General features: G+C 45.3%; 2 protein-coding genes across 2 annotated transcripts; one reads left to right on the top strand and one right to left on the bottom strand.

Moving 5' to 3' along the window:
* Window positions 1-14760: 14760 nt before the first annotated feature.
* Window positions 14761-22111, top strand: T265_02134 (hypothetical protein; the record flags this gene model as incomplete). Its single annotated transcript, XM_009166308.1, has 6 exons — window positions 14761-15377; window positions 15680-15815; window positions 15855-15949; window positions 18862-19000; window positions 20704-20823; window positions 21695-22111. The coding sequence occupies 6 exons, from the start codon at window positions 14761-14763 to the stop codon at window positions 22109-22111; spliced, it is 1524 nt and encodes a 507-aa protein (XP_009164572.1).
* Window positions 22112-33837: 11726 nt separating this feature from the next.
* T265_02133 (hypothetical protein) lies at window positions 33838-54101 on the bottom strand (the record flags this gene model as incomplete). Its single annotated transcript, XM_009166307.1, has 11 exons — window positions 33838-34272; window positions 40298-40696; window positions 41137-41239; window positions 41292-41374; window positions 41767-42165; window positions 44152-44486; window positions 48019-48134; window positions 48173-48258; window positions 48301-48392; window positions 48430-48659; window positions 53893-54101. 11 exons carry the CDS (start codon window positions 54099-54101, stop codon window positions 33910-33912), a joined length of 2415 nt encoding a protein of 804 aa, XP_009164571.1.
* Window positions 54102-72089: the final 17988 nt, after the last annotated feature.

The raw sequence follows: 72089 nt of genomic DNA, 5'->3' as shown, positions 1-72089 counted from the left end.
AGGCAAATATAAACGTCTTCATCACTCTTCAAGTGTATCTGGGTCACCTTTGATACTACACGACCTTCCACATCAGTTAAAATAACATCACTGGTGTTTGCGCATCCTTTTCGGAATTTTCAAAACTCAAATTTTGCCGTACAGCTTTTCACTTTCCCGCAGACTCTCGAGACATGATGCCACCAACGCGCGATCATTCTGTGGAATTTTCCAAATGGTTCACTTCAGTTTCGGGCCTTTATGCCGCGTTGTCACCTTGAGAACCCTCCAGGCGGATGGTGGATTAAAGTGTGAAGATATCAAAGCTGACGATATTCATTTGCAAAAGTAGAGAGTGACGCCAAAACACAAAAAACAGCTGGAGGTATGGGCTGGTAATGCATTCCATTCGGCAAGAAGAGAGACAGCTTCCTAAGTGTAGATTATGGAACACCCTTGCCAAGTTTGCGAAATGAATGAAACGTAATGAAGTATTTTCATAAAGGAAACTACTCACAAGGTTGCTGAAAAGCCTTCGATAGCCCACGACCCGCTTCACCTTTCTTGGATCTCATCAGCTAGGCGCACTCCCCGAATTTTCGTCAACCTTATGTTCTACTTGAACCAAATTGGACTGGTTTAGAAAAATACACTCATTTGCAAATCAATTTGTTTTTTTTCACGGGAGACCCAAGTAGATCTCCCGTTTATGATGTGGAAGAGTTTTCATCAACTTTGTGAGTAGTTTCCTTCATGAAAATACACTGCAATTTCTTGAATATCGTACCAATTGATACATGAAGCGGCCTTCGTGCAGTACATTTGGTTGAAGAACATCGTAAACGAGAGGTTCACTTGAGTCTCCGGTGAAGAACCAAACTGATTTGAAAATGAGTGCAATTGTTGTAATGATGTTTTTATAACATCAGTATTGATAAATGTCATGGGAACTAGTATGATGTTACCTGGAAGTGTTGACTGAGGGTGACTCCGTATCCTCACTCTGCAGTATAACAGATTATTCGCCAGAAAATATACTGAGCAAAGTGCCAAAAAAACCATTCCACTTTTTAAAATATTGGAGTTTAGCGTGAAATCAGTGAATCTGAGCTGAACCTAAACGAATTGGTTGCGTGATAACCGTTTCGTTTATCAGTTAAGAACAAACGGACGCAAGTTGTGGTGCCGTTGATGGTGAGGTGGCGAAGAACTATTGGCTAACTAGGCAGTTACTCATTTTCTGTATAACAGGATATACGCAGTAACCTTGTCCGCATCCGATCAGCTTCCACCTCCAAGAGTATCGATATTTTATTTGTGTAGTAGAGCCACCACGACCTGATCAACGGGAGTCTTAATCTAGAACCAAGTGCTCTCAATGGGTTTGAAATGCGGCCTGTTAGTCCATCAAAAATTTATGTTGAGATAAACACCTCGAACAATTGAAATGGCCACTTGATTTGTGACACTATCCTGTCAGTGTGTTATCTGTCCAGTTCGGTTAATAGCAGTAACTAGAGTATCCTCTTTGCACAGAATTTCAGATTCAGTACTTAGCTGACCCTGAAGTCACTTAGAGGCTGCGCGTTGGAACCTTGTCTGCTGTCGCTTTAAGATAAATATCGAAGGGCCATTGCTTCGGATAATAGCACAACAGATTGCACAAAAAGCTTGAAGCGAATCCACTTGACTCAATCAAGTTCTCAGGAATTTTCTGTTTACTCTCCGTTAATTCAATTCCTTGTTTTAACGTGTGCAATCTGGGTAGTGATATGAACGATCTATGTACTCATACTCAGCTGATAATTACCGCTAACAAGCTAACCAAAAGTGGCCTGGAGTCGGTCAGGTATATAGCGTGGCTGGCATTTGGAAGATCGCCAGTAAGCTTAATATCGTACAACCGCCTGACGGCTTGACATTTTCCAATTCAAGGTCAAACGTTCTTTAAGAATTCATTTTCCGGCTACCTAGAAAACTATATCTAGTTACAGCTTCGTTTACGTGATACCCACGATTAGGCGCAACAGGCTGTTTAGAGGTAGGGCGTTCGTGGAATCGACTCTGATTCTCTTACTGAAACTGGAAAGTATATCTGGTTTGTCGTTTCCTTCGACTTAGTCATCGACTTGTCACACCAGACAAAATGTACCTTTGTCTGCTGGGCCATAAATCACAAGGCAAGCTAACTATAACTTAAAATTGACCGTTCCAATCCAGTACCTGATCGCACCTTGACGCATGACGGTCGCATACCAGTCCATTATACGGCTAGAAAATTCGTGCAACTATTCTACCCAGAGGGTGATAGCTAGGTGCACTGGCCATACATGCATCGCATATGGTAAGTCAATGGCTACTCATGTCGTAATGACGTAGTGCTTGCGGAAGGAAGTTGGCGATGTATTCGAAAACTTTAGACGCCTGAGGTCAAAGCCCTAAACGCACATAGGCCGACATGACGGAGATCCCAAGAATCTGAAAAATACTACTGGGTCGAATTGCAAATAGAGTGTCACATTGTCGCTAGTATCTCTCTGGAACTCAATTTAGTTAGATGTGTTGCTGCAACGCTTCTGGCCCAATTACTTGCCTTTCTTCCGCTTGATGGTCGGACTTCCCAGTACCAAAACAGAATATCGTGATGCAGAAACAGTGCGGCATTGAACTAGTTCCCCTCAACGTTCCCTTATGTCATGTCACATGCCGATATCCTAACGAAAGAGCTTTGATTGGTAAACCATATGAGATAACATTGTTTCAAATAAACTGTTTGGCTAGTAAGTATATTCGGATTGCTCCGTATAAGGTTATTTTTTCAACTAGCAGCCTCGTTTCTCAATGAGTAACGAGGAAGTGAGCGTGAACCGAGCGCTGCAAATTTGAAATGCACTGCTGCGCCTACATTCGCCTAAAGAGAAAGACAAATGTAAGCCTAACGGAAGATGACTCAGTTAAAGGTTGCGAAGATTTCCCGATAAGATCGGATAACTGATGCAATCGAGTTTCTCCTAATTGTGTCATGGAAGCGTATGTAAGTTCAGGCACCCACGCGCAACCTGCATTTGGAGTGCTTAACGCGATATCATTCGTTTTACACAATCGCACTACATTTTTCGGTCTTAAGGATGAGCGCAGCTACCTTCTACCAGAAAAATAACAGACCGCGGGGCTGCAGAGAATTATGTCCCATGTTCTGCAGTGAGATGCACTACCTTTGTTCATGTTCACTTCACATTTTTGGATACCGCACCAGCTGGTAGCATAATTTCCGTCTCTTTGTCATGTTGCACGAGAACTAATGAGTGTGTAAGTCATCAGTTTGAGTTTAACCAGCGACATTCCTTATACCTAAATAAACCATATATCGAAGCTACGTCCCCACTTTTGCGCATTTTCAGCCTGTTTTCTCACTATGAAATAAATTTTTTGTTCGCGCTATCTGCCACTGAGTCTCAGTGATAAAAGAGACGTCGCAAACGATCTTATTGCTTGGATTGAGGTCACAGTTAGGCTAGAGGATTGATCGCTTCATTCGTCACATTTAGGGAGCTTGCCGGTGTAGAACCCCAAAGGGCTTTGCAAAGAAAGAGCGACAGTTTGCCCCATTTAAATACGCTGTTGCAAAACAAAATACTGACTAATTTTGTTCAAATATGCATTTTAGCCACACACCATACTATACACACTACAGTGTCGTAACTCCCCCCCCAGTAACTTTTATGCTCTATTAAGGTGTTTTTATGACCCACTTCAATCTACACCGTACTAGTGACTGTTGTTCGGATCCTAGTTATTCCCTCCCTCACTTGTAGGAAATCGAGCCCGTAGTCGTCAGTTCAGGGAGGAAACTGAAAATGAGAACGCTGAACACACAATATTCAGTGATAAACAGCGTTGTGACCGGAGCTGGAACCTTAAAAATGAATGGGTGAAATACATTAATCTGAAAAAAGACTGCATGAAAAAGAGTAATTATTAAGCTCAGAGAAAATCAGCATATAGTCTGGAAAAACAAACCAGAGTCAACCAAATTTCTCGATAATTTCTTAAGTTCTATGTGCGGTTAAATTTATCCTTTTTGTAATTGTGCCCAAGCCGAGTGACACAAGACCAGCGGTATCTCATAGTGATTCATTTCTCAGTTTGACTGGCGAACTAACTGGCGAATTAACTGCTTCAGATAGCTTTTGACATATCGATCTGACCATTCGGTTTGTCACCAGCTTGCAGCATTGCAGTAAGTTCAGTTTTAGAATACCAGTTCACTCGAAAACTGGACTTTAGGCCATTCGGCCACCAACCTTGCAGGCAAATGCCATAAGTCACCACTGAAAATGCTGTATTTTGCACCTTAGCCGTGTGGGAATGATTGATACCATGAGATGTTTTGGTTACGTAGTATCTCAGCCTGATGGCCAAAGTACTGTTGACGTGGATAGCATCAGTAAACACCTCAGGTAATTAAGTTTATCTTGTACTAAAAACCTACGGTTATGCAGATTAACCTTAGTCCTACAAGGTTTAGTCTACCAGATTATATAAGAAAAGCGCTCATCAGATTTTCTGCGAAGCAGGATAGCAATAGTTTTAGAAGGTTAGTTGCTAGACTGAACGACCATATCAAAACATGACATTCAAGGTAGAAGAGTTGATCTCATCATTATTGGTTCCAAACATGCATGTGTAATGCAAAAAACTGGCCTGCTAAATTATTGTGCTTTTTGCAAGGTTATACAGTAGAAGGTACTTGAGCTGCTTTACATATACGTGACTTAATAAGAGACTCAACCTCGTACAATGTCCGACAGAGGAAACGGGAAACATTTACATGGTTGACAAATGAAAGACAGAACTAAGGTACAGCGAAACGAACAGCCTGATATGTTCATCATACAAACGTACAATCCATAACAAGTAATAAAAAGCTATTCTTGAGGCTTCCGTATATAGAATGCAATACTGTTGCGATTTTTTGCCCATCATTTAGCAGAAGCATCGCCTAATCTCTTCTTCACGCAGATTACCTTTTCATCTATTTTGGCGATTCGTTTGTAACTAAAGGACAAAAGTGTTTTGGACTCTCATCTGTTGGATACTCCATAGATTGCGTCTAAGGCCATATTGTCCGAAAGTATAAGTAGATACCCTCATGCTACCGTGATAAGTATTACCAATGTTACGTCCAAGGGCAGTGCTGTCTTGTTACACCTATGGGATAAAACCCCCAGGTAGACAAGGACAACAACTTCCTAACTATTCATCGTGCACCTGTCAAGAGTCCTCATGGAGCAAATTTAGCCACTAGATTCAGTGACCCAAGCCTGCTCAGTGGAAGAGATTTTGTGGGTTATGTCTAACTCAAATTTCCCCATCACGTTTACAGACAGCCGTTGTGCATACATGATGCACAGAGCTCTACCGACTGAGATGCATTGTTCACGACACCTTAGTGTAGTGAAAACTGGGCATAGTTCAATGAGGCGTTACGGTTAACAACTAAATATTCCTATTTTATTTTCGCTACAAAAGGGTGGAAAGATTTTAAAACTGCTGCGGAGATTTTCCCTGTAACTAAAGTCATTTTATATAGGAAAACCGAGGGGAACTGTACGGTTGTTTCATTCCTGTTGGGTAAGAGTGAATCTCATCACTCTCCTAAGCGATTCACGGCTTATCGGCATAGACTGCTCAGGACGGAATTTTCATCGTGTATAGCTATGTTACCCAAGGCACAGAATGTAACGAAATTGTCTGTCCATACATAATTTTCTAATGCTCAATCAAGTAACGTTTACTTTTCTTAGAAGGATCCAAAGCCAGTGTGAGATTATTTGGAGGGCTGGATTTGGGATGTTTATCTGCTTTCTGTAACAAATGATATGTCGATTTGGCACAAAGATTTGGGAAAATAGTGAGGGTGAAAGATTGACGCAACGCTATGTAAATCATGCAGTTACTCCCAAATAATTTGGTAGTGAATAACGGTGTTGAGAATCTATATAACGCAGACTATGAGGCACCTTGTTTCCGGTCGGAATCAACATAAAGAGGTCGCGATGTGAGGTGTACTCTGTGAATTCGAGGTTATAATAAAACCGTAGTCAATTAACGGTGAGCATATATGGTTTTTCCACCAAAACAGTCTCCTACAGGGTTTACACCATGTATACGGGCCCCACCAGGCCCATTGGAACAAGGACTACTCAACCACATGAACTACCCCAGACTTATTCTTTAAATGCTTTTTTAGACCAGTACTATCCCTGTGCTGCTCATAAGCATGGGCTCACACAATTTATAGCAGGATTTTCCGAGGCGGTCAGGAAGTAATTGTACAACCGCACTCCTTTAGACAGCTTGGAGCAGGACAGTCACGTAAATGCGAGCGAAAACAAGGAATATGTCTTGGAACCCCAGATACGAAATTACAGTGAGAGGAACAATAACAATCTGTTGAAAGCAAATCGCACTTGATGACACTCGCCCTTTATTGTCGTGTGTTAATGCTCTACTAGAACCCGAAAATCAGTTATATGAACGAGAAAACCGGGAGCACTAACAATGTTAGCTTGCTGGGTAAAATTATTACAACAGGTATATATGCGAACAAGAGACTTACCGTATTGCAGATACAGGTTGATAAATCCTGTTGCAAGTCCGGATGCAGGTTTCGTGTCTTCTTCGCTGTTGTGACAGCCACACGTAATTCCTGACTATCCGTGAGTGAAGCGCCACAAGGCCTTGGCGGCTCTGCTCCGAGTTGGGCGACGTGCGTAGCTCTGTTATGCTGTGTGCTATCCTATTATGTAGGAACGTTTGTGTGTGTGTGTGGACTTCAGCACATGACTTGTTGCTACCTTACCAGTCGGTAGACAGTCGCTGTCAGACGAGTCACCTTTGTGTGTCGTGATTTGTACGTGTAGGGCCAGAAGGCGGGTCTTGGGATCAAGGGCTTGACTGTGAGCTGTGTAGTCAAGTTAGTCACTATTCTGTGGCGTGAATTGTGAATGTAAAAAAAAGACAGATCTCGTGATCTAGCGAGTGTCGGTGACCTGTACAGTCATGNTATTGCAGATACAGGTTGATAAATCCTGTTGCAAGTCCGGATGCAGGTTTCGTGTCTTCTTCGCTGTTGTGACAGCCACACGTAATTCCTGACTATCCGTGAGTGAAGCGCCACAAGGCCTTGGCGGCTCTGCTCCGAGTTGGGCGACGTGCGTAGCTCTGTTATGCTGTGTTGCTATCCTATATGTAGGAACGTTTGTGTGTGTGTGTGGACTTCAGCACATGACTTGTTGCTACCTTACCAGTCGGTAGACAGTCGCTGTCAGACGAGTCACCTTTGTGTGTCGTGATTTGTACGTGTAGGGACAGAAGGCGGGTCTTGGGATCAAGGGCTTGACTGTGAGCTGTGTAGTCAAGTTAGTCACTATTCTGTGGCGTGAATTGTGAATGTAAAAAAAAGACAGATCTCGTGATCTAGCGAGTGTCGGTGACCTGTACAGTCATGTATGTGGCTAGGTGGCCACACGTGTTCCGAGAACTCGGGCGGCACATGAGGATATACACAACAGATACTAAACTTTCCTCTTCTAATGAAACTTGTTTTTTCTTCAGAATGCAAAACAGGTTTAGAAGCATGCACTCGAAATTTTCCCCAGCATTCTCAAACTAGCTTCGTAAAAGTCCAATAATTAGGGCTTGAGTGTTTGTGCTAGCGGTACTTCAAACGACATATCGATGTAATTGTTAGGCCAGGGTACGGATATGAGACAACAGAGAAATGGAATCCGAAGGCCAGCATACGTCCGGTAATGGTCTGGCGTGAGTTACTGATGGGCTAGCTACCAGTGATGACTTTGGAGCCGAGTTCTGCGTGAAATCGCAAAACTGATGGGACCAAGATATTCCTCATTTTACACACTTCGATAAACGAGAATCTGGATGTCCCTGGCTCTCGCAGGGTTTTGTTATACAGCCCGGGTACTCGACTTTGTGGCAGGTTGACTGTTACTTGATCACATTTTAACCATGGGTTCCGAACCTAAATTACACATTCCTCGTGAGGAAAGAACACAAGTAATTTCGCGATGAGGGAGAATGTTCTGCTCATACTTACCAGATGCTCCACAGACGGATCCTTCACCTGACTGAAGAGCCTAAATTTGTCTGTCAGTTACGCCCACAACGCATTGTTTGGAAACATTGTAAAAGGGGACATCGTTGGGAGCAGGTATGATATGCGAACAGCAGTTTGTATTTGCAGTCCTTTAGGTGGTTGTTATTCTTTTTTAACCTTCAGTATCTGTCTGAATGTCTTCAGATGCCGTCAAAAACGAGTGATGTTTTTTCCAGTGACAAAAAACATAACATGACTTTATGTGTTGTGCATTTTGTTACTCTTCTGATACCCACGCGCACACAGTGGTTGAAACAGTGTTATACAAAGAAATGCGTGATAAAGACTGTAAGTTCGCTGTGGTAATCCACAAGCTCAAAGTATCTTGCCTTATTATCCAACCCACTGGTTTCAGATGCTTGCTTGTCAATAGACAGGTTAAATTACGATTTATTTTTTGCCAGTGTGCTTTGATAGCGACTTGGTAGTATCAGAAGTTTTAAGATCCTGTCGCTGAATCTATGGATAGATGCAAAACGGCTGCTCCTTTGACGCAGCGAACGGGACTGGTAGTTCCAAATAATTCGGAGAACGTGATCAACTGACTTGTGTACTAGGGGCTGTTCAGTCTCCAACACTGGAGACGCTAACACTTTGAATGGATAACGCAATGACTGGCAGATCGGCGGGCTCCGGATCAGAGATTCAGTCTATTGGAAAGCCACTTACTCAATGAGAAGAAACAGGTTGTTGACAGGACTCCGCACAAAAAAAGAGGCAGCATGTTTATATACGATGAGATCCATAGAATCTGCTTGATTATACACCATAAGAAGGGTGATATCATCAGATTCATCCCAGTGATACTTGTTTAGTGTCAGTGTTGCGTACCGACTGAGAACAGAGTTCTTGGTGCCGCATGATGAAAATGTATTACGAGTGAATGTTTTTAACCACCCAGTCAAAGAGAAATAGATTTCACAAAGGTCCATCGCATGAGACCAAAACTGAGGGAATACTGCTAAACCTGAAGGCACAAATTCTGTGGATATTTAAATGGTGTCTTTACCTCAACTGATAACGTTCAACAGATAAGGCGGCTTCTTGGTGTCTAACGATTGTCATGACAATATGCCATTTTTTACATATGTTTCGAAACAAATTAGCTGACGTAGTGCAAAGCTTGACATACAAAACGTTCATATCAAACTACAGCACACTTGACGTGATGGTTCTGTGTCTGACGTGCGCAGATAAGCTTGAGTGACAATCTCACATTGTAGAGAAGGAAGTTTATCTCTCGAAAACACTTAGACAGGAATAAGATATCGATTACCATGTGACAGTAAAACGGCTATCCAGGTTGGCTTGTCCCAAATTTCAGTAACAAATGAGGACTAAGAGGGTTGAGCTCAAACATGTCAGGCTATCACCTACATGATAGCCACAGTGAAATTTTGTTCAGTGAGTGATTAATTAATTGTGCTTACTTCCTGCAGGTAGATTTCACAAACTATCCGTCCGCATGTGCTCTCATCAGGGATGGCCATATAACTGCCACTATTTTTATAAATTAAAAGATCTTGCCACCATATTGAAGCCCCCATCGAAAACGGAAGCGCGCTCATATACTTAACCCAGCAACTGAATTCGGTTGATGCTCACGAAAATGCACAGAGGATCGTAGAAAAGATGTGACTCCCAATGATTATGGCTTTGTTGTGATCTGAAACAGTGTACAGTTCCGATTAATAGTCGAATGAAATTTCGATATATGACGCATTCACTTTGGTGTGTCCGTGACCACTCCAGGATTGCGTTGAGCAGCTCGACGAGTCAAGGCCGGGTGTTCAGACCCGCACCAGTCACATGCTACTGATATACAATGTAGTAGTGTAAGCATATTGACGTCCGCAGGAACGAAGCTGTGAGGTTCAGTTTAATGAAGATCGACATATGTTGAGGCATCAGTAGCTTTCAACATTCACCGGTGATACACCATAGGAAATGGATTCGAAATCTTGTTCGTACCAAATACTTTGTATACCCTTTGGCGCCATTTTAGGAAACTTATTACCCTCCAGTGGAAATAAACACTGCAAAGCAAGTTTTATTTTCGGGTGCACAATTGATAATATACGAGACGCTGTGGTTAACTGATGATCCTCAAAAGGCCCAAACCAGTATTTCCTTTTTGAAGAATTTTTATTGATTTGTGAGTAATGTCGTCCCAAATATAAAGTTGCCGTATCTTCAGCACCCTCCCAGCCGAAAAATCAAGCGGTGTGTGCAACAAATACTTTTGAAAAAATCAAGCATGAGGCTCCGTCGGGTTTCTGTTACCGCCAGCTTCACTGGAATTTCATTTGTAGTGCTGCGTTCTCTTCCATGGAAACTGGAGTTTCTGAAACTTAAAATTTTTGTAGTTTTCACTTGCTCAACTTATCAGATTTTCATAACAAATATTGAACTCGTTACGCATATGCTTTAGATATCCGACAGGTTCTCTGTTTCTCAGCGCTGACAGTTTTAGCTAAACAGAATTTCGAGTAGATCAAATGCATCTTGTAAAAGACGTTCACACATAAATGTTCTCGGTACATGTTGCCCCAGAGAGTACACTTCCTACAAGTTCAAACTAAAGGAAGATCCGCACCGTAATACACATCATGTTAGTGATAAGATCAAGAGAACGCCCACTTAGCACCACATTTACCCTGTACGTAAACGGACATCCGTGGCGATGTGACAGCCAATCAGTCCAAATTGGACGTGATTTTAGTTTATTTCTATGTATCAGATTCTCTCGTGGGTAGAATGTAGTGCAACCGGGTCAAATATCTGAGTATTTGAGCGCAGCACTGAACACCCCGGTTGACTGGCTTACTTGCGTTCTTCTAATCACCTTGTGAAGTGAGCGCCACGCTCAAGAAGAACTCACAAATTGTCGGATTAAAACAAATCATTGGTTCTGGGGCACCTGTCAATGTATTAGGGCATAAATTAACAATGGAAGTAACGGAATGTCATTGTGGGGGAGTGGTCAGATGCTGTTTGGAGGGCAATTGGCCGAGCAACTTGGTTGATAAAAGGTGGACGGTGTAGAAAGCGTTTTGAATTCCTGTTTTGTACAATAGGAGAACACAGGTTCTACGATGAAGGGACGAAAAATACTGATTAACTCGTTGTCAGTACCACAAAATCACCAATTGTATGAAAATCAACCGTGATTTTGTTACACCTGTTATTTTTCATCTGCTTTACTGGTAATCACACTGGAAGAAAAGAAGCCACATACACTTCAGCATACATTACCCCCTTCCCGCTCTTTGCATGTATACAATTTACATGGGACTATTTATACAATCTGTTCCAGGTTTGTTGTGCCTTATGTGACCTGGGTGTTGTCTTTGAAATTCGGTGCATACACTTTGGTGAGCAACCTATACGAAAAAGGATTTCAGCTCTTCTGACTGTGCATCCCTTGGTCGTTTCAGCGGTACATGTATAATTTGGCTCCTTTATCTACTGCAGTAATTCTCACCGAAATATCCGTTGTTTCGGTTTGTAGCTCTGCCATGCTCTTCTTGGTATGCACTACTATAGTAAGGTATATTTCTGAAGTGTTATGATAAATGTTTCAGTGGAAAAGTGGTGGGATCGCAGAACGGAAAATGCTAAATTCATGTAATAGCATGGATGAATTCTTTCTTACTACTTTCAAACGTGAATTGCGTGGAAAGTGCATAAGTTTGCAATACATTGTGTGGAATCCCGCGGGTTTTTTTGTAATACGCTGGTTTCCGGACCAGGTCAAGCCATGCTTATCTTGGAGTGTGGTCTTGGGGGCGCGTAATCAAACACTGTGCCAAAGTTCAAAACCATATCGATGTCTTAACACTGGATTCTTGAATAACTCCACTTCCAACTGAACTGTCGGCAGGTTTGCAGCAGTTTATATACTACGTAGGGAGCTCACTAGATATCTTAGTATTGATCGCTGGTTGCGTTACTGAAGTAGGTATATTTTTTCTCATGTTGTGAGGAATCTTTCGGGCGCAGATTTCACATCACCAGAGGGAGACGGTATATACTGAAAGTATGGAAGCTCTGTAGAGTTGTTTCATCTGTTTACACTAATATTAGCTCACTCTGGTTTGGACACTCCTCATTCTCTGGCCAATTTTTCTGGTGATTTCGTACTAAAAAGAGAGGAACTGGAGTCGAATTGAGGTTTTATTAGAGCTGGTCATTAATACATATCCTCGATCGTTCCGGGATACGAACTTCAGATAATTAACTCACAGGTGTGGGTGCCACGGATGACCCAGATACCGCACGCTTGATGCATCAAAATCACCACTTTTCACCTTTGTTGTCTTGAAATTCGAGGGACCCGCGTCCTCCACGAAATGTGCCATCTGTCTGGATTCTACAGTTAGACACCGATGGAGCAACAGTCCATCAGTGAAGTTTTCCTGGGGAAAACACCGGTTGCCCAAGACTTTTCAGATGATGATTAGGATGATTTGGTCACAAGACAGCTAGATGTGACAGTAAGCCGTTGACTGCCATGAAAAAAACTTGGACAGGACGACAGTAAGGGGTCCGGAGCTTCCTTCGGGCATAATAATCTACAGAAGAACCAGCATCCCAGAGGCCCTGGAGCTTAAATTACGGATCACAATGAAGACTTCAAGAACGGAAAACGTAGTTTCACACCGATATTAAGACTCGTTCTCCTACTAAGGTGAAATCAAGAGAAATGTGTTGTTCTTCAACTACTTTCTTAACGAAATATGGGCGGAAATTCGTGAACGCCACACCGGGGGAAAACATCACGCCCCACAATTAAGATTAGGCCTGCAAACGAGGAAAATGTTTTGGCTCCCGATCATAACACTCCGGGAATTACGCTCAGAATCATAGTGTATTTATTCAGTCACCTTTGTTTGAAATCCTATTTATGTTTAAGGGACTGGAAATGGGCTTAAATCATGTGCAAAGAACGCGTGCCTCATTTATCTTGAGAATAGAGAGGCAGGCATACCGGGACAGGTGTCCCATAATAAACGCAACATTTGATTAAGTAAACGTAGTCAGTTAAAGAAGGGATAACGAAATTTTTTATCATTAGTATCCACATGACGGAAGTTTTGTGTACAAGTGTCAACGTTTTTTGTTTACGATAAATGTCAGTACGCGCACTGAGATTGTAAAAATCTATTATTCCCTTTGTGAAACCGCCACCGCTGCACTTCGTGCTTACACAACCAAACATGGTCTCATCAAAGTTTCTTTCACTGTATCGACCATTACATGCTTGATTGCGAATTTGGGTCCACTTTATCTGTATTAGATTTCCCTGGCAAAGGGAGAAAGTCTCTGAGTGACGAAAGAGTACTCACTGTACAGAATGCCGTCGAGCAATTTCAGTCCCAGAGCACCATGACATCTTCGTCAATAACTCAGGTGTCTCAGTTGACCAGCATTCCCCGCGCCAGCGTGCCTCGTATTGTGAGATGCCAAGCCTTGGGTATATCACGAAAGTGAACCGAGGAATTTGGTGAAGTTAAGAGCAAGAATTGAAGAGGAGAGGCCACGAGTGATGCTTGAAGAAGTTAAACATGCTGTCTCACATGTCATACCATTTCCAACTTGTTATAAAAGAAAAAGGCGGCTTTTTTCAAAATTTTTGTAAAGCTGGTTTGTTTACAAAAAATTTTCATAATGCAGGTACGGGCAAATAAAAATAAATATGTTTAAATTGGTGTTAAAGTTTTAGTGGTATTATTTTTTGCGTCTTTTATGAGACACCCTGTATATTCAATTGCTGTGTTTAATTCAAATTCGTCATTCTCTAAGCAACTAATTAACTCTGGTTTCGGTAATGCTTATAAAACTTCCGTTTCAATTTTGAAATACTGTTTGCTGCATACTGTACACTGCCCATATTACACACGTCCAAATTCCGCAGTTGATCAGACCGTGAGAAATTTTGTCATGCCTTAAAATTTGTTTGCCGATAAAATAAATCTGTTCCTACCAGTTGTGGAGTAAGTGATTGCGATGCTGTCTTGCTCTAACTATCCCATGGGATTAATCCTCCTAGTTCTTCATTTAGTATGTGAAATATCTATTTTCATAAAGGAAGCTACTCACAAGGTTGCTGAAAACTCTTTGACAGTCCACAACCAAATGGATTTGTAATCGAGGTGACATCATCAGTGCGTTATTGTGGAGCGTAGTAGTGCGTAGCGGTGGGTTGGTGGTTGTGCCACAACCACCATCATCAGGACGAAACTGGTCGTGGACTGTCGAAGAGTTTTCAGCAACCTTGTTTGTAGTTTCCTTTATGAAAATATACTTCGATATCTCGAATATCGTGCGAACTGAATCATGAGACGGCCTGTGTGCAGCCCATCCAGTTGTAGAATAGCATAAGTGGAAGTTTCAATTGAGCATCCAGGGAAAACCGAATTGATTTGCAAATGAGTGTATTTATCAATAACCTATCTATTATTTCCAATGTCTATCGCTATCGATGGTGCCAGGTAGCACAGACAAATCCGATTGGTCGAACCGTGTTGGCACCCTTTGGTTGGTTTGAAAAGCTGGACTTTTCTCTGGTGAGAGCAATCGTAAGATAGTTGGGCCTGATGAGGTTCGGCATTATCAATGTAGTTTTGTCTGTTTTGGCGTTATGTGCATTCTGGATCTATCACGGTACAAACCATTGGGATGAAAAAACAGTGACACATCACACGTACGGTTTCGTCTACCACGCTCAGGAAACAGACGGGGAATTTCGACTACATTCTAACGATCTGACAAAATGGATAGCTGAAATGAACGACGAGAGACTCAAGAACAGTTCAGTTCGGCTAAGTCTACTGACAATTTTTGCAGCTTTGTGTAACCTTACTAAGTATGATTCACCTAACCCCGCCCTCGAACTATGTTGTGGTCATACTCAAAGATACCTGAACAAACTCGACCTGATTTGGTGTCTACAGAATATGGGTCACATCGGGACCGTTCCTACAGTTCGAGAAGTCTGGAATAGCACGAGATCGCTTCCTGTTTATCCGCCCACGTACAATAATTCGATGGTATACAGGAAAGATGTCCAGCTATCTGACGGCGTGACTGGTTGTCAGGTGGATCTTCTGAGACGAGAGAACATGTATCAACTTTTTCTCAAATGGATCCAAATGGCCGAAAAACACAAAATAGTTTGGTGGCTAACTTACGGGTCATTGTTAGGGTCAGTACGGTAAGTAACTGAAACTTTTATGTCTACTACTCACAAATGGAATTAAGTCTATTTTGGCAGACCAAATATTTAAACACCAAGGGATGAAGACACTCTTCTTCACCTGAAGGCAGTCGTGCGGTAGAACGAATTCTTTTGTTGACGTGGCTACATCTTCCCATTTTTTATCGAAGACTTGGTTCTACCGCTAGGACTAAAATGGTCTGCTAAGATATATTTCTTTATTGTTATCCTAGCTTTAAGTAAGTGAAAATTTAACAGCGACGCTCGTTCACTCATAAGACACTGATGGTGTTGAACAGTTGCAGTCAAAATGTCCATCTCGGAAAACAACCCAGTGACCATAAAGGAAACTACTCACAGGTTGCTGAAAACTCTTCGACGACCCACGACCGGTTTCGCCCTTCTTGGGGCTCACCAGGAAGGCGCAGTTTCCAAGTTATCGTCAATTTTATGTTCCACTTGAACCCAAATTAGACTGTTTTCGAGAAATACACTCATCTGTGCCTACCCTATGAGTCCCAAGAAGGGAGAAACCTGTCGTGGGCTGTCGAAGAGTTTTCAGCAACCTTGTGAGTAGTTTCATTTATGAAAATATACTGCGATAACTCGAGTATCGTGCCAACTGAAACATGAGGCGGCCTGTGTGCAGCACATTCAGTTGTAGAATACCATAAATGTGAGATTCAGTTGAGTCTCTCGTGAGAACCAAATTGATTTTCAGGGAGTGTATTTCTCGAACCCGGTGACCACTTTATACGTTTTTTACGCTGGATCTTATAATCGTCGCAATGACCTTGCCCTCAAATCCTTCCAGATAAATCATGATGAATTGCCGTTAAAGCCTATCCGAGAAATTGGTCGCGCACCTCTTTTTACAGCCAGTGTGATTTATCATCAAAGTATCCCCGTCACATAGTGCATCTTGTTCATTTTATCAGTAGGAGAAATTTCGTCAAACCAGGAAGTGTAGCTAGTAGTGAATAATCAGAAAAAGAACCTATAGGTAGAGAACGAACTCATTTTTGTAAAACACCTGTGTTTTAACACCGTTCGTCAATCCTGGCCTCAAAATCGGCCTACATTGTTCTTCAGCTGCAAAACTTCACTCAAATTGGGAGAGATCGGCTTGTTAAGTGTTGGTTTACAGTTCACTTTGTTTTGTATAAGCCTTCAGAAGGCAGCACAGCGGAGTTGAAACTAGCGCACATATACCGATTGTAAAATGAAATTAGGCGATTCTATTAAGATTAGGAAAGTCGGAATCGCTCGTAAACTTAGGAAGCAAGTGTAACATTGGAGGATGTTGTGCGCAGCATTCAATCTTTTTGCACGTTTTCGCCAATCAGTTCTAGAATATGAAACTCCTAAAAACAAAGTTAATTTAAAGCTGTCAAACCCCAGTGGATTTATTCTCAAATCTGTTGGTCCTGAACACATTTGCAAATTCTTGAGAACTAGCTATATATGTTCCCAGTATTGCGGAAGTTTTCTCTAAGTTTTGATCTTCATCGTGGTTATGAAATATCACACATGCACCGGTTCCATTCGTTTATAGCTGAATCTAACTGCAACAAAACGAAGGAAAGGGAACAGGTTGTATTGTATGGCATTCATTCACATTCCAAGTAAATAGCGAATAAAATGCAACCACGGATCGCACATAGACGCTATGTCACCGTTATTTTCGGTTGAGTCACGTCACCAGTATTCGACGGGAGAAGCGAATTTTCACCACGTCACTGTACAGCGATTATTAAATCAGCTTGAGGACCACAATCGACGGGTTCACTTTTAAGGAACCTGATCCTCGTCACTTTCTGTCTTAGTTTGAACAACCCAGTGAATTTCGTAGGCGGTTCTATGTTGAATTTTGACCCGCTCCGACAAGTAAAGAATGATTCATGTACCTTTTCGAATTTCATTCTGTTTTCGTTAGTTATGAATCCCAGCCGCCCGGTCGTCAACTCGTCCCACGAGTTCAGCTTTTCCATACTGAATCATTGGACGGTTTACGGTATTCGATACAAAGATAATGGCTATTAACCTTAATTCGCATCACATATTGGGTGCTTTGGCCAAAATGCCACATATCGTCGTGATGACTATGTGAAACGAAAACCGGTTCATACAACGCTTTCTTTAGGGTTAAAAGTCCGAGGCTAAAGCTGTGTAGCTTGTACACATTCCACTCGAATCGTAGCATTTAGCAAACTTTACGACATTTTTCCAGCATAACTGTCTGGTATATGTAATGCGCACTCTACTATACCGAAAATAGTCAGCATCGCAAGTAACACATCAATTATTTACTCATCTGCTTGATTTAAAAAACTGACCAAAGTGTCTGCTGATGTACTTCACTCTGACGGCTTGTGACGACGCGAAACTTGTAATTCCAGACGGTCTACGTCCATATCGCAAGCTTATGTAAATATGCAGGTTTGTAAAGTACTGAATGAACAGAGCTTCATTAGATAACAAAACTAAGTGTTTGCGTTAACAGAACAAAGCCAAACTCGCCGTTAGGCCTTTGTTCATTCCGACACTTCTTAGGACATTCATCATTTAATCAGTGAGACTGAAGTTTCTCACCGAAATATTCCCTTAAATTCAGACATCCCGACCGTTACCTGGATTCGCGAAATTCGAACCAAAAAGAATATTGCTCGACTCACTTGTGTCTTTAGCCGTGTTCGTTTGCTATACGTAAAAGGCTTTCTGGGCTTTCACACATTATGAAATAGGACAAGTTTATCAGTCATCCGCCTTTGGGCGAATATACACTCTCTGTAGGTTCAAAATACCATGTTAGATTCGAAGAGTTTTCAGCAACCTTGTGAGTAGTTGCCTTTAAGTTAGATTCCAGTTTTTCAGGGTTGAACTTCTACAATGGCACAAAATTTAGTCGTGACAGCAACTTTAAAAATGCTACGATTAAAAAGGGTTACTTTCACCATTCCCGACTGATTTGGTCTCGCTGCTATTTTACACTGATTCGCTCTCACAATTTTTCGCTCCCGTAACTGCTGTTTTCGCAGTTTAAGGGTCATGAATCACAGTGAGTTCTTTAAGTGAACCAGGACCCACAAATACGGCTAAAAAACGACAAAATGGTGTCGTCTCATAGCAGTGTCCATATTTTTAGAAAATGAATGTCCTACATCATGCGGCTCATGAAGATATCTATCTGACCATATTACAGACATCAACGTTACAGAGTGCGCTGTTCCATTCAGGTACTTCTGTACAAGTACTTCCAAACAATTTACCCCGGTAAACATATCGATCCAGTGGGCCTTGCCAGAAGGTCGCCAACATAATGAAGCAGAGTTAGGTAACTTTATGGGAAGTCCGCGCAATGTTTATTCACTCATTCTCACGTCCACTGTAGACAACAGTCAGTTCTCGGTCATTTAGAAAACCCAAATCTGAATTATTGAGGTACGTTTATTTTCTTCGATTTTGTGCCTTCTGGTTTCAGACACAAGGACTTCATTCCCTATGATCATGATACGGATGTCGCTGTGCTCGGGTCTTACGAGACGATCGTTCGAGAGCTGTCTGTCACATGGAAAGATGCTACTTATGAACAGGTATTTTCTGTGGATACGTCTGGCGAAGTTGGTTATCTCACAAAAATTTCGTGAAGGTCATTTATCCCGATAAATTCTGACGTAGGAAGTTCTGTTTTAACACGTTTATTTTGTGATCAAAATCTTTTCAGAAAAATGCCCACTATCACCCGACAATCCCTCCAAAGACAGCTGACTACCGGACAAGAAACGCACTTTCTAAGGCTTTTAGGGCTATGTAGTCCCCAAAAAGCGTCTTTGTAGATGGGGCGCTCTTTTGATCTAGTTTTTTCATATAAGATCGCTCACTGTTCATCTGTTTAGATCTGATACATAGCGAAAACCCATCTTATAGTTCACTTAAATTGAATTCTAGTTGGAATCCACTTCGTCAAGTACGGGCTTCGTTGGAAATCAATGAGATAGAGGAACCTTTAAAATCATCTCAGTAAGTAAACTAACAAAAGCGAGCTTGTCAAGTGATCCGCGTAACCTGTGTGGAGTTTGAAGTCCAACTTGAAATTATTTTCAATGTCCCCTGTTTTGCGAAACTCTAGGTCCGGCACGTCAGTTTACAAACGATAAGCTTGTATTTTCTTCTTATGGCTCAGCTGGAAACTATCCTGCAGAACTCATATTATTGTTCTGAGTTTCATACTATTTGGGATACTGCCAAGCGCCCCTCCAGTGTGAAATTCCTCAAGGACCGAGCTTGGGAAAGGTCACTTTTAGATTGCACATACCAAAGGCTCCTAGTTCTATGTGGTGCTGGGAATGAGTGCTGCTATGGTGTGGACCTTCATCTGGGTTCCGTTCCTCAAGATCAAAAGACAACACAAAAGTAGAAAGAATCGCCAGGTGGGGAGTAGTAGGTTTCACACTATGGGCAATCGCCTCACGGGGCGGTTTGGGGATACAACAGTGCTGTCCCCAACTGTTGACCTTAAGTCCAGAATAGTTTAACTACAAGTTAAACTTCTAAAGAGCCCCATTCTGCTGCAAGCGCATCTGTTGCGGGCTGTCATGTGGGCCAGATACTAATGTCGTAGGTTACGGGGAAAGGACACAGAAAAAAACCTGCGCTTTCCTACTGTTTCGCGGGTCCAAAATTCGTTCTATTCTCGTTCTACTTGAACGAGAGATTCAGCTGGATTCCAGGTGAGTCTAGAGCAAAACTAAATTTGTTTGCAAATGAATGTAGTTCGCTATCTCTGTTTTCTTTCAACAACAACGCTGGTATGCAGAAAACGGGAACTCAACTCATAGCGAAAATCCTGGTGAATACACACCGGATAAATCAACTGAAACTGAATGCGACAAATACACTATTCATTTGCAAATCAATTTAGTTTTCACGAGAGACTCCAGTGAATCTCTCGTTCATGGTGCTCTTCAGCTGAATGTGCTGCACACAGGCCGCCTCATGTTTTAGTTAGTATGAAACTAACTGACTGCCCTTTATCAAGGAACAAATATGACTGAAATCAAACGATATCAATGAGGTTATCAAAGAATGGTCATCACAGTGTCAGGTCGGTGTGATAGTCTTGTGTGTCGTTTCGCTTAAGGGTACTGGTGTGTTGCACCGTTTACATGTTTCGCACCTGAAATTGCGATGAAGTTGTGTCACATGTGGACCATCGCGCTTGATGAGTTGGTCGAACCAAGCTGTAATGTACTACTCATAAGTTTGTTAAAAACTCCTCGACAGCCCACGATCGGTTTCTCCCTTCTTGTGGCTCATCAGGTAGGCGCAGTCCCCAAGTTTCCGTCAACCTTATGTTCTACTTGAAACCAAATTGCGCGAAATTAGCGAAATGCACTCATTTGCAAACAAGTTTGGTTTCGCGAGAGACTCACCTGGAACCCGGGTGAGAGAGAGAGAGAGAGAGCGAGATTCAGCTGAGTTTCAGGTGAGTCTCTCGCAAAACCAAATTTGTTTGGAAATGAGTGTATTTCGCCAAGTCACAGACAGTTCACCACCATCAAACCCGTTAATGCCAGAAATCATGTGAATAGCCACTGATTCAGCAAGGCACCCTGATGCATTCGCGTTAGGAATGTGTTCCGGTATGTGTAAGTTTTCGAAACTGAGCCGATTGTGGTCCGCAAACTCATGCAGTACAAGAGGTGATTTACTGTCCAGTTTGGTCACTTCGCTCATTTTTCTCAAGATGGCCTGAGAGTGTCCTCTACTCTTCGTTTTCCGCCCTCTTTTTTCCTGCTGGTTAACCCAACACAACCATGTTAGGTACGATCAGCCTTGCATGGATGTTTATGTGGGGCGTCTAATTGTTAGAGGTTCCCACGGGTTTATTCAATAGAACATAAATGAAAACTTGTTTTGACCCAGCAGAGGCCATTTTCTGAGTGACATTATGATTTATCGCATTTTGAACTCACAAGTGCTTCTTGCAACATTCTCAAGACCAAATCTTTTTTAAGCAAGCGTTTAGGAATGACTCCATTCTGCTCTAATTTGATAGACGGTAACTGACTAGTTGTGTCATGAATTGTGGCGTGCGCTTTGACGCCGCAGGCTAGACTCCGTTAAGATTGATCTTGTAAGACCTAGATCGTCACAGTTAAATAGAAACAGAGGAATTTTGTTTTGCACTTGGACTAACTATCATTTAAACAGAAGGATCTTTTTCTCTGTTGACAACAAGCCGATACAGGGTAAAAGTACCAATAAACCACCACTTTACTAACCATAACGCCCTGCTTTTCCATGTATTTCAGCCATTTCTTATTTCCCGACACTGCCGTATTGGTCACGGGATGTCTTTGAACTGTCGTGGATTACCGGGTCATTTCCACGAGGATCCATGTGTGTTTTGCGCCCCAATCGCTCGCATCATCTCCGGTCCCCACATGTACTTTGATGTATTCTTGGTTCACGCAAAAGTGGTTGTCGATGAAAGCAACGCAAACGAAACCCACGTCGGACTGCTGGATGAATCTGTAGACTCTGAGCGGAAGAAACGCCTATCTTATTCATTGAATGATGTTTTCCCATTGTCCATCTGTACTTATATGGGTCTCAACGTACCTTGTCCCAGAAATCCCGACAGTGTCTTAGCACATGTCTACGGCAAAGACTATATGAAACCTCAAAAACTTTGCGATCAAAGATCTGGTATTTGGCACTCTGTTTAGTTTATTTTCAAGTCCCGAATTGCACCGGAGCGACGGGAACACATTATCCAAACACGAACTGCTATTTCCATTTTTTCGTCCAGTAGATTTGCGGTAATTGAAGCTCACGCATAACGCTGATTCTTCTTCTTCTGATTCTAGCAATATTGTATCGATGATTTACGGAAGCCCAAAGAAGTTCAGCAGCTAATGTGAGTAGTCATATATTTGTGGCGTTCGAACTAGTGGATATCAGCCTCATTCTGTTTACAGTCATTCTGGTACTCAAAGCCCGTTATCCATTCAGTCATAGTGTTAAACAGAAATCACTCCTCGTTGATGGACTTTTTTCAGATAAATCGTTTCTGAGAAAGAAAGCTCCTCACTCCTCGTTGATGGACTTTTTTCAGATAAATCGTTTCTGAGAAAGAAAGCTCCTGATTACATTTAAGGTTGAAAAGTTTTTTTTACACTGACTTCAACCTTGGGATATTTCTGTGGGCTTAAAAACGCTCCAAATACTACTGAGAATGATGACCTTGTTGGTTGTCTATGTTCCATTCAGTGTTAGTACCAGTTCTGTGGTCTGGGGAAATGGATGAATGTGGATGTATTTTCATCACGCGTGGTCAGGTAATTTTCGCCATTGAATTTATCTGTTAATGGGCTAATGAATATTTTTATAGCTGAACACAAGGGTGTGTTTTCTTACAAAAAACCCTTGTTCGCAAGATTTTGATGGCATGATATCGAGTAAGGAGGGCACTGAATCGTCTTGAGAGTATGTTCGCAAATTTCATGACAGAAATGTGAACGATGCCCCGAGACGCTAGGAATAGAATTTGATAAGGATATCAGAATGGCAGATGAAGTCGTTCTGATGGCCATTATGACTGCTGTTCAAAGTATTAGGCACAACGATTGGGCGTTTTTTTTTACCAAAGAAGGTCACTCCATTCCTATCCTTGATGGTTTCACCCACATATGGCTTTTCCGGGGACTGGCTGCATGGATCAACTGAAATAATCTTTACGCATTGTCAGCCTTCTCGGCCTCTTCCATTTTGTTGGCTTTCCGTGTCCACCAGGCTTAACGGTCTGCTCACATAACCACTTTCACCTGTCGATTGCTAGTTTATCTCATCAAGTTATGTTCAGGACCGGCTGGGATAGTTTTCCAAGATCGAAGCAGTGCTGCTGTTCGGTCTGATATCCAGTGCTTGAGTGGAGTTGGTTCCGTGCCATGGGCGAAATTCCCACGACTGTGCATAGAGGTAGCAACCTCATCCGAGTATGGGTTCACATCTGATGGTGGAACATTTGGAAGAGGCTCTAGATGACGGTTCTGGTAAGTTCCTCCAACACCCGGAGCTGCAAGTCTCAGTTGCCAAGCGATTTTTTTGCACTTTACGCGCTCATGGAAAACGTGAGGAGAAGCGGCTCCGGACTAGTGCGTGGTCGGAATCCACAAATGTGTTCCAAAACGGCTGGCAGTCAGTTATTCTTACGCGCCATCGGTAACTGATGGCAACGTGATCGATTTGAGTTCGTCGCTGGCACACCGTTGGAGGATATCATCTGTACAGGCGATTCCGGCTATTTCGGAAGTTAGTACTGCATAAAAACAGTCTGCGACCAGCACATAGCTGGAGCAATCGTTCACCACTGTCCGTACATACTGGGTCCAATCCAAGGCGACTTCCTAACTGAGTCACATAGGCGTTGAGTCTCCGACAACCGAGCTTTTAGCTTGTCACTACGGGCCATTCAGGACGTTTTTTGATGGTGTCAGAGCTACGGTCGGTTGGGGCGTAGGCAGACACGATAAACAGACATTGATCAACTTCCAGCCTGTGAGACACCTTCACAAACGTTGCAGACGAACCGTACAGAGGCGACTATCAGCTGGTATCCAGTCAAGCAAGGATACTTCCGGCCAGTGAAGTAGGATGACATCAACCCTTGCACATCCTGCCGCAGCAGCCTCTGGATCACCAGAGGTGCGTAACCGGAAACGAGTGGAGAGTGATGTGGCAGTTAGCTCAACCGCTGTGCTTGCGTATTGAATTCTCGTTTCTGATACACAGCACAATGGCAAGTGAGTCCAGCGTGAGAGCAAGACCACCTTGTCATCCTTCTTGCTTCAGAGTACGGATATTGAAGGTAGCCCAGTTAGACTGGGCGTCGGAGCTTGAAGATGGATTTTAAGATGCCTGAGGATGTCAGCGCCGGATGACGCGCAGATGCCTTTTGCAAATCCGATGCAGAACAAACAGAGTCACCAGTCATAAGTGCCGGGCCTACAAGGAGAGGGATTGATGGGGTGAGGGAAGGAAGAAGTAAAAGTATGTGAAGGGGAAAGAAGGGCGGCGTCAGTAGTCACCTGTTTTCGATTGCCCACCCTGCTGTACGCAGGAATTAAGGTGACCCGGCTGATGACACCACGGGACGGCCGATAGGGAATGGGTTCATTTGTATATGTGACATTCATGGTTGTACGTGGGCTGGGATACTGTCGGGGCGCCCACACGTAGACAGTAGGACGATTAGGGCTTTCAACTAAAGCCTCAGGTTCAAAGGTCTTACCACAGGGCAGCTCGGTTTGGCGGGAACAATTCGCCACAAATGAGCCAAGCCCCTTCTGGAGAACAAGAAGACTTTGTTCTTTCATACCTTTACCTACTGACCAAACTGATATGAGAAACTGTGCGAATGTGCCGCGGACAATCCCAGTGTAGCTCATTGGTTCGCGGAGGTACACAAACAGCCACACCGTGAAAACTTTCAGTCTCTGTGTAACGGGGTCAGCTCGAGTAGTTGTCATTATTCCTCTACTTTTACCCCTTGAAAAGTGGGTCACAACGCTTTTTGTCACCCTCCATTTCTGTAAATAAGATCTTGTCTGGTGAATTTGCAATAAAGATTTCGGGTATTGGGCTTCCCTATTGCTCCATCACTTATGTTTTGTGTTCTCTTCCACTTGACTTACAGTGATGGACGCGATGCTTTGTGTGTTTTTTTAATCCGTTAACTTTTAGCGTCACTCTATGTATGGCGTCCATTCAATATTCAGTCACCAGTCACCCACGTTTTTCAGCGTTGAGTTTGGTTACTCACATTCGTGACCTGGTTAGTTGTGTCTAATTCTTAGACATTTTGAGTTCTTATTAACCCACAAATCGAATTTGCGCCGTAATAAGGCAGTGCTGCCCATCACATAGAGTATTCGAATGACTACTTTACAGTGATCGCTAGTTGTTTGACACAGCGCACCTGCGAGACCAAGTAGCCGCTCCATCGATGAATGTGTAGGACGGCAACGCTCAACACAAGATTTACCGAAAACATCACTGCGTGGAAGTTTCACACATGACTGAACAGATATGCCTCCTTTTTGATTCAACAAAAACAGTCAGCGGCTGACGTACGCGACATTGGTAGTTGGACAATGCACATGTGCTAGGAGTCCTACATTTGACTGACAGCTCTGAGTGATTGAATGAGCAGTGAATTTTCAGCAAACTTGCAAAGGCATGTTGGATCGAAAAAATTATAACAGCCGAAGGAGAGCAAATGAGCAACGTATCCATAAATGAAAACGCAACTAAATCTCTCCCATATAGTATTCTTCAAACAACTATGCGGAACAGCACTCCTCGCTGCTCAAATGGAACGATGCTCAGACTATTGAAGTTGATAAAAATTCTCGGAATACCCACTGTTGCTTTCACCATTTTGTGGCTTCTCAGGTAAGCTGACTTCCTCATATTCCATTAATTGTGTTTCGTATTAAACTTGTATGAAGTTGGCCTTTCAGAATTTCGCACTAACACGGTAGAGTCGCAGCGCAACTAGGGTCTTAGGCTTTTGGACGTAAACTAGGTTACCCATCTGATTCCTCGACGTTGAAATACAAACGGGTTGTCTTTGATTTCGCCGTTGTCTTGAGCCCTAGTTCTACCTTAGCGTGTGAACAACTGGTCACCACGGCGGCACCATTTAGATTTCAATGTGTTCACACTACTAAAATATATGTGAGTAGCGGGTGATTGGCGAGAATTTGAATGCACGGCAAAAGTCCCCCAGGGTGTCCAACGAATTTAGAACAGCAAAATGAATGCTTGGAAACCGAATTTTCACCCCGTAGCGATTCTATTGGTGGTCTGTTCCAGGTCACGCAAGTCTCTCGTGATCACGTTAACTCGCTTGAGGATCAAACTCGACAGATTTGAGGACATGAAAAAAATAGGAATTTGCTGTTTTGATTGTGAGCTTCTATATACCGGCAAACATTTTGTTTTTAGTGCTTTCGGCTGTGTAGTTGCTCTTGGTGAGTAACTCTACGCATAGACAACTTAGGTGTGAAACCAGTGTCCTCAATCCTGACCTGCTACAGAAAACTTAAGTGTCTCACCCAGTCGGTGGGATAACTTCTGCTCTGGATACCATGAAATTGGTGTTTACACACAGGACTCATTCGCGTCTTTTGACTGTACTAGCTTCGTCCACCTACATACCACATAAACTGGCAGTCCGTGGCACAGCTGTCAGACCGGATGGCGTGTTTATTGTGCAGACGGTCTTAGACTGATCACTATAAATGATAGGACGTGAAATTTGCAGATGCAAATTACTTGCGAAATTGATTGGGCGAGTTCGGACTGGGTGGCATCTGTAGCACATCGCTTTGTGCGTTGAGGCCTGAGGATTTAAATTAAACACTTGTTGAAAAAAACAAGCAACGTCAGTAACACAGTTCAACCACCAAAAATTGACTTCTCATCCATGAAGCCAACATTCTCCCAAACACGAAGGCAGGACATGCTGCTAGGCTCGTTTCATCATTTTAGTGTACCCTGTCCGTCCGATATTCAAGTGTAAAGACAAGCGCAGCCACTGTTATGATTTCCTGACACATTTCTGAACCCGATGGCTGCTTTTGATAAGGAGTTGTTCGATAACGACTAGATACTGAGATCAAAATATGTCTTCACACTGCCAAATACATAGTTATGTTGATATGCCTTTCCAGTTAGGCGCACCAATACACTGGAAAAAGTTTGGAACCGATTGAGAAGTCGTCAAATCAGCAGGGGTTGGTAAATAACCGGTAGTTTTTTCTTAACTGGATAAAGTTTCGCCTTTGATAGAAAAGCTTCAAGTCAAGTTGTAAGGCATTCGGAAAACCAGTTAGTAAGACCTCTACACGTTAGCACACTAGATCAGTGTTGAATGTCTACCAGAGTCCTGTTGATTAGTGTGGTTGCCTAATGTTGATGGGATATCAAATCATTTTTTGATCGGATTTGGTTCAAGGTGCATCAATTGATTATTCACATTGGGTGCTGGTGGTAGATTTCGGTGGTTCGTGTGGGCTTGTAAAGGCTACGACAATTTAGTTGGGGGGATGAGACTAAATGCGCTTCAGACCTAAGTTGATGACTTTTCTTTCTAATTAACCGTACACCACCACGTATCAGCTCGACTCCTCTAAGACGATTCTCCACACGCTTGCCANCAGCCGAACAGTACCGAGGCGACTATCAGCTGGTATCCAGTCAAGCAAGGATACTTCCGGCCAGTGAAGTAGGATGACATCACCCCTTGCACATCCTGCCGCAGCAGCCTCTGGATCACCAGAGGTGCGTAACCGGAAACGAGTGGAGAGGGATGTGGCAGTTACTCAACCGCTTGTGCTTGCGTATTGAATTCTCGTTTCTGATACACAGCACAATGGCAAGTGAGTCCAGCGTGAGAGCAAGACCACCTTGTCATCCTTCTTGCTTCAGAGTACGGATATTGAAGGTAGCCCAGTTAGACTGGGCGTCGGAGCTTGAAGATGGATTTTAAGATGCCTGAGGATGTCAGCGCCGGATGACGCGCAGATGCCTTTTGCAAATCCGATGCAGAACAAACAGAGTCACCAGTCATAAGTGCCGGGCCTACAAGGAGAGGGATTGATGGGGTGAGGGAAGGAAGAAGTAAAAGTATGTGAAGGGGAAAGAAGGGCGGCGTCAGTAGTCACCTGTTTTCGATTGCCCACCCTGCTGTACGCAGGAATTAAGGTGACCCGGCTGATGACACCACGGGACGGCCGATAGGGAATGGGTTCATTTGTATATGTGACATTCATGGTTGTACGTGGGCTGGGATACTGTCGGGGCGCCCACACGTAGACAGTAGGACGATTAGGGCTTTCAACTAAAGCCTCAGGTTCAAAGGTCTTACCACAGGGCAGCTCGGTTTGGCGGGAACAATTCGCCACAAATGAGCCAAGCCCCTTCTGGAGAACAAGAAGACTTTGTTCTTTCATACCTTTACCTACTGACCAAACTGATATGAGAAACTGTGCGAATGTGCCGCGGACAATCCCAGTGTAGCTCATTGGTTCGCGGAGGTACACAAACAGCCACACCGTGAAAACTTTCAGTCTCTGTGTAACGGGGTCAGCTCGAGTAGTTGTCATTATTCCTCTACTTTTACCCCTTGAAAAGTGGGTCACAACGCTTTTTGTCACCCTCCATTTCTGTAAATAAGATCTTGTCTGGTGAATTTGCAATAAAGATTTCGGGTATTGGGCTTCCCTATTGCTCCATCACTTATGTTTTGTGTTCTCTTCCACTTGACTTACAGTGATGGACGCGATGCTTTGTGTGTTTTTTTAATCCGTTAACTTTTAGCGTCACTCTATGTATGGCGTCCATTCAATATTCAGTCACCAGTCACCCACGTTTTTCAGCGTTGAGTTTGGTTACTCACATTCGTGACCTGGTTAGTTGTGTCTAATTCTTAGACATTTTGAGTTCTTATTAACCCACAAATCGAATTTGCGCCGTAATAAGGCAGTGCTGCCCATCACATAGAGTATTCGAATGACTACTTTACAGTGATCGCTAGTTGTTTGACACAGCGCACCTGCGAGACCAAGTAGCCGCTCCATCGATGAATGTGTAGGACGGCAACGCTCAACACAAGATTTACCGAAAACATCACTGCGTGGAAGTTTCACACATGACTGAACAGATATGCCTCCTTTTTGATTCAACAAAAACAGTCAGCGGCTGACGTACGCGACATTGGTAGTTGGACAATGCACATGTGCTAGGAGTCCTACATTTGACTGACAGCTCTGAGTGATTGAATGAGCAGTGAATTTTCAGCAAACTTGCAAAGGCATGTTGGATCGAAAAAATTATAACAGCCGAAGGAGAGCAAATGAGCAACGTATCCATAAATGAAAACGCAACTAAATCTCTCCCATATAGTATTCTTCAAACAACTATGCGGAACAGCACTCCTCGCTGCTCAAATGGAACGATGCTCAGACTATTGAAGTTGATAAAAATTCTCGGAATACCCACTGTTGCTTTCACCATTTTGTGGCTTCTCAGGTAAGCTGACTTCCTCATATTCCATTAATTGTGTTTCGTATTAAACTTGTATGAAGTTGGCCTTTCAGAATTTCGCACTAACACGGTAGAGTCGCAGCGCAACTAGGGTCTTAGGCTTTTGGACGTAAACTAGGTTACCCATCTGATTCCTCGACGTTGAAATACAAACGGGTTGTCTTTGATTTCGCCGTTGTCTTGAACCCTAGTTCTACCTTAGCGTGTGAACAACTGGTCACCACGGCGGCACCATTTAGATTTCAATGTGTTCGCACTACTAAAATATATGTGAGTAGCGGGTGATTGGCGAGAATTTGAATGCACGGCAAAAGTCCCCCAGGGTGTCCAACGAATTTAGAACAGCAAAATGAATGCTTGGAAACCGAATTTTCACCCCGTAGCGATTCTATTGGTGGTCTGTTCCAGGTCACGCAAGTCTCTCGTGATCACGTTAACTCGCTTGAGGATCAAACTCGACAGATTTGAGGACATGAAAAAAATAGGAATTTGCTGTTTTGATTGTGAGCTTCTATATACCGGCAAACATTTTGTTTTTAGTGCTTTCGGCTGTGTAGTTGCTCTTGGTGAGTAACTCTACGCATAGACAACTTAGGTGTGAAACCAGTGTCCTCAATCCTGACCTGCTACAGAAAACTTAAGTGTCTCACCCAGTCGGTGGGATAACTTCTGCTCTGGATACCATGAAATTGGTGTTTACACACAGGACTCATTCGCGTCTTTTGACTGTACTAGCTTCGTCCACCTACATACCACATAAACTGGCAGTCCGTGGCACAGCTGTCAGACCGGATGGCGTGTTTATTGTGCAGACGGTCTTAGACTGATCACTATAAATGATAGGACGTGAAATTTGCAGATGCAAATTACTTGCGAAATTGATTGGGCGAGTTCGGACTGGGTGGCATCTGTAGCACATCGCTTTGTGCGTTGAGGCCTGAGGATTTAAATTAAACACTTGTTGAAAAAAACAAGCAACGTCAGTAACACAGTTCAACCACCAAAAATTGACTTCTCATCCATGAAGCCAACATTCTCCCAAACACGAAGGCAGGACATGCTGCTAGGCTCGTTTCATCATTTTAGTGTACCCTGTCCGTCCGATATTCAAGTGTAAAGACAAGCGCAGCCACTGTTATGATTTCCTGACACATTTCTGAACCCGATGGCTGCTTTTGATAAGGAGTTGTTCGATAACGACTAGATACTGAGATCAAAATATGTCTTCACACTGCCAAATACATAGTTATGTTGATATGCCTTTCCAGTTAGGCGCACCAATACACTGGAAAAAGTTTGGAACCGATTGAGAAGTCGTCAAATCAGCAGGGGTTGGTAAATAACCGGTAGTTTTTTCTTAACTGGATAAAGTTTCGCCTTTGATAGAAAAGCTTCAAGTCAAGTTGTAAGGCATTCGGAAAACCAGTTAGTAAGACCTCTACACGTTAGCACACTAGATCAGTGTTGAATGTCTACCAGAGTCCTGTTGATTAGTGTGGTTGCCTAATGTTGATGGGATATCAAATCATTTTTTGATCGGATTTGGTTCAAGGTGCATCAATTGATTATTCACATTGGGTGCTGGTGGTAGATTTCGGTGGTCCGTGTGGGCTTGTAAAGGCTACGACAATTTAGTTGGGGGGATGAGACTAAATGCGCTTCAGACCTAAGTTGATGACTTTTCTTTCTAATTAACCGTACACCACCACGTATCAGCTCGACTCCTCTAAGACGATTCTCCACACGCTTGCCATTTCTACGACTTCTATCCTACTTATACTGAGATGTTTGGCGATTTCCACTGTCTCGGCTACCGGTCTATGTGGCGTGGACCGTAGTCTCCGCCCCAAAACTTCAACGTTTTGCAAGTCTATTTTGTCCCGTGTCCGTGCATGTTCCGCAATCGCAGTCATTACACAATTATGTAGACAGTCCTTGGTTTCGTTTGCCGGGAGGCGATCTTTCAATTGCAACAATCCAGCGTTCCCCCTCCCCTGGAAAGCTACCCTTATGTTGGCCGTGTTTAGAATCCTTCGAATGACCTCCGATAACCCCTGATCTATATGGAAGTAGAGCAGTCACAATCTATTCCTTGTTGAGTTTCGGCACCGATACCAAAACCATTGTTAACTGACACCTAATCAAACTAACTGGATATCTACTACCCCAAAATTTGTTCTTTACTTCAATTTGGAATGTTGTCTGACAACATATTTCTGCGCACAGGGCCCTTACTCGACTAAACATTGGCGAAGCAATATTAGCGAATACCGACATCGGATGGGAAGACGAATAGTTCAAAATCAGTTCACTTATCACAGACTGGTTTTTAGTCCTCCCTGACCTTGTGTGTCATGCAGTCTAAGAGCGGTGCAACCGAAGTTGACTCTACTCCATACCAAATTTGATGCGTGAAATAAGGTCATTCAGATAGCTGTAAAACCCACAGACCTTTTCTCGTTTCACGATGAGTGTCATCAAAATGACGGCAGAATACCTTGGGTGGGTAAGGGAACCCGGCTAAAGCTTTCAGTTCAAAACCTGCTCACTTAGCCTGATGAAACTTTTGTCAAAAGCGAAGTGTCACCCAGTTAAAAACTGCCCATTGTTCACCAAGCCCTTCTGAAACGATACCTATACATACTAAGCAAGCAACCAAGACGATCCTCCTTGGCCAGTTCACTTTAACCTGTTGTGCACTGAACACCATCTTACGCCCTTGTTCAAGTTGGTCAGCAATTAATCGTCACTTTCCAGGCAAAATGAATGATTCATGCATCTCGCGGCTCATGTCACAACTCGCGAGGAAACCACTCCGGATCTAACTCCAAGTCGATCAGTAGAAAACAAACACGAAGCATAGGATTCCTCCAGGGTACTACCCTATTGAGTTGTAAAGTGCATTCCCATCATTGACCTTCCAGATTAGCAATAAACAATTTATGACACCTAGTACGCTTGCATGGCATTTTGACCAGCGACCTCCTCGGTACTCGAGCTGCAGACTCATACACTAAGCGATCTGGTTTCCTAAGGCTTGAGACAAGTACTGTAACTCGTCAGTCCAATGACTTAACACGAGTGAGAGACAGTTAGTTCGGCGAGAAACAGGCACGCATTACCAAGCTTTTTTATCGCAGCATCCCATTGTCTTGTCCACTCGCTGAAATGCGTAAGAACAACGATTTGGGTGGGAATGCACACAAGAGAACCTAGGGTGTCAATCAGTATTTCAAATTTGCTCATCCTACAATTTGACATTCTGAACCAAGCTACCCACACTGAAACCAACTTCTGCACGAGTACAATACCTCCGAGCGTCCTCCCAAGCCAGAATTATCCAACCTCTTCCAGCCACTTGACCGAGTCTAATAACTACGCTTGATCGAAGCACCATTTTGGTCGGCCTCATGCACCCTCAGTTCAATTTAGAAACAGATCACTCTTGTGGTCAGCGAATTAGCAATACTGATCTGTAGCCAAGTTCCGTACGGATGAACCCAGACGCTGGGCACTGTTGCCACGCAACACCATGAATCGGTCTCTGGCATATGGAGTTACTGGACTAGTTAAAGCAAATTCCTGATCTCGACCTGAGGTACGCTACGAAGCCCGGTATATATCGGTCAAAAACAGGGCACCTGACTTCAAAAGGGACTGAAGAACGACCAGCCAAAGTGCATGCCACAAACTCAACTAAACCGCCGCGAAGCGATTGGCAGAGATTTGAAGATGAAATGACCTTATTACATCCACTGTAATTCCTTCGATCGAAGTAGTTCGAAGTAGGTCGTTCTAAGACGGTTTTTAACCTTTTGTCGGTTTCCCCGATGCACACTTCTGTAAATTCCAAAACAATTTACCGGCTGATCGAAAGTCGTTGCACTCTATCCACCAGAAACGAAGTAACGGTGACCTTGTAATTTTGTCGAGGGTATAGCTAGCATTCGACTAGTGAGCTAAAGCATTTAAGGGCGAGTGAGTGAACATCGGTCGTGGTCTGGCGTGCGAACATGAAATAACAGACTCCACATAGGGGTCGGTATTTCGAATATGTGGTATTCATCAGTAATTCACACTCGAACTGGTGGTTGCTGCTTTTTATCTTGCAAATCGGAACGTGAATCCAAGTATATCAATGAGACCCCATGTCCGCTGCCTTCAAGTTTAGAAAAAAGGTGAGATTTCCGTGTATGAAAAGGATGGTGTCGACTCAATCGATCCGATCAACTTCCACTCTTTGTTACTGGAGAGCTCATCATTCTGACGAAACCGCAGGAAAACAACCCCTGGGAAACGCAAAAGAACGCGAGAGCAGTAAGTGAACTCAAAGGATTTCTCAGTAATTTTATTAAGATAACATAAAAATACGTTTTAAATAGAAAGCAAATGGCTGAGCAGACAAGTCACTCTTTCAAGGTAATTCAGGTTTGGATATGTCAGAAGACTGGACCTCTGGGGTTGTTAGGGTATTCGGCATTTCTGCATCAGTGGAATCGGCAGTATCCGTCGACTCCGTGCCCATTTGGACACCTTGCATGAAAGATAACGAGGTGGAGTCTTCGGACACGTGCCGACCGGATTCCGAAGGAAGATTCTCAGTTGCTGGATTTCGATTTATAGTGCGTTTGTACTTGGAGACGTATTTCTCCCATCGATTATGGTGTAATAGAGTAAAGTCTTTTTCGCGTGCTGCGATCAATTCCAAATAGAGTGCGAGGCCTCGGAGCTCACGGTCTTTAGTACGGTTGACATGGGCATCCCGATAGGGTCGAATCTAGTGTGACGCAAGTAAGATACGGAAATGGGTTACAAAAAATACATATCTTTTGATGCTCTTATGCACAATGTGCAGTGCACGAACTATCCCAGAATTCTCTCGTGAAGCTGATAAGTGGGTGCCTAAGGGTTTCGTCACGTGAGATGGGACGTAGTCTCCAAAATGTGAGTTGTTTAACCCCACATGAGAAGCAGTTTAGGGGCCGTTACATACATTTGGAAATGGAACTGTCGCTGATGGAAATCCGACCAGACTAATGCTGACATTCAGAGCTGTCTGCTGGTGAATAGTCGATTGTCTTAGCTGAATCACCAGTTTTATTCTTATGTGGATGTTATCTAACAATATGTGATGTGTGACACTAAGATCGTCATCTCTCCGCGGTGGAGGAACGTCCTGGGATCTTTTGAGTAGCGGACGTTTTGGGGTGATGGGCCCAAATATGTCTTGCGCAAAACCTGTGAGAGCTTGTTGAAATAATTTTCCGAAGACAATTCTCCATAATCTCGGATGAGTTTCTCGTTATAAATACGGTGCAACTAATATTACATACCCCTGAGTTCTAATATAGTTTTCAGATTTTTCAATAAACCTAACGGTTTGGGACTTTTGGCGGCCTGAACGGCAACTAGCAAGTCTTTTTACCTGTTTTGCACTATTTTATAACGCCACCGTCGGAATCCCCATCTACATTCGGAATTAATTCATCTCAACCAGTGCCACAGGCTGATATTGACCATGTTTGGCGACAAAGGGCTGCAGTGTTTCACAGTATAAATGAAATTCACATTCAAAAATAGCTCATATCCGACAATAAGCTTGTTTTTTGAAGATTCCAAGGTCACGGTGTGAACATTTCGAAGCACGAACTTTGCTCATTCCATTCTTGTAGTCTAAGCAGAGTTTGGACATATAATGACAGAAATGAGGTGGGTGTAGAGTATACATTCAAGTGGTACTTTATTCGCCCGTATTGTCTTCAAATCACCGGGACATTCGTACCGTGTTAGCTGACAGTAGCCTTGGGGGGATCAAGTGGTACGTATGCAGGCATACCAGAATCGCTACGGCAGAAAATATAGCTTACAAGGTTAGTGTGATTGAGACGTGTATTATAGATGACCTAGCATGGAAATCTTGCGGAGAACAGGCCAAGACATGGAACAGCAAGAGCGAGACTGCTATAGTCAAATTGGATGCTGTGAGATCTTTTCACCAGATTGATTTTTCTTGCACCTTGCACGGATTTGCATTTAGATTTGTCCAGCCAGTTTTACGAAACTTTGGGCAGTTTCTTAACTATCGATGCGCTGGCTCGCGTATAAAATCTACACAATTCAATTCTGCCATATAGTCCTAAAACGATGTATGTTTCATGTCGTAGTTCCCCACGGAACATTTAGTTCTTCGGGGATAAAAGCGCTTTTGGGGGACAAAATCGTGAACCATACAGGGAGGTTGGGTTGGCTCGTCGGGGACATGAAATCCTTCAGAAGATTGGAAGTTATCGCTTCTTGTGTCCTGAACAATGGTCCCTCATTGGGGCGATTAATTTATAGCGTAACTCTTCAATAACGGTTAGTTGCGACTGTCATTCAGGAGTGTCTTCCGGGAACGTTTTACAAATAACGGAGAAGCGTACTGTGGGGGTAGGAGGTCAAACGGATACTTTGGTGACAGCAACACGTTGGGAGACAAAATCCTGTCAAAAACGGCCCGAATTCGGTTCAAGGCCTATCGACCAATTGTTGCGATGTTTCACAGTCAACAAAGTCCAAGTCAAGTTCATTTGTCTTAGTCAGCAATCCAGATAAACAGCCGGAGCACCGAAGAGAAACAACGGCCGTCTGACGCAGGCAACCAAGGAGCCAATAAGGAGCTGAACCAGTCACGGTCGAGCGAAGTCGAACAACCAAGACAGAGTTCGAAATGGCGTCCAGGAATGCCATTTGTACACTCACAAAAACCCACTGATTTTGTTCACTAGAATGAAAATCCCCAAAAGCAAACCTTTTTCCTGACTTAGTTCCCGAGAAACGATATATCACCAGAACGTCCGGCGAACTGGTGGTAAATGGTGACAAAACATTTGGGTTCAAGTAGAACCCAAGGTTGACAGAAACTCGGAGACTGTACCTAATTGATGAGCCCCCAAAAGGGCGAAACCGGTTGTGGGCTGTCGAAGAGTTTTTAACAACATTATGAGCAACGTAGTACGTCTATACAATGTATCGCGATATTTCGGATAGCGTAACAACTGAAACTTGAGGTGGCCTGGTGCAGCGCATTCAGTTGCTTAGGAACCTCATAAACGAGAGATTCAGCTGGGTTCCAGGTGAACCTCCCGTCAAAACCAAATTGGTATGCAAATGAGTGTATGTCGTAAACTTCAACTCGTTTTCCAATGAAAAAGAAGTACAGATTTTCATTACAGATTGTGGGATAACTGCAATTTTAAAGTAAATACGAGCATCATACGAAGTAACTTGGATGGATAAATGATACATCCACGAGGTAGCACTCGTGAGCAAGATGATACGGCTAAATTCAAACGAAATTAGACAATTGTACCCGTCCCGCAACTAATAATGCGACACACGGTGACTGACCCGAGACTAAACAGACACAACAAATAGAGAGCGGGCCTTTTCAGTGGGCCAAATTTAAAACTACAAACGCTGACTTGGGGGGAGACACTCACTCGGAGCCCACTCTGTGGATTCATGATAAAATTACGCCGCACATCGTCAAACATGATGGTGTTGTGCGGTCCCCACTGGGGGTGATTCTTCCATATAACTGCCAGCGGTTTTACCTGCAAGATGCAATAACAGACGCAAAAACATAAATACCACAAGCATTCTTACAAGGGAACGTTCATACGAAACGTCAGTAACGACTCCCGATTCGCGTTTTGCTAAGCTATCATGAGAAAAACATTTAGGATTATCTACTTGTAAAAATGTAATGGAAATACAGAAGAGGCGAGTGTTGAAGCCCCAAGAGGCCGTCAATAAACATTGAGTGCAACCAGTCCGTGAAAGCAGTGCACACAGTGTCACACTTGGCAGTTAAAAAAACGTTCAGTTGTAGCACCCTTTCGGTGCCTAGCTGCCAGGCCACCCGAAGGAAGGACGAGGGCTTGGATACCGCCAGGTTGCCCAAGCCTAAAGAGGGGAAGTCGAGAGGCAGAGTTCGGGTTCGAACCACGGACCTTCCGGTCAGTAAATTCGCGCTCTAACCACTTGAGCCATCTCACCCAGTTGTGTATTCTTGTACGACGGATTGAAACAGTCTTTTCAGCACCAGGCGTTCTCGGTATATCATATGCTTTCTCGAAGAAACCGTGTTCCGACCAAAAACAATCACTGAAACAACTTAAGAGATACGTAATTTACTCCACTATAATCTTCTCTAGAGTGAGCAAGCTCTACGGAACCGGAAAGATAGTGCGTGGCTGATCTAATCCTCAAAAGGATAAACCATAATGGAAGTCCTACGATACTATCACTTCAGAGTTCATGCCATAAGCACACTCGCCACAATAGTGTGCCTTTTTAGATTGAATTTGACTTCCCAAGTCGGTAATTTGGCCACACAGCTCCATCTATTAGAATACTTCAGTTACTTCACCCACTTGAGGTAATGAAACTGACCGTCGGGATAAAGCAGTCCTCGAAAATCCATCAGTTCTCAAATTTCCAACAATCTACGGTTTCCGCTTCGTGATAACTTATCATGCTGAATGGTTGTCATTCATGTTTAGCCAGGTGAAAACCATTATTTCCCAGTGACTTGATTGGCGGCAGATGAGGATCATTATAGGGGTTCGGAACGTTGCGCTTATACGTGGGAGTCACATTGAAGTGTTAAAAAAATTTGGGGCACTCAGTTCCAACGAAAGTGGAGATCCCATTCCATCTCAACGAAATTTGTCGAAAGCCCTGTAAAAATGGCATTTCAGCACCTCGGAGGAGAAAGTATACATGGTTCTTATTGATCTCTAATGATGAAACATCCCGTTGAGGAAGCAAACAAGAAGCTTCCAAACGACGGCGAGTACGGTATGAAAGAATGTTTGTTACATGGATAAAATGTGATCGAATCAAACCCAGCTGAATAGTGCTCGTCAGCTATGCTGTCCAGGACACCAATTCATCACAAATGTTGGATTCAAGTTTCAAGTTTCAAGTTTCAACACCACCTGTTGCGACCAGATAGTCAAACGTGCGACGTGCCGTGCGAATAAATCAAAACGCAGATCATTATCATCAAAGACGGCAACATCGGTGCTGACGATGATGATTCACTGCCGTACAACCATAAAGTTCGTCTAAGTACATGTATGCAATTATATTAAAAGCCCTATGGTGAAAAGAAGAGACAAAGAGTGGGCGAGGGAGGGAAACTAGTGCTGGCCTATGTCAAGCAATCTGAGGTGCCTACACCTCGAATCGCTCAATCACAACCTGGAAAGAAACACACAGCACGAACGCCACTGATATTGATTAGCCCTCATTTCTTGCAACGTCTCCAGCCAAGCACAGGCGGGGTCACGGGGTCACGGGGTCCCCATCCTGGAAGGTGTATAACACCAGCATCACCCGCTCTTCGCAATCTCTTTTACGCCTTTCTGCCAAGTCATGCGCTGTTCATCTCGCGGTTTGCGCCATACTGAAGGAAGCACGGAGAACAACACCCGTCACGGTAGATGGTATTTCGGCACGCGAAGCACATGCCTGAGCCATCGTAGTCGGTGGTGCTGAATGTTTTCCCGGATTGAGGTACCCGCAGCACAACCAAATACCCGTTTTCTAATCACCTCGTTCCTAACACGTTGAAGCCATCCAAAACCGGCCAAGCTTCTGAAGCATCGGTGGTCGAAAACCTGAAGAATCCTCACCACCTGTCCGCAGAAGCCATGCCTTGCACCCATACACCAACACAGTCCTCACTGTAGCCTGGTACACACGACCCTTAAGATCTAGTGAGATAGCACAAGTGACGCAAATTAGAAAACGTGATTCGAGCCTTTGAGATTCTTACACTGACTTCATCAGACACACTTCCGTCAGAGCTAATACAACTACCGAGGTATGTAAACCTTCCCACAATCTCCAGTGATTCTCCTTGAATTGCAACGGTATGTTCGTAGACTGTGTTCCGAAAGATGACTGCACTTTGAAGATGAAAGTCACATGCCAAAATATGGTATGATGGTGGTCATTCTATTCAACAGGGTTTTGCTTCGCTTCGGTCTTCAGAGATGAGGGCGAATTCATCTGCGTACTCCAGATCGACAAGGCAACAATTTGAACATCGAAGTTTCGAAGACCGTCCAGTATTCGCCTCATTATTTTATCAATGACGAAGTTGAAAAAAGACGGGAGAGAGCGGACATCCTTGTCGGAAGCCACTTTTTGTAGGGAAGTTTTGGAGAGCTCGCCATACTCTCACCCGCTCCGAAGTATGCGAATGTAGGGATCGGATTATGTTTACAACTTCTGGGGCACGCCTTGATGAACGAGTGTAATAAACAACACTGACCGGATGACAGAATCGAACGCACTCTTAAAGACAAGGAATGCCAAGTGGGTGGGTTGTCTGTATATATGGCGTTGCTCTAACACCTGATGGAGTGTGAGGATGTAGCCAACGTAGCCTCTACTCGGTCGAAATCCCCCTTCATTCTCACGGGTCAAGGGTTCGCGCGCCACCGTAAGACGACGCCAGAAGCCTTGTCACAACAGGAATCCAACTAACACCACTGTGGTTACTACATTCACTGCGAGTACTCTTTTTGAAAATGGGCACTACTGTCGATTCACTCCAGTTGTCTGGGACGGTCTCCTTCTCCCAGATAGACCCAAATAGCCTAGACAGGCACTGTCTGAGAAGTCCACTGCCATCTTTGAAAAGAGCAAGTGGAGGGTAATCAGATTCAGCAGCACGAGGACACTTCAGTCGAGAAATACACTCAGACATCTCTGAGACTGAAGGCGGCTCCACATTCACGATTCACCTTACTGTTGAAGGCCAGGATTCTGGATTGGAATAGCATGTGGCCAGCTGAATTGCTGTCAGAAGTGCTATGCCCAGCGGTCCAAACTTCTACCTTGCTGCATATCAGGGAGCCATTTTGGTCTCTGGTTATTTCGCTGACGAGAGGTTTCCGAGGACCAGTCGAACGAATCAAGTGGAACAACTTGCAGACGTTTCCAGCATTCTTTACATCTTCCATTTCTTCGGCCTTTCGTGTCGACCAAACTTCTCGGTCTGCGCAGAGACTCAGTTTCACATGGCGTCGGGTGGTGGCGGTCAGGGGGAATCTGTCGCCGGGTCTTGAGCAAAAACACGGTCCTACCAGAGATGCAATGTGTGGATGAGGTCGGTTGGATTGTACCGCAAACAGACGCTCTGGCTATGAGTAGCACTTTGGATATCTTTTCCCAGTGGCCGTACCGCCCGAGAGGCATTTGAGGCATTTGGTTCTGACAGTTTCTTTTGACATCTGGGTCCACTAGCTTCTCAATGGTTAAGCGAGGTGTTCGCGTTCTGCGTGCAACTGAAAAACGCAATGAAAAGCAGCAGCGTAAAAGTGCATGGTCGAAGTCCACGCTGGTGTTTCAGAAGGAGCGCCAGGCGGTGATCGACCCTCGCCACCGATAACTGACGGAGACGTGGCTTATTTGGATTCGGTGCTGGTTTTTTGGTGGGCACCACGTTGTCAGGCGATTTCTGCTGTTCCGGAAATTCGTACTGCAAAGGAACAGTCTGTGGTCGGCACACGTCGGAAGTAAGCGATCCCCGTCGTCCAATATGAACACCCGATCGGGCCTCAGCATTGCTTAGCCTACCTACCTGGAAGTTCATATCACCAGCAACCACAACGATATCTGAGCTTTTACCCTGCTGTAAAAGGGCACCTAGGCCGTCATAGAGACTGTCCTTGGCAGATTCCGAGCTACAGTCAGTTGGGGTGTAAGCGCTGAACGAGTGTAATAAACAACACTGACCGGACGACAGAATCGAACGCACTCTTAAAGACAAGGAATGCCAAGATTGTGGGTTGTCTGTATATATGGCGTTGCTCTAACACCTGATGGAGTGTGAGGATGTAGCCAACGTAGCCTCTACTCGGTCGAAATCCCCCTTCATTCTCACGGGTCAAGGGTTCGCGCGCCACCGTAAGACGACGCCAGAAGCCTTGTCACAACAGGAATCCAACTAACACCACTGTGGTTACTACATTCACTGCGAGTACTCTTTTTGAAAATGGGCACTACTGTCGATTCACTCCAGTTGTCTGGGACGGTCTCCTTCTCCCAGATAGACCCAAATAGCCTAGACAGGCACTGTCTGAGAAGTCCACTGCCATCTTTGAAAAGAGCAAGTGGAGGGTAATCAGATTCAGCAGCACGAGGACACTTCAGTCGAGAAATACACTCAGACATCTCTGAGACTGAAGGCGGCTCCACATTCACGATTCACCTTACTGTTGAAGGCCAGGATTCTGGATTGGAATAGCATGTGGCCAGCTGAATTGCTGTCAGAAGTGCTATGCCCAGCGGTCCAAACTTCTACCTTGCTGCATATCAGGGAGCCATTTTGGTCTCTGGTTATTTCGCTGACGAGAGGTTTCCGAGGACCAGTCGAACGAATCAAGTGGAACAACTTGCAGACGTTTCCAGCATTCTTTACATCTTCCATTTCTTCGGCCTTTCGTGTCGACCAAACTTCTCGGTCTGCGCAGAGACTCAGTTTCACATGGCGTCGGGTGGTGGCGGTCAGGGGGAATCTGTCGCCGGGTCTTGAGCAAAAACACGGTCCTACCAGAGATGCAATGTGTGGATGAGGTCGGTTGGATTGTACCGCAAACAGACGCTCTGGCTATGAGTAGCACTTTGGATATCTTTTCCCAGTGGCCGTACCGCCCGAGAGGCATTTGAGGCATTTGGTTCTGACAGTTTCTTTTGACATCTGGGTCCACTAGCTTCTCAATGGTTAAGCGAGGTGTTCGCGTTCTGCGTGCAACTGAAAAACGCAATGAAAAGCAGCAGCGTAAAAGTGCATGGTCGAAGTCCACGCTGGTGTTTCAGAAGGAGCGCCAGGCGGTGATCGACCCTCGCCACCGATAACTGACGGAGACGTGGCTTATTTGGATTCGGTGCTGGTTTTTTGGTGGGCACCACGTTGTCAGGCGATTTCTGCTGTTCCGGAAATTCGTACTGCAAAGGAACAGTCTGTGGTCGGCACACGTCGGAAGTAAGCGATCCCCGTCGTCCAATATGAACACCCGATCGGGCCTCAGCATTGCTTAGCCTACCTACCTGGAAGTTCATATCACCAGCAACCACAACGATATCTGAGCTTTTACCCTGCTGTAAAAGGGCACCTAGGCCGTCATAGAGACTGTCCTTGGCAGATTCCGAGCTACAGTCAGTTGGGGTGTAAGCAGACAATAACCAAGGTGCGATGAACCTCAATTCCCTTAGATTCTCTCACAGATGTTGCCAAACGAACCGCACAGAGGTGACCATCGACGGGTATCCAATCGAGTAGAGACGCTTCCGCTCGTTCGCTCAATACAATACCCAGCCCACCACATCCAGCTACAACTGCCTCTGCATCACCAGAGGTGCGCAGTCGGAACCTGGAAGAGAGCGAGGGGGCAGTCAGTTCAACCACAGTACTTGCGTAGAGCCTCCTTGTTTCTGATAGACAATATACATCAATGCAGAGGGAATCCAGCGTAAGAGCAAGAGCCGGTTTTTGACCTGCTTGCCTCAGTGTACGAACATTGAAGGTGGCTAAGGCTTTCGGGGTAGGAAAATAGACCTCGAAGTGTTTAGGCTTGTGACTGAGCTCGGACGTGCAGAAGCTGAAGCTGAGTGTGATACAAGGCGAGAAGAACCGTCAGTCCTAGATCTGGGACCTGCGGAGAAGGTATTCTAATTTGGGTGAAGGATGGTTTGAGATGGAAAACGTGAAAGTGTAAGGGAAGCGTCAGAAGTAGCATGTTTTCGGTTACCCGCCCTGATGTATGTAGCGAGTAAGGCGACCCGGCTGATGGCATCAAGCAACGACCAATATGGCATGAGAGTAATGTTATCTGTAAATGTCGTAGTTGTAAGAAGGTTGGGATACTGCCTGGGCGCCCACATCTAGACAGGACGACGATTAGGGTCCTTAACTGAAGTCTTCGGCTCAAAAGCCCAATCCCAAGGCAGCGGTGTTGGGCTGAAAATGCCAGTACATTACCATTTTTACGGAACACGCCGCCACACATGTTCCAACCACCAACCTGGAGGGCCAGGAGACTGTGTTCGTCAGACCTCTACCACTGGATCAACCTAGTAAGAGACTCTGTGAGTGTCACGCGGACACCCCCAGTATAGCTCAATGCGTCGTCGAGGTACACAAATCGCTACACAACTGTAAGGTCTAGTCTCTCCATGACGGAAAACGCAGATCCATTAAGTCGGTGCAGGCATATCAACTGAGGCAGAAGACGCATACATTCGGGGACTGGTTCCAATAACCAATGAAGCATCAAGTGGTCTTGTGAAGTCATGGCTCCGGTACCGAGAGAAGTACTGTGCTATTCCAGCTACAACTTCGGACAATGCTCCTGCAAAATACTCCTTTCCAACAAAGTATCAAGGGTGGTCGGTTTCGCTATCAGATCAGACAATTGAGTTGAGAACTGTTCCGCTGAACTTCCGAGTTTGTTTAGGCTCCGTTTCGCACGGAGCTCAAAACTCAAGAGCCACAGAGAAAGTAAAACTTGTTTGGGAAACTGGGAAGCACGGAACTGGGGGTATAAAGTTAAATGACAACCTGAGAGACTAGTAAAGAATATCTTAACTTACTGACCTCCTTAACTCCATGAGAAGAGAAGTGAACGCTGATCATGTCAGTCGCATCTAGTAGCAACGAAATGCGAAATGGTGCTTGTTGTGAATCATTCGACAACTGCAAGGTATCTGGCGCGGGTATCTGGGAAGTTGCGGATACATCAGTGGTTTGATTTCGGAGAATGCTAGCAGCATTAGCAGGAATTATCCCCAGCTGCCCGAGTTTGGCCAGGATCCAGGTCATACTGGTGGCGGACCAAATGGCAATATCATAGTGCACGTAAGCTCGTTTTAGGAACTCGAACAAATACGGTCGCGCCAACTGGCGGGCGTTCTCAGCTGGTGTCAAGTGATCTAGATTGAATCGAGAGAACCAAAAAGCGGAAAATTGGAAATGCAAACTGTCGTGTCAGCAAGGCTGAACTTGAAGAACATGGGGAAGACAAATTCAGGGAAGTGGCGTATTTATTCACAAGTTCGACTCAGTTTCCAACGCGGCTGAACAGATGATCAGAGACGGAGATGATCGAAATGAAAACACCACTTCCGCATTCTAGGTTCCGGATGCACACGTCGGAGGTTTTTATGCCATATTTATGTTAGCTACGTATTCAAGGCAGCATCACTGATTCAGGGACTTTATAGACCTGACTAGACTATAGCTTATAGCCACTCAAATCTTATATCACAGGACCTGATTAGGGAAGATAGTTGTCAGAAACGGACTTAATTTTGGATTACATTATTTCTGCTTCACTATTAGTTCATGGTCTAACTGCTTAGGATGATTAGCTCTCAGCATATGGCTAACTAAAAAGATACTTGCTGTGCAGACAGCTCCGCGACATATGTAGCATGATATACGCGGCGCGACAATCTCCGAATAGTTCCAAAGGTGCTCGGTCTCAAAGTCTCGAAGGTTGACTGAACGCAGGGAGAGGCAGATCCGTCAAAACTAAGCCGGGGTAAATCCTGTAAAAGAGTTCGTCGATCGCACATTCATCCTCGGGCAGATTCTGGAACAGTGGTACCACTTCCGGTAACTAACAATGGTCGTCTTTCGAGACTGACTGAATAGTCGGACACCATCACAGTGTTTATGGACCAGAGGTGTCCCCATAGATTACTAGCTCTCCTTAATGGGCTGTACGCCAACTCTCGTGGTGCTGCGAAGGTAGAAGGGAAGCTCTCGCCTGAGTTCACTACATCCAGCGGTGATATAATTGGGGACAACATTCCCATCCAAATAGGAAATGTCAGAGCAGCTCCTATGACCTTGCATCTCTTGTGGCGTAGGAATGACGATAGGTTATCGGTTAAGCCCCGAGTTTATAATGCTGCGGTGTGCTCCATATTGTTATATGGGTCAGAAGTCTGGTTGTTACAAGCTGAGGACGTTAAGACACTTTGGGTGTGTGAAAACCGATGTCTTCAGGACGTTGCCTGAGTCTGGTGAACTACGCCGTTTTTTTAAAGAAATAACTCGCTCACGACAGACTAACTGATCACACTCCACACATTGCACTGCCTCACTTATGTGCTCCATATGCCAGTCATACGAATTCTTAGAAAAACCCTTTTGGCACAACCGTGTGGAGGGGCAGTCAAACTATGACTGGGCAGTGAATTGGGAAAGCAATTACCAGCAAAAACAGTAGCGCTGGCCGTTGCTGTCTCCATGGATGGGGACCCCAAGATGGGACAGATCAATGGTTCGAGAAATGCATAGAATGGCCATTCGCGAACTCAGTGTTGCGTATGCATCCAAGCTGTTTCCTTCAATGCATAGCTAACAATCCCGACCACCCCAAGGAAAAACATATAGCCACTCCTGAATCCACACAGCAATTGAAAAAGTTACTAAATCCAAAGCGTACATATTCGGCCCTATCTAACCAGATCATCGGTGAACGTGTGTTAGCTTCAAGCACTGTACATGTACGCGGCTTTACAGTTGATCATGATGATATATGGAATAGGGCCAAGAACAAAGTATTTGATGGTTTCCACCAAAACAAATCTGAGAAAACAGGTAAGACATAGCAGTAACATAATATGACTGGAATAATTCAGTAAAAGTTCATAATTGCGAATTTGCGACGCAAACAACAGGAACAGCGGTGATATTCTTGGAGGGGGCAAAACAAACATCTCTACTAACGAGTGGACAACGACATAATTCACCTGTAACACCATTTCGGTGGCCAGCTGCCATGCCAGCTGAAGGGAGCGCGAGCGCTAAGATGCTGTTAGGTTGCTCAGGATAAGTCGAAATACCAGTTGGGTTCGAACGACGGACCGTCTGGTCACCAAGTATGCACCCTAACCACTGAGCTATCTCAAGTTCGTATGCATGTACGCACTTAGGTGGGAATGTTTCTGTTGCGATTTTTACCGATACGTCGATAGAGACGGGGAGGAAATAGGCTTCCGGGTTTGAGAAGAAGGTACTGATATTGCTATACGATTATACGTCATTGCGGCAGACGCCGTTTTAACATTGAATACAGGTCAAATTTGTTTCAGCATGCGATACTGACAGGCATAGAGGCAATTTGCATGAACAAAGTAGACAGATTTGAAGCGGTGGGCTGTATTTTTGGCGATGATTGCGGTATTACTGAGGCTTTAAAAGAATTTGTACGTTTGGTATATGGAGTTGCTTCAAAGTTTGCGGGTTTTAACAGTTAATGGTGGTCACATGAAAAATGAAAAATCCAGACTACTGAGACGAAGAGACCGACGTGAAGTTGGCAAGATCTTCAAACTCGGAAATGATGAACGTGAGTTGCATGAAGATGTGATTTTATCAGAATAATCAATAGGCACATTCACTGGTCGTATATATCCTACAGTGAATGATCTTGTGGAATTGCCTCCCGAGAATCGTAGCTTGGTCGACCTGATATAGAAGGTTAGACCAACCGGTAGGATATGTTTGGGAAGCTTCCTCAAAATATGTAGCCTGCAATTTCAGTGCCATTAGAAGTTTAGTTCAGTCAGCTTTCAAGAAAATTTCCACCGCACAAGTTGGAACTGAGCGGTTAATTCCCAAGACAAAATGATAGCGTCCAGGAATGACCAGCATTCACTCTGCTCACGTTAGTATGCTGTTAGCTTTTTGTTGATATAGTGACTCAACAACCCATCAATAATGCAACTCTCAATAACGTAAGTAAATGATGTTATTCAGTCAACCGTGCATCATGACTCCGATTCCTGTCCAAGCTACGAGTTTGGCACGTGCTGGTTGGAGTAGGGGAACTTAAGAAACGGAGTGCCGGTCTGGGGTTACATCCAGGGTTCAAAACAATCATAGACCCTACGCAAAGCACACATACGGTTTAGAATTGATGAATGCATCCACAAGACATTTGGTTTGGCTATCGGGACACCGAACGACGTAACCTACATGACAAGCCTCTAGATGTAAGTCGTATAGGCTGGACTGTCGGTAACAGGACTTCAGACAACTAAAAAGCTACATACCTCGCAAATGTTCTATCACCACCAATCTAAACTGGGCAGTATCGGCAAATTCAATACCATTAGTCCTCGTACCATTTTCCCCTACTAGGTAAAACCAACGATGGAAGTCATTTTTCCTTCAGAACTACCTCCAATGTCGGTAGGAATCCGTTAGTGAGCGGGACGAGATGGCTCAAGTGGTTAGAGCGCGAATTTACCGACCGGAAGGCCCGTGGTTCAAACCCGACCTCTGCCTCTCGACTTCCCCTATGCTCGGGCAACCTGACAGTATCCCAGCCCTCGTGCATCCTTCGGGTGGCATGGTAGCTAGGCACCGAAAGGGCGCTACAGTTGAACGATTTTTTTGTGAGCGGTAAGACACCGTACGAATGAGTGAAACCTTTGAGCTAAAACTCACCAAAAATTGTGTAGTCAACATCCAATACCAGCAGATGCTTCCCTATTCGTGGTTCACACAACTTTCTTGGCTTGTACGACTTGGAACGACGCGCCACCTTCTCTAGATTTTCTGGACTGTGGCCTCAAGTAACAGGGGAATGTAAACAACTCACAGGTCGCAAAGCTGAATATCTTCGTCCCGGATCTCAAAGTCGTCTAAAACGTCCGTGGGAGTGTCGACAATCCGATTCACATCCTCCTACGGGTATGAGTTATTTTAACTAATTTTAGATGGACTAACAATGGCCTCCTGAGTAGAACCAATGAGCATAATTTTGGTCGAGGGTTTGAGCACAAGTTGAGATAGCATGGTAGAATCGTCCACGGGCGCATCTGACACCAGATGAATGAAGATCATAACTGAACTAACTGTTGCAGGCCCGTAAGCCCAATAGCTTCTGAGTCTCCGCAAGGACACGTGTTCGTTGGAATAGAGCCTGCTTTAAGTCACCTAGAGTGTGCTCAGGTCCAAGTGAGTCAACAACCAGCGGTTGTCCGTTGAACTTGACGTGTATGACAAGTTGTGAATCACCCGGCATGATGCGAATGTTGACCGAAACTGGAAACTGAGGTAGATTGACTTTCCAATCACGACAGGTTCTGAAAGAAGAAAGGCCAGAGATAACATACAATACTGAACGGACTTTACAGACCACCTGAAACCCCTATTTTCACAATTGCAAACCATGTCTTGCGGCTCACAATCGCCGAGCACCAGACAACTGTCCACGAATATGATACCTCAACCAGTCCACTGCGTTTCGGGTGGAGGAATTCTAGAGTGTTAGACATTAATGACGCTCATCCAAAACATCATCAGGTCGACAAGTTTCCAGAAGACACAAGTACATGTTTTGTTTACAAAAGAGGTCCACACTATCTGTAACGAATTCGGCCTCTAAACACCAACTTTACCAACACAAAAAGCTGGTCCCTGGTCCCTCTACTGTTTGTTTCATTCTCCTCTGACGGAAGATCCTGTAAGCACCGGGAAAATCCACCCATACTCCTAACTGGACTGCGAGAGAATATGTTAGGTAGGTTCTTCGGAACGTGGCGTAAACTGATAGACGGAATGTAACTTCCAAGCTCACCTTTCCCAGTCGCAAAACGGCGGCATGGATTTAGGTAGGAGTGAATGAAATTTTTGTTTATACGGTAGTGAAGCACCACTGTCAACACCGGTGTTGCCGTCACCGATAATGGCCCACTAGTGGGGAGTCGTTGGGTTCACCAACTCATGAAGTACAGACAGCGTCCACGTAAATGTTCCTGCGTTTTTCCCCAGCAGGGATTTTCATTCGGTTTGGAAAGCATTCATATTCCCACAACTAGAGTTCACCGCTTCAAAACTCAGCGAATTTGTGTAACTGGGTGCACAGTTCTAACATGCCATCTACGTTAACGTTGAAAATGCCACCTCGGCTCGATTCTTAGACAAGTAGAACGTTGTTTATCCTCACACAATCATCCAACTCGTTCTCGGATGCAGTCTAAACATCTCAATTTGCCTGTCCAAGAATACAACGGAGCCGTAGCAACAACCTCGATTATCCGACGCTGACCCAAACTACGCAGATGCAGCAAAACGCTGGAATCACTGGTTTCCTGTCTTTGACACTTATATGAAAACTGCTGAATCTTCTAAAACCGACAAGCTTGAAACTTTTTTGATCCGCTGGTATACGATCACATTCTTGACTACACCGGCTATGAATCTGCGATCGACACGTTACGAAAATTATGTCTGCCCGAAAAATGTCATATGCACGCTACCTGCTGCAGACCTACAAGCAGGAGAACGGACAGGATATTAATCAGTTCATACGAAAACTGAAATCGTTAGCCAAAGACTGAGTTTAAATCAGTATCTGCAAGTGAAGATCAATAGGAACGCATGCATGGTGCCACCTGGCGTTCTCCTCCATACGCGAAAAAACTTCTAACACAGCGAACTTACTCTGGACTAAGCAAATCAACTTTCTAGATCCCTCGAGTTGGCTCGCAAACAGTCACAATCGTATGTTAGTAATGAATCTATATCCTGCTCTATGATTTCGCTCATTTTAGAGAATCCCGAACCACGCGCCGATCCGACCACTGCTTCTGTAAAATCCGTTCAAACATGTTACTTCTGTGGTTATAATAGACACCCTCACTCAAAGTGCCCCGCTAGAGAAGGTGTTTGTAATACGTGTGATAAAGCGGTAACTTACGCCGTGTACCGCTAAAAAATGCCACCAAGTTCTATACAAAGTGCAGGATGAAGCCCACTTTATCATCGTTATTCGTTGCAGCAGCACCTACCTGTCTAGCAAGCGCCATCACAAATATCGAAGTCGATGGCATCGCTCTCCGTGTTCTGATCGATACAGGAAGTTCTTGGAGATCCTTTAGTCCCACCGTCGTGAAACTACATAATTGGAAAATTCACCCAACGTTCTCAGTCGTCACAATAGCGTTTACATCACTATCCTGTCTTGTGTTTCTGTCCGACACAGAGGCATCGTACAATGAACTGAAGCTCTTTGTAGTGCCAAACCTCTAATCAGGCAAAATTTCCTAGGCTTACACGACAAGATAGAAATTTCCTCCGGCGAGGATCGTGATGCGTTCACTATCTGCGGCCTAACGGCAGATGAAATCATGAGACGAAAGCTGGAATGTCTTCGAAACTCTGGTGTTCAAATAGCCTGTGACGAAAACCTTGTCAACTGGAATATGCAGACAACGTTCTCATATGTGAAGAGAAGCCGCAGGTGTTTTTGGGTGAACTGACAAAAGTCATCCTGTCCTTTGGTATGCACTTTTCGCCCGCAAAGTGTAAGGTCATTCAGTCACTGAACACGCCAGGTACAAGCTAAAGAGAGATACTGGAAGTTGTGGACCGCTTTACGTATCTCGGAAGTTGTATTAGTTCTGATTGTAGTGTGACAGATGAGGCGAACGCACGAATCTGCAAGGCCTGGGTCGTGTTTGCTAATTTGAAACACCTGTGGCGTCGAATCGGCACACCCCTGAATCTCAAGGGACGTGTATCAAGCTACAGTGCGGGCTGTTTTGTTGCATGTCGGTGCTACATGATGCTACAGCATGATCTCCACTGCGCCTGGTTGGAGACACTACAAGATATGGTTGCCAACCGATGTCAGTGGCGTTCTTGTTGTCAGTTCCTATCCAGATTGCCTGAGTGAATGTCTGGAGGTGTAGGCACCCTGGAATGATTGTGTTAAGCTAGCAGTAAACCCCTGCGCATCCATCTTTGTCCTTTTCTTTGCAATAAGGCTTTCAAATAAATCATGATTGTACGGCAGTGAAGCATCGATATTGAACACTGATGTAATGTCAATGACGACGATGACTGATTATGGTGGTGATGATAATGATGATGGTGACGGTGAATCACCATCATTTCTCGCCAACATATTTCCAGATTGCACGCCTGTTGCCACCAAATTAAGATATCATCCGCATAATGAAGAATTCACTCGCGTCGAATTTGGTCGCTTATTTTAAGAAGGCATCATCGAGCCCGCAACGTCTCTTTGGAGAGTGCAGGTTTTGCTTACTAAGAGCGTCAATAACTGTTGTGGTGATGGTGATCTTACTTGTGCCTCCTGTTTGACATATTCGACCCTACACCCACCGTAGAAAGCCCTTCCCATATTCTCGAATCAGTTACTGGCCTCTGTGTGACTGTTGCGGCGTTCCTTTTACCATCCCCTTTTCTTGACTTTCCAGATAGCAGTGGGACGATCCGCATAAACCTGGGACCGTAAACTGAAGAGTTCGGACAACGAGTAAAACGTTTCAGCTTTCTGGCAGGATTAATCAAAATGGACTGATGTGAGAGGGCTACCGGTGCCGGGCGCCAAGAGCTGAATAGTCGCTGCACCGAGTACACTCCCTCTGGTCTCTTGTTTGATTGTAACACTAGCGACCACAAAATCGTCAGGATGTGGTATTCTCGTGAACGTATTGCTGCCATCTGCAACTGTTTCGTCACAAACAGCATTGAAGGGTTGATCTAAGAGTTGAAGCTCATTACCCAAATCCAGGCCCCAGAGATCAACTTTTCGCCCGCAAAGTGTAAGGTCATTCAGTCACTGAACACGCCAGGTACAAGCTAAAGAGAGATACTGGAAGTTGTGGACCGCTTTACGTATCTCGGAAGTTGTATTAGTTCTGATTGTAGTGTGACAGATGAGGCGAACGCACGAATCTGCAAGGCCTGGGTCGTGTTTGCTAATTTGAAACACCTGTGGCGTCGAATCGGCACACCCCTGAGTCTCAAGGGACGTGTATCAAGCTACAGTGCGGGCTGTTTTGTTGCATGTCGGTGCTACATGATGCTACAGCATGATCTCCACTGCGCCTGGTTGGAGACACTACAAGATATGGTTGCCAACCGATGTCAGTGGCGTTCTTGTTGTCAGTTCCTATCCAGATTGCCTGAGTGAATGTCTGGAGGTGTAGGCACCCTGGAATGATTGTGTTAAGCTAGCACTAAACCCCTGCGCATCCATCTTTGTCCTTTTCTTTGCAATAAGGCTTTCAAATAAATCATGATTGTACGGCAGTGAAGCATCGATATTGAACACTGATGTAATGTCAATGACGACGATGACTGATTATGGTGGTGATGATAATGATGATGGTGACGGTGAATCACCATCATTTCTCGCCAACATATTTCCAGATTGCACGCCTGTTGCCACCAAATTAAGATATCATCCGCATAATGAAAAATTCACTCGCGTCGAATTTGGTCGCTTATTTTAAGAAGGCATCATCGAGCCCGCAACGTCTCTTTGGAGAGTGCAGGTTTTGCTTACTAAGAGCGTCAATAACTGTTGTGGTGATGGTGATCTTACTTGTGCCTCCTGTTTGACATATTCGACCCTACACCCACCGTAGAAAGCCCTTCCCATATTCTCGAATCAGTTACTGGCCTCTGTGTGACTGTTGCGGCGTTCCTTTTACCATCCCCTTTTCTTGACTTTCCAGATAGCAGTGGGACGATCCGCATAAACCTGGGACCGTAAACTGAAGAGTTCGGACAACGAGTAAAACGTTTCAGCTTTCTGGCAGGATTAATCAAAATGGACTGATGTGAGAGGGCTACCGGTGCCGGGCGCCAAGAGCTGAATAGTCGCTGCACCGAGTACACTCCCTCTGGTCTCTTGTTTGATTGTAACACTAGCGACCACAAAATCGTCAGGATGTGGTATTCTCGTGAACGTATTGCTGCCATCTGCAACTGTTTCGTCACAAACAGCATTGAAGGGTTGATCTAAGAGTTGAAGCTCATTACCCAAATCCAGGCCCCAGAGATCAACGCCTGTATAGTTCGTGAGGCAGCAAGTACCATTGAGTCGAATTCCCTTGAATGTTACGGAACAGTTCAGCTTTCCGGTTAGCTTGAGGCTTCCACCAGATGTATTACGAACGGTGCAATGTGGGTTCCACTGGTGGCCTTCCAATTACACCCCAGGTTCGTTCTGAAATCATAGTGAGATCAGAACCCATATCAAGTTGGAGGGTAACCGGTGGTCATTGACACATACTGTGGCGAATTTATGCCAGCCGGGGGATTTCATCCTGAAAATAGCGGCCATGGCTCTAGCATGCGTTCTTTTGTAGGGTCGGTGTTGGCGCGAGTTCCTGCATTTGTCTATGAAGCATTCTTATATGTGACCCTTTCGAATGCACTTACTGCACCTGCGGTTCCGGTGGCGACACCGGCGTGAAAAATGTCATTTTTCACAAAACCAACAATGTGCGAGCGGTTTTTTGGAGTTCAATTAGAACTTGATTTCCTTTTGAAAGTTACCTTTCATACCATATTAGGCTGAGAGAAGTTGGAATGTCCAACCATTGCAGCATTAGCCTTGAGATTGATAAGATGCTGGCATTCGGTCTCTGAAGCGTCAAATCTGGATCCTGTTCAATTCGACGTAGCAGCCGGGTCCAAATATCTGGATCAGGTGGCGACTGAAGACCAGTCACGAGGATGAGACACTTGAATTGATCCTCGGTCATGGAGCTGAGAGCGCTCGCATTTTCTGTTAACCATTAGTGACGAAAGCTTCAGTAACCCTTTTGGTTATCTCGAGACACTGATATGGAATAGTGAACAAGGAACTTCGCTCACCGAATGGTTGGGCGAGGATCTTGAAGGTACCTGCGAAGCCAAGGTCATGAGGGAGTTTGGGGAGTGTGAAACACATGAACCGATCATGTTCAGTTGTTCCGAGTTCCCGCAACAACACTGGAACTCCCCATGCATCACTAAACTGAACAAAGTCGGTTTGACGCATGTCCTCATATTTCTCGAGCCAAATTTTGTAAGTTCGCCCAGCTTCAGCATCCAAATTGAATTAAGTAATCGAGCTGGGAGCAGCATGCATTCACCGACTTACTGCGCACCAGATTCAACAAGTCTCGTTTGAGCTTCTTCACACTGCTTCCGTTGCTGCTGTAAAATTACTTGAATTTGCTCTGCCGGCATTGACAACGTGGGCTCGTGTTGTCGCCAGTTGCTGTGACTTGTTGAACGGTCGTGCAACTTTTGTCGGTCACCTGGGTTATTGCTCCGCCCACTGTGGTATACAGAAAGGCACGGTAGTTTCAGCCAGCCCTTAATGGAGACGAAGGGGAATTATGAAAACTTTATTTATAGGGTAATCACAGAATATTCCGCAGGTCAGGCTAGAACGTCCATTAGGGGGCGAGCTGAAGATGCTCGATCCAGATTGGCTGACACTCTGACCAATCAGGACATGCCTCCGTTTGGTCCGTTGCCTGCACGTGACATCCGTCCAGACGACGTGATGTTCTGTTATTTGTGACGGCTGCTCTCCGTAAAATGACGAACGCCGAATAGTTTTGACTACAACCAAACTATCCCCCCGTTCGCATATCCGGACGCTTACCCTCTGCACGCTTGGACAAAATGATTGAGGAAATTTCGCACAACTACAGTACATTAGACCACTTATCTGCTTACCATCAGCTCCTCACCTATGCATCCGACAAATCTTTTACAGCATTTGAAGCACGTGGTGCTCTGTTTCAATTTCGTCGCATACCCTTCTGTAATATAAACGGCATAGCGTGTTTTCAGCAAAGTAATAACAATAACATCAAGTCTGAAAGGCTGTAAGTATGCCCGCATAAAAAATGTGACTGTGACGACACCCAAGAAGAACACGATGTTGGCCTCTAACCGTACTTAAAAGCTACGATGAAGTATGGAATCACGTTAAACGATAACAAAACCCTTACTGCTTCAAAGGTTATCCAGCCTCTGGATTATGAGGTTATAATAAGTGTCATAAGGCCAGACCCTGAACGCATGGAACCCGATCGTTAGTTACCTCCTCCGCGTACTTACACAACGATGCAACGCATCATCGGCGTGTTTGCATATTACGCTCATTTGATACCTTAGTTTTCTGACAAAGTAACAAGCGCAATAAAGCATTCCCTCTCTGCCGACGTCCAGTTAGCCTTCGAAAATCGAAGAACGAATTAGAAAAAGACGCGCCAATCACAGTATATTATGGCGAGCCTCTGGTTGTTGAAACGGGCGCCTCCGATATCCCTCTAGCCGCATCCCTCGACCAAAACCGCTGACCGGTGGAGTTTTTTTTTCGAGGACAATCATTTCGAGCGAGAATGATCATTCTGCCGTAGAGTAGGCATACGGTATCTCTGAATTCATCGAGAAACAGCACTGTCTGCTCGAAAGATCCTTCACACTGACCACCGATCGGCATTCAATCACGATGTTGGATAGAAGGGGAAAGTAGAAGAGGCAAATACCGCCCTGGAGGATGGAGCTGTGGGTACAAGCATCACGTCATTTACCGGCCTGGCAAGGACAATCATGTCATCGACATTCCGTCGCGCTATATATGTGCCTCCATTGAAAGCAACAATCAACTTAGAGAGCCCTATAACTCCCTTTACAATCCAGGTGTTGCAAGAATTTCCCCTACTCTGTCGACAATACCAAACATTATTTCTTGCTGTATCGTGTGGCCGAACTGGAGCCAAGATTCCGGAGGTCCTCTGGCGGACTCATTGAAGCAATAAAACTTTTGAGTGCATGAGTTTAGGTATTAAGTGTCTCCCGCCATCAATACATGGAACCACTACATACGATAATTGTCGAGCCCTCTTTTGCACATATGTGTGCGGATATAACCTTAGTAACCGTCATCGACTTTCTCACACATATCTACTGTTTGTCCGGAGCACCACTCAGTACCCATTCCGACGGAGGCTCATTGTCAACTCATCTGAGATTAGCTTTCTTCGGAAGAAAGATGTCGTTATGAGTTATACATCGGCTTGTACTCCACAGTGTAACGGTCAGGGTGGACGTCTCAACGATACTCTCTGAAAAGCAATAACCTTGGCGCTGGAATCTCAATCTTTAGCCTTCCCAGCGGGAATCCGTACTTCCTGATGTTCTACGCAACTTCCGATCGCGGTTATGTACGGCCACTAACTGTACTTCACCCGAACGTTTGTTTCAATAAGCACGCCGCTCAGCAACCATCTTGGTTTCCCACCCCCGGTCCAGTCTTGCTGCATCGAGGTAGTAGGTCATCCAAGTATCAACCGCTAGAACAGGAAGTGGACGTTCTGGACTGCAACCCACACTGTGCACACATCTCTCAACGGGACGGAAGAGTCAGAACCGTGTACCTTCGCCGTCTGGCTCCAGCGGTTCAAAATAAATCTGACGACATTCATAATCTATCTAAATCTACTAGGGGAACCGACCATCCAGATATGACTGAGAAAACCGGACGTCAGCCAGATAGCTTTCAAGCATCTGAACCCTCATTGATACCACCCTCCAAACACCAAAAAACGCTGGAACAACGGAGACGCATCCATCCTCTCAGTGTAAGAAACATGAAAGTCTTAGTCAGTACATCATTCACTACCTACGTCAGTCACATGTGCCCACTGAACAATGTCAGGGTGAATATCATTATTTTTGTCAGTATATTAATATTCTATTCTATTCTATTCTATGCATCCGTATTGGATGTTTGTATGCACATTTCAGCTCTTCTGCGCTTTTTCTGGAACAAGTAAAATGCTGTTTATCCTTGATAATCTGGGCTCTTCTAACTCGTTCTTGAGCACATTCTAAACGTCTCAGGATGTTACATTGAACTAACATTTGTGTTGTTACAAGGTTCAGAGGATTAAGATTGCCCAATATAAAAACCCGGGATTTTACCGTCATCATTCTAGTTCGAACCAGATATTCAGCTCACAAACCGCGAATTGAGATGTAGTTTCCAGCTGATACAGTTTCGTTCACCGAAGATAAGGTAAACAAGAGAGTCAGAAGCACGCTTTCGAGCTAGCGACCCAACTTATTCATTGACATCCAGTGGTTCTATTTGTCCAGGGTGGAAGTGATTGACAGCCATGCAGTGAAGGTGGTAGTTATGATCCAGAACCACCATTGGCTACGTGACAATCATATGTGTAAAGGTTACTATCCACTGTGTTGTACCATCCCGCGGCCCCTATTCGTGGAGATGGCGTTCAACAGAGTGGTTGAGGTGGCTAGTGAGATTTCATGTTTGTTGCAAGCTCATAAACTGATCGCCCCCGTGTCCTCTCCATCCAAAATGGCTATACTCGGTAAATGGTGTCTTTGCATACGAGACATATGGCATAACCAGAGCAACCTACGTAGTGTGACCAGCCGATCTATCGAGGGGGAATGGACTGTCCAGGAAGCCATTTACTGTACTTCAGTACCACTGATCTAGTGTCCCAACGAAATTCACCCGGTGCTTCGGAGGCACTGGTGGTTGCACAAAGGGAGCATTCGAAGGTTCTTCAAACGCAGCGGGCCCACCTGTGATCCATAAAGTAGGCTGATCGGACTGAGCGTTGTACATTCCACCCTTGACAGCCAAGTGGACGCCAGGTCAGCGCCACATATGTCGGGGGTTGGCACACGAAAAACCAGCCTCCTCAATGATGAAACTGTTTCGTCTTTCGTCAGTCCGGCTGGACTTATGCAATCACTCACACCACCACATCAATCGGTTCACATGCAAGGTTCAAATATGGGCCTGATAACACACTGCAGCAGCACGCCACAATTTACAGAAGCGCATGCCCGACTGTGTAGGGGAATTACTTATGTCAATTAGAACCACTTGCGTTTCTAAAGGGTCTAATCCAAGCAAAACAATAACGTTGGCGCACACAATGTGCAAACAACTGGGTTGTATTTCGATCTCCGAGGTGTTAAACAAAGGTAAATCGGGAGCGAAATATCTATCAGATTTGAAAGGATGACAGGAAAATTACTTGTTTGTGAACTCAGGAGAGAATATTTCGAAGGCACACGCGTCCACGGGAGGAAACACATAAGGTCTCTATAACGGACAAGAATTAGGAAGAAAGGCCCTCCATCGCCAGACACTGTCACAGTTTCTAACGATCAACGGAGCCCAAAGCAAACTGAAGATCGAGAAATAAGACTACTTTTGGTTGCAAAGTTGTGATATCATCGGTTATAAAACACGGCCACGGCGAAACTAAGCTTGATTTCCGTAAATCTGACCCTCCGGATAACGAATCACCCTGCGCAGGACAATGTCAGAGAAATTCTTGGAAGCCGTAGCCGTTGGGTTAGTGCCTCGATGGTTTTCAAAAGATATTCTTGAATATGGAGATCCCGTCAAGGCGTTTCATTCTGTTGGACGTTTTATCCATTCTAGACAGATTAGAGTAGAGTGGTTAAGTTGGCCACGAGGTGGTTCAAGTGATTAGAGCCCGAACTTACGAGGCGCAATTTCGGTGGTTCGAACCCGACATCCACATCTTGACTTCCCTGTCTAGGCTTGGGCAACCTGGAAGTATCCCAACTGTCTTGCTTTCTTCGGGTAGCATGGCAGCTAAGCCCTGGAAGGGTTGTACGTCTGAGCGTTTCTTTTACATTAGACAAGCCGCCTAGTGTTATGACAACTACCGTGGCATGCAAAATTCTTCATGCATTCTGGTGCTTCTGCTTCAGTTGCGAAGTGTACATTCCGGGACTGCACGCTCTAAGACACAACTCTGGATTTTGTAGACGCAAATCACATACTGAAAGATGGCATTAGAGTGTTCTGTTTGCTCGACAAGGTTTGCACTATGTTCTGGACGAAAGCTGGCGGGGATGTCGTCCACAAGATTAATTCCATGGCAACGGATTCAACATCGAGGTGTTGAATGCCCTCCAGTTTCGCTATTTCATCGGTTACGAAACGGAACAAGAAGAGTCGATATCCATACTGAAAACCACTCCCTGAGGGAACTTCTTTAAAGAAATCCCCATAACTGCTCACACACAGGGGAGTGTGTGAATATGAGGGTCGAGTTATGTTAGCGAATTTTTGAAAAATCCTCCAGGTAACAGATGGCCGCTTAATGGCAATGACAAGCCCGACCCAGGAAGCTTGAATAAAAAATCGCCTCAGTATAAATTCACCAATCGATAAGTTTCGAAAATGAAGTCAGCGCAGTTAAACTAACTGTTTTAAGATCATGTGCCTTCCAGGCTAGGCCCATGCAATCCTATCATGGGATGGTTAGATATTCTACTGGAAATGGCACGCGTCGGATCCAGGGGGCGTGAATGCGCTCACTCATTGACCAGACTGCTCAGAGGGGGTCCTGTTGTTTTTTGCACTGGTTTTATGTCGGTTGGGTTTCAAAATGAACGCGGAGTCAACATAGCCGATAGTACCTTAATTTGAAGTAGCGCTGAGATGATTTTACTCTGCTACTGCACCAAATACGGAAGTTTAGTAATATCAATGCCTCAGCTCAGTACTCGACTGGAGGCACTGGATGTACTCGACTGGAGACAATTAGTTTCAGAAGAACCAGAAGGGCATACGGATTGTGACAAACACCCAAACATGTGAGAACGCTCGTACAGCGCCTCCTATTTAACGATAACCTCCTGAGAATTCGGAGGCCTTCTGGAGGTGGTATCGGCAGCCGACACTTGGGAAATACTAGATGATTGATTGCTGTTTCTACATTTCCGACCATTCGGCGCTCGACCTGTTGCAAGCCGACGGGCCGGTCGACTTCCGATCAATAATGCAGAATTCGGGTATATAAGCGCGTGCAGCGGTTGACAGGGAGAAGCATAGCGACCTTAGCGCAGAGTTCCGCCTGACAACAGGCACCTCATTCCTGGCCTTTTCACTAAGAAATAGGGTTTTCTTTGCAGTATCTACACCTTTTTTTCCTTCTTTTACTGACGCTTTCTTTCCTTGTTGTTAAATGACGGTGTTGACATTGCGTTACTTTTAGCAAGGATGCTCATGAAGTAGGAAAAGCCGACCGGAAAACCCGTCGTACACCCCGTTTGGCCACGCTAATAGCCGGCGGATCCAGCGTCCACACGAACACGAAAGAAGGGCGACTGCAGCCAAACAAGCCACATAAAATTCGTCAGATTAGGAAACTGCCGGCTGGCTTCAAGCTGCAGTCCTCCGCGAAAACGAGCCTTTTTGGGGCGCCACCAGAGTCATTACTTATTGGTACCGCCCCCAGCGTTCAGGGCCCCTACAGAGACACTGTCCCTGTCAAACGACGTCAAAACACCCAAGCATCCACAAAGGCGTAATCTTGCAGCAAATCTCCGAGCAACAGCAAATCTGGTCGCCAAAAAGGCGATGCTGAAAGGGCTATAAGCAGCAAAATTTTCGCCCAAGGGAAAAAAACACCGTCTCCCAAAGCTAAAGGGCCCGAGCAAACCGGGTTCTCACGGAACGAAAAAAACCTCGCAAGCGAAAAGCACCCCAGAAACCACGAAGACAGGAAGCAGACGACATCGCCCCAGAGGCCCCTTTGGATCCTTGGACTAAAACCCGGCGCACAATTATTAAGTCTGCTAACCAGCCTGGTCACTCAACTTTCGGCTCCTCACCCTCGGAGGCAGCAGAGACAATGTTTAAATGCTTGTCCACAAACTGCCCCAGCCTTTTCAACAAACTCGGCGATGTTAGTCAGTCAGCTTGCCTTAAACAACCGTCCATAATCGCACTCACAGAGACCTAGATCAGACTAAATGTCTCTGACGCGGAGATCTCGATAGACGGTTACTCTATTTTTCGAGCCGACTCAGAACGAGGGAGTACTGGTGGGGTTGCTCTGTACATACATTCGGCCCTACCAATCCCAATTGTCCTCTACGACACCACTCCTGCATTATTTGCGATGCACTGTGGGTCCAAATCCCGCTGCGCGGGCCCGATTCTCTCCTTCTCGGTGTGGTCTACCTTAGGCCCTCGAGTCCTTCTGAAGATGACCAGTTCCTCATACAAGCCTTCGAGCAGCTCTCCTGCAACTATCACTTTACTCATCTCCTGCTGGTGAGTGACCTGAACGCTCCAAAGTCCTCCTGGATGGAGCTCCAGCGCCAGGAATCAGGCAGACTTTCAGCAGCGGCGCTGATTGAAGTCGTTCAACAGAGCGCTTGGACTCAACATGTTGCACCCACCAGACACCGCGCAGGCCGACTACCATTCCTCCTGGATTTGGTCATCACCAACGAAAAACACTTCGTTGATCAAGTAACTCTTACCGCTCCACTGGGACATAGCAACCACTGTGTGCTGACCTTTGATTTCATCTGCTATTGGGACAGAATTCCCGAACCTCAAACGTGGTTTTGAGACTTCTGCACAGGAATGCACATCTTTCTTGAACAAGTCACACTGAGACCAGCTCCAGTGGAGGAACTATACAGGACCATTTTCAGGGAGTTCACGGGGCTGATGCGATGTTCGTCCCAAATAAGCCACCACGCACTCGGATGAACCGCAGGCTGCCAAAAAGAATTCGGCGACTTCTGGAAAAAGGTCCCAACTCTTTTTCAAAAAGTCGAATACAGGGGATACAGAAGGTAAGCTGGCATTCCGTAAAATGCGGAACCGCTGTAACTCAGAAATCCGCCAATGGAACATACAAAAACAAGCCACCATTCTGGACCTCGTTTGAAAAAACAAAAACGTACTGTTCAACTACATGAGACATCGCCGCAGAAACAAGCCATCCGCGTTCTCTTTGAGGGACGGAAACGGAGAACCGACGAGTGACCCAACAGTGCTATCTGAGGTTTACAGAGAACGCTATGCGTGTCTATACTCAGCCCCACAGTCCTCGCCACATCCACTCTTGCCAAGGCGTAACTACGAACAGCCTCTAACCGACTTGGTTTTCACGGTGGAGGACATTCGTCAACCCATTCTGCGCGTTGGGGCCCGTCGAGATCCATCCAACTATCCTGAAGTAAACGTCCCCCACACTGGCAAATAATTTACATCTGGTGTTTCGTCAGTCGCTTGACGAAGGCCAACTTCCCTCGGCCTGGAAGAAAGAGATTGTCACACGAATCTAAAGAACCGGTGACCGACTATCACCTGGCAGCTACAGGTTTATAAGCCTCACTAGCGTGCCGTGCAAGGTGATGGAACGCATTCTGAAGCAAACTATCCTAGATTACCTTACTTGCAGCAACCTGATTTCTCCAGCTCGACATGGATTTCTCCCAAACCGCTCTTGCGTAACAAACACGCTCGTTTTTATAGACAGCTTAGCCCATGCCAAGGACGAAGGACTCATATCGGATGCCATAATTTTCGACTTCTCAAAAGCATTTGATAGGGTCCCACACGTCCCGCCGCTCCACAAATTCGAGTCTTGCGGGATTCAAAGGAAAACAAATGATTGAATCAAGGCGTACCTATCAGACAGGTCATTCCAAGTGAGAATAGGCTCAACCTACTCTTCTCCAGCGCCGGTCTCCATTGGAGTTCTTCAGGGCCTCGTCTTGGTATCACTGCCATTTCCGAACTACCCCAACGACCTCCCGGATGTTCTTGCAAGTCAGTGTCTACTTTTTCAGCACCGCTTGAAATCTTGGAGTTCCAATTCTAGTGCCCTCAAATTGGACATAGACGTTGCCAGGCATTGGTCGTTGGACTGGCCCCTTACTCTGAATGGCGAAAAGTGCGTCTATATATCATTTGGAGGAGACTCAGCGAATGCCTTTGTTATGTATGGTGAGAGAGGACCAGAAAACATCACGAGGATAGATGCCAAAAAGGATTTGGGTATCTGGGTCTCCTCAAACCCTCCCTTCTCACTGCACCATGAAAAATCGGCCTAAAAGTCATTTGCCGCTTAGCGGATGATCCGACGCACCTTCTCCCTTATTACTCGCGCGGACTTCCAAACGCTCTATGGGGCCTACGTCAGACCGGTCCTGGAATACACCATCCAAGTTGTCCACACAGGACACACCAAGAACGTCGCCCTAATTTAGCGTGTCCAGTGAGGCGCTACGAAAATGGTTACCGACTGCAAATCCGATACCCGTCTGGCGATGCTTGCTCTCCTTCCCGTATAGTATCACCGATTCCGATGGGACCTGATTCTAACTGATGCCCTGTTTGAACAAAACATTCACGGATTCACGGATTGATACACAGGATCGAGGCTATTGCCCAAGTTTCCCGGGTCGCTTTTGTTCTTGTCGGTCGGTGGCTGTCGTTCACCTGAAAGGCACAAGTGAAAAAAGGGTGTAGCACTGCTCTTTATGCTTTCAGCGAGGGGCAGTATGCATGCCAGCGCGAGGATTTGCATAAATAAGTGTCTAATGGTGCTTTAAACCAGGTTCTAGAAGGAGCGTTGGCAACCGCCGGAGGAAGGTCATTCCGCGCACCTACTATCTTAAATGATAACAATTTTGTCAAATGAATGTGTGCGCTCTGGGCTTGAAAACTTTCTTACTATGTCCCCGTCGGGTGTTTGCTGGTTCAACGGTAAAAAGCCTGTTTGCCAAGCTTTGTTCAAACAGGGCATAAGTAAGAATTAGGTCCCCTCGGAGGCGACAGTACTCTAGGGGATGGGCATCAAGCATCGCGAGACGCGTTTCGTAGTCCACGGATCTGATGCCGGCAAGCACTCTCGTGGCGGCTCGCTGGACACGCTCAATGAGGGTGAGGTCTTTCGTGCATCCTGAGTAGACGACTTGGTTAGCGTATTCCAGGACCGGTCTGAAGTAGGCCCCGTAGAGCGTTTGGAAGTCCATGCGAGTAATAAGGGAGAAGGTGCGTCAATTCATCCGTAGAATGGCGCATGCCTTTTGGGCCGATTTCTCATGGTGCAGTGAGGAGGACAAGTTTGAAGAGACCCCGATACCCAAATCCTTTTTGGCATCTATCCTCGTGATGTTTTCTGGTCCCCTCCCACCATACATAACAAAGGCATTCGCTGAGTCTCCTCCAAATGATATATAGACGCACTTTTCGCCATTCAGAGTAAGGGGCCAGTCCAACGACCAATACCTGGCAACGTCTATGTCGAATTTGAGGGCACTAGAATTGGAACTCCAAGATTTCAAGTGGTGCTGAAAAAGTAGACACTGACTTGCAAGGACTTCTGGGAGGTCGTTGACGTAGATCAGAAACAGCACCGCTCCCAGCACGGAGCCTTGAGGAACTCCGGTGGAGACCGGCGCTGGAGAAGAGTAGGCTGAGCATGGGCAACAGGTTTTTCACGTTGATCCCGAAAAAAAACGCAAGGCGGCAACATAGTAAAAAAATTTTCAACATCAGAGCGCAGACGTTAATTAGGCTAAATTCCTTTCCATTTCGAGTAATAGCTGCGCGGAATGACCTTCCCCCGACGGCTGCCAAAGCTCCTTCCAGGACCCAGTTCGACTCACTACTAAACATTTATTCATGCGAATCCTCGCGCTAGCAGGCATACCGCCCCACACCGCGAACATAAGGGTCAATGCTACACCCTTTTTAAATTGTGCCTTTCGGGTGAACGACAGCAGCCGAAAGAGAGGAACAAAACCGACCCGGGAAACTTGGTCAAAGGCCTCGATCCTGCTTTTCAATACGGAAACCGTGAATACGGTACTGAACTTCTCTGCTTAAAATGGCAAACTGGACATAAAACATCGTCTGGCTTCCAATTTAGTCCACCATGCAGGTCCGTTGACGGATATGGCTGCGCACTTTTGCAGGAAGGCCTAGACTGGACACTTCGAGGGATGAGTTTGTTTAAGAATGCTTCTGATACTGCGCACTTGAGGATGGAAATAGAACTGATCAGCCATTCCAGTGAAGTTGGCTTGTTCACTCAGTTTAAGTCCATTAGATCAGGCCTTGTACATGATGTGATAGCATGCGTTTTGGATCATCAAGTCGCTGAAAGCACTTTGCAAGTCGACCGCACCCACCAATTTCGGCTAAACCCAAGAAGTGTCGGGTGCTCAGTACTCAGATGACTTCAGATAAAGTCTGCCTATTTGTTTCCACTCCATTTCATTAGACAGTGCAATGGTGAAACCCATGTGGAGCCATAAATCAACTGGAGTTTGGATGCATCAGTCCACAAGTTGATGCGTGTCCTTCGTCTTTCTGGATGAGAAATCTAGTTTCAACTTCACCCAACCGAGTTGGACTGTAAATAACCATCCCCAAAGTTTTGTGATGGCGGCTGCAGCATCTAGGATTAAAATGAATTTTCATGACCAAGGCAGCTGTACTTGGTACATTAATGAAGTCTAAACCGATAGCATCGTCGGCAACTCATGAACAACGGAATCGGGTGGATGGGCACAACGTCTGGAGGCAGGTGGCTGATCGGTTGTGGCCTTGGTGTGTCTCAGGTTGGTGGGCGCGCAGACATCCTGTGATGGAGCCCTACGCTACCACGTCAGTATTCTGTTCAGTTCACGGAGGCAGTTAGGATTCACGGATTCACGGATTGATACGCAGGATTGAGGCTTTCGTCCAAGTTTCCTGGTCGGTTTTGTTCTTGTCGTTCAGCTGCTGTAGTTCACCGAAAAAGGCACAAGTGAAAAAAGGGTGTGGCACTGCTCTTTATGTTCGCAGTGTGGGGCGGTGTGCTTGCCAGTGTGAGAATTCACATAAGTAAACGTTTAGTAGTGAGTTGAACTGGGTTCTAGAAGGAGATTTGGCAACCGTCGGGGGACGGTCATTCCACGCAGCTACTACCCGCATCTTTAGGACGACCGGGCGTCAGATATAAAAATGAGGTATCTGAACTTGTTCTCCACCAATTATGTGAGATCGGAACGCCAGCATCCCCTTTTTTAAACACCGACAAATGTGTCAGGCTTCTTAATCCACCTCGAGGGACTGATAATTATAATGAAAACGATGTTCGACCAACGAATATCTGCAGTCAGAATTCTGACCGCTCCATCAAAATATGTTGAATGCCAGGCCGGTGAGAGTGGAGTTCGTATCAAAAGTTCACATCCAAAGTGTAACCAGAAATGGGGTCAACTGCGAACCTCGTGATTGCGGCCGAGGCTGCATCAGCCTGGGTAAAACAGGGGTAACTCGAATTGGCGGGGTTGCGTGTATATGCAGCCCATTTGTGGGCGATTTGATTAGCTTCAGTTGTGCTTCTTCAGAGTACTTTTGTTACGATTGTACTGATTCTTGTCGCTGATTAAAGCTGGTTACCGTTTTGAGCTCTTGTTCGCTAAATTTGGTGGTGTGAGTTCTCAGATCGGTCCTCGGGCTAATCCACTCAAGTCGGCTTTTCATCGAAAGAACTAATGAGTGTACACAAACTGTATGAAACCCCCAACATCGGGCCAAAAACCCATGCCATCTGTGTCGTATGTAAGGTGTATGAAGCGACAGCACTCTGGAAATTCGGACGCCTCCTGGATGCAATAATGTCAACCAGCATACAGTGGTCAGCTGGGACACGATTGGTTGTTGGGCTCACATTATCGACCAATCAGAGCTCGGCTAGGCGCAGGGCCCGTTGCACACGTAGCTTATCGGCATTAGCAGCACCTGACTGTTAGCCGTGAGGCTCTTTTGGCCTATCAACCCTCATAACACCTATCTACCCAGATGCCCATTATTATTAAATAAAATTCCATATGTAAATCCAAGATGCCTCATCCCAATGGGGGCTTTCAACGCCCGTACTATGTCAGATTGGTAAATAGGATTTGCAGTTGATGACCGCCAGGTTACGCGATGCGAACGTTTATGTTGAAAGTTCGTGCTTGCCAGAAACAGTCCATGGTCAGCACACAACTGAGGGAGTCGATCTCCGTTATCTGTTCGGCGAGCATCGACTCCGAATTGACTGATCAAATGTGATTCCAAGGAGCTAAGTCAACCTACCTGAGCATTCATATCGCATGCAAGGATCACAATCTCAGTGCTTCTTGTTTGACGAATGAGCCCGGATAGCCGTCGATAGAAAGTATCCTCAGCATCACAACGGCAGTCAGTTGGGGCATAAGCTGACACTACAGACAGGCCCGCTTTTTATGCCGAAAGGCATTGAGCTCGATTGAACTGGGTAATTGAACTGCGTAAAGACGACTGTTCATTATGATCCCATCCAGCAAAGCGCGTTCAGCTCTAGGGCTGAGTGCGACTCCCACGCTATATATTCTGTGTCAGCGGACACGGAGGGAGAAATGTGAACGAGCCGAGTTCTTCCTTAGCGTTCTGTGATGCATAACCACGCTTGGGTCTTGTATGCATGTTTCGGAGACACAGCATATATCAGTTTCAAAAGAGTATAAGGTCTCAGCAAGCATTGCCTGCTTGCCAAATTAACATAAAGTACGGACATCAAAAACTCCTACGTAGAATGGAACTCGTGGATTTAGATTTAGGTGTTATTCTGTTTATTGTTAACAAGCAGCGAAGAGCATAAGGTCCTTCGGTCGAAGAATTGACAGTCAAGTGACCCAGTGACGTTTGCTTGTGTGGTGGGAGAAGATTGGGAAGGGACATCGGTGGACTTTGAACTGCGCGGGCAAATAGTACTTTCCGGTTACCCAGGCCGAGGAATGGGGTTTGGTTGAAGTACCCCACCTTGGGCCTTTGACTCAAAAGTCTGACCCACGAGGCAGCGAACAGTAGGGCTTTCTTTGGGGACCCTGCCCGGAGCTGATGACTCAATAGTCTGACCTGCTCGGCTGCAGGAGGTTGATCTAACCCGAGGACGCATGCAATAAGGCATTACTGTCTCACCCTGATGCAGCTGCGCACATCAAGTGCCTTTTGAGCAGCACCGGACTCTTTAATTTTGAAAGTATTTGGGCCGTATTGAATAATGTACTGGCGGTCACGGTCAACCGTTTTGCGATCGCAGTGTGCTTTTTTTAGGGCCGACCTTTTCTAACCCGTTCTTCCTTGGGGGAAGTCAGCGCCGCTGCTTCCATAAATATAAACATACTAGTCGCTTGGGGGAAACACCTTACTGCCTTCATACTCCTGTCGCAGAGGACAGTACGACTTCACCCCCAGACCGCCTCGTAGCACGACTACTCGTAGTACGGGATCTCGCTGCTCCCCTTTGGCCTTCCTGGCATGTTGCCACTTGTGGAAGGACGTTCCAGTCAGTGTAGCCCGAGGGATCATTGCATCACTCAAGCCCGACTACCACGTCAAGGTGGCAGCTTTAGGTTGGGTACCCACAATTAAACGGCATGGAAGAACGATTCGTGGATACTTTCAAAAGAGCATTGCTCTAGACTTGAGGGAAAAGAACCACAACGAACTTCTCAACAATTTTTTAACCTACTGCTTGACTCCAAATCCGTCCACGCCGTAGGGCGACTCACTTGCAGTGACACTATTCTGTACTCCTCAAAGCACCTTTGACCTTCTGAAACCTTTAAAGAAGGAGGTGGCATAATCGCAAGCGTGGTACAAAGTGGCGACAGTTTGACATCGGACAGAGCGTGTTAGTAAAGGACTATCATGGTAATCGCGTATCTTGGCGTCAAGACAAAATCACTCGGCGAATCAGAAATGTCGTCTATGATGTTCACGTGGGTTTGTCGTGCAAAACAGTTGAAAGAAGCTTATTCACAACCCACTCAGATATTGCGTTGCCTCTGAACATCTTGGTAGAACACCTGGACATGAACAGAGAAGGAATAACCGACACTCCAGTTGCGGAGCAGCTACCACAGGCCTGTGTCTCAACAATCATGAAGGACGACTCGTAGACGGATGACAGTGACAAAGATTCGAGTTAATCCGAGACAGAGGACTTATACTACTCAACTTCAAAGGGAGGCATTAAGAGAACCAGCTCCAAACTGGACTACACAACTGCCAATGGAATGACCTTTTTCGTTGGGACAGATTCACTTGGTTATTCTTCACTTGCCCTTGACAGATGAGTTCTATTTTCGATATCACTTTTTAGCCCACCCAGAACTTTCCTCGCAAGCTTTATAAACAGCCTTTTTTCGGCTGCGCATGACACGCCTGTGCGCGTCAGTGTTCAGCATATCAGCTGATTCGCACGTTCATTGGCTTTTCTGATTTGGCTAAGCCCATCAGGCTATCAATCGGCTGTCCAGACTCGTATTCATGGTATTAAGAAGGCTTAAGAAAACTGTGGTCCACAACATAGGAGAAGCAAGGTTCCAGCAAGAGATGCCTGTTGCCCAGTTTGACATAGAGTATCAACATTAAGGGCCGCAACTTGGATAAGATTTTTTGAGGGTCGTGACTTATTATTTTGGTCTGTTTTTCTGGGCAACGGTTTAGACTCGGAACAATGGCAAGGGAACTGGCAGATGGGTTGATCCCACTTCACCGTTCGATGGAGGGGTGTGGGGGAAGGTCGGTGAGCAAAGAACTGCAAGGGTACATGATACTTATAGGTTGTTCAGGCCGAAGAAGGGATGTTGAGGTACTCCTTCTTGAGACGTTGACTAAAAAGTCTGACTCACAAGGCGGCGGGAGTTTGTAGGGTTTTGTTGGGGACCCTGTCCCTAGTATCTTACTCAAAAGTATGGACGGAGAGGCAGTGGTTGTTGAGGTCATTTTGGGGGACCATGCCTGGCCCGGGGATGCAGGATGTAAGACATTAATGTCTCGCTACTAATGTGGCTGCGCACAGCAGCTGTTTTTTGGACAGCCGTTAGGACGGTCAACTCCGGAATCTGACTTTAAAAGTACTTCGACCGTACTGAATCATGGGTTATCAAAGTATGCGGTTTTCAGGATCGACCTTTTCTAACCCATCCTTCCTTGACGGTATCCAGCATCGCTGCTTCCATGAATATGGATAGTGTGGTTGCCTATGGAAAACACCTTACTGCATTCAGACGCCTACCACAGAGGACAGCACGACTTCACCTCCAAACTGAATTGTAGTACGACTGCTTGCAGTTCTTCGTTGGGCTGCTTCCTGTTGAATTTCCTGGCATGGTTAAACCTTTAGGTGCTGAATTCCAGCGACATGTTTCGCAGAATCACTGCACCGCGGAAGCTCGATGATGATGCTAGGCTCCCATCATCCGTTTCCATTCCGAATGGAATAGATTCGGATTAATTCTTATTTGCAGGTGATTTAAGTACCGTCCAGTACAAAAGTCGTAGAATGCCTGACGCGGCAGTTCAGTGTGGTTATCTCGTAGCTAGACCTGTCTGTTTCAGACCAACGTTTATCGTCAAGGGCTGGGTTTTATTCGTACGTTTTTGAGCGACGTTGTGTAGAAGTAGTTGTTGTATCGTGCATGATTATTGGCACAAGGAAAGTCAGGTACAGACTGGACCTTACCGTGGTGTGACGGTTTGCACACCTCAGCAATCCATCGAGCTGTCCTGGGGAGTGTCCTCGTGAGTCACAGAGTCTCTCATATCAACTTGGTCAATGGTTAGAGGTCTGACGAACACAGCCTACTGGCCCTCCAGGTTGGCAGTTAGAGCATGTGGCGACTTGTTCCGTACAAATGATAATGCGTTTGCATTTTCCGCCAAACACCGCTGCCTTGTGGTTAAGCTTTTGAGTCAAAGGCTTTGGTTGAGGATTCTAAACGTCCTCCTGTCTAGGTGTGGGCGCCCTGGCAGTATCCCAGCCCTCGTACAACCATGACATTCACGACTAACAATACTCTCATGCCACATCGGCTGTCGCATGGTGCTATCAGCCGGGTCGCTTCACTTGCTGCATACATCAGGGCGGGTAAGCGAAAACAGGCTACTGCTGACGCCTCCCTTCTTTCTCTTTCACATACTTTCTCTTCACCCTCTCCCAACCCCATTAATAACTCTCCTTGCAGGCCCAGCACTTAGGACTGATAACTCTTTTCATCATGCACCGGTTTTGCGTGCAGCATCTGCTCGTCACATGGCGCCGACATCCTCAGGTATCTTTAAACCAGTCGTCAGGCTTCGACACCCGGTCTCTCTGGCCGCGTCCAATGTCCTCACTCTGAAGCAAGCAGAACAAGCTGCTCTTGCACTCACACTGGACTCGCTTGGCACTGATGTGTGCTTTGTCTCAGAAACGAGAATTCAAGATGCAAACACAGTGAGAGTTAACCGCCCCTTCAGTCTCCACTCGCTTCCGGCTGCGCACTTCTGATGATCCAGAGGCTGCTGCAGTGGGATGTGCAGGGGTTGGTATTGTGCTGAATCACCCGGCGGATACCTATTGATAGTCGCCTCTGTGCGTCTCTGTTCGTCTGGCAACGTCTGTAAAGGAGTCCCACAAGCGGCAAGTTGATAGATGTCTGTTTATCGTGTCTGCCTACGCCGCAACTGACTAGTTCCGACGCCGTCAAAGACAGATTTTACGACGTCCTAAATGCCCTGCTGCGGCGAGCTAAAAGCTCAGACATCGTGGTGGTTGCCGAAGGTATGAATGCGGAAGTGGGCAGGCTTAGTGCATCTGAGACTCAACTAGGATGTCGACGTGGATTGGACTCGGTACGTACGGACAATTGGAACGATTGCTTCAGCTATGTGCTGATCGCAGGCTATTTTTATGCAGTACTAACTTCCGAAATGGCCGAAGTCGTCTGGCCACATGGTGTCCTCCGACGGCGGGCCGGTCACATGCTCAAATCGACCACATTGTCATCAGTTACCGATTGCGCGGATCAATAACTGACTGTCGGTCGTTTTGGAACACATTTGTGGACTC

Source organism: Opisthorchis viverrini (genome assembly GCF_000715545.1).
Source record: "Opisthorchis viverrini unplaced genomic scaffold opera_v5_25, whole genome shotgun sequence".
Taxonomy (NCBI): domain Eukaryota; kingdom Metazoa; phylum Platyhelminthes; class Trematoda; order Opisthorchiida; family Opisthorchiidae; genus Opisthorchis; species Opisthorchis viverrini.
The sequence above is the reverse complement of the archived record's forward strand: the minus strand, read 5'-3'. Positions and strand labels throughout refer to the sequence as shown.